The sequence below is a fragment of the Eptesicus fuscus genome, chromosome 11, assembly GCF_027574615.1.
Source record: "Eptesicus fuscus isolate TK198812 chromosome 11, DD_ASM_mEF_20220401, whole genome shotgun sequence".
Taxonomy (NCBI): domain Eukaryota; kingdom Metazoa; phylum Chordata; class Mammalia; order Chiroptera; family Vespertilionidae; genus Eptesicus; species Eptesicus fuscus.
In genome coordinates, this window is record NC_072483.1 from 20,775,745 (window position 1) to 20,847,833 (window position 72,089).

The 72,089-nt window shown below is 40.4% G+C and overlaps 1 protein-coding gene and 1 pseudogene across 1 annotated transcript; one reads left to right on the plus strand and one right to left on the minus strand.

Moving 5' to 3' along the window:
* Positions 1–11,072: 11,072 nt before the first annotated feature.
* Positions 11,073–11,551, plus strand: LOC103287775 (nudC domain-containing protein 2). The gene is given in 3 exon segments (XM_008143490.3): positions 11,073–11,237; positions 11,239–11,375; positions 11,377–11,551. Coding segments are annotated over 3 exon segments (465 nt in total). The 5' UTR covers positions 11,073–11,084.
* Positions 11,552–35,241: 23,690 nt separating this feature from the next.
* LOC103287776 (cystatin-B-like) lies at positions 35,242–35,520 on the minus strand (annotated as a pseudogene).
* Between the last annotated feature and the right edge of the window lie 36,569 nt (positions 35,521–72,089).

Consider the following 72,089-nt stretch of genomic DNA (forward strand, 5'->3'; position numbering starts at 1 on the left):
TCAGCAGGCACAAATTAAATTAAGTGTCCTTTCTAATTAAGACAGAAATAAATAAAGCACACTTCAGGAAATCAATGAATTGGAACGGAAAAGGGACAATTAAGTTTAAAGCTCATCATTTTAAATTGAACTGGAAAACTTGGATCCCCACAATTTGAATTTACTGTATTTGGATTCAGACGTTCTTTATTTCCAGGTCTACTCGCCTCCCTGCTTATTTTATATTTCTAATTTGTCTCTCAGATTCTCTTCTCTAATTTATCCAGAATACCAATTTCTAATAAACCTTACCTTTAGTTAGTGGCATTCTTTCATAGGATTCCTTTCAACTCCTTATAAACAATCAGACAAAATTGAAGCTCTTAAGATTTTTCAACTGGCCCTAAATATGAATCTTAGCTTCCCTTAACATGGCCCTACCTTTCCATCTTGACTGATATTCTTAGTGGTCCAGAGTGATATTAAAGTACTTAACAATTGGAATAGCATGGGCATTGATCAACCAGAAACCTAGTCATAAGATTAGATAATTTTTGGAGGTCCCAAATGCTGGGGAGATCCAGGCAGCAGGGCAGTGCCTAGCTATACTAGACAAAGTAAGAACATTTCTATATTTGAACAACTGGTGTGGTAGATGCTCTGTTAGCCTCTTCAGGGCTAGTCTCAGGGAAAAGAACCAAGCCTTTCTGGGATTCTCTGTTCTCAATGACTGATGGATGCTGATGTTTAAATGTCTGGTCTTTTCGCCCAGCCAGCATGGCTTAGTGGTTGAGTATGGACCTTGGGACCTATTGACCTATGAACCGGAAGGTCACACGGTTCAATTCCCAGGCAGGCACTTGCTCGGGTAGTGGGCTTGATCCCCAGGGGGGGCCTACAGGGGGCAGCTGATCCATGATTCTCTCTCATCATGGATGTTTCTATTTCTCTCTTCCTCTCTAAAATCAATAAAAATATATATTTAAAAAAAAATTTAAAAAAATGTCTGGCCTTTTCACTCCTATTGGGATCATGGTGGGTGGGCATTCTAGTTCCAGAGATCCAATGGGATTAGATAACATTGTCATTTGGCCTGGATTGCAGCTCCCTTTGTTACTCCCTCTGCTCAATCCTACTTCCTTCCCCTTTATTCCATAAGCATGATCTCAATGGCCTTCCTAGTGCGTAACCTGCCTGTTTAATTCAACCCACCAGTCTACTTTCTCAAGGAACATGACCTGGGACAACTAGGTCAGCCGGCCATGTCTACATAATATTTGGGCTGAATATAATCCTGTGCATATTTTAGTGTGAAAAATAGGTATGCAATGAATATGTGTTGACTATTCAGTTCTCTTGGAATAAATCCTCTTTACAACAGAGGCTCATTATTTTGTTGCTGGATGACACTCAAGTATTCCCTTTGCTGATCTCCATTTGTGCTTTTAGCAGATCAACCTATCTAATAATAGACAAATATGCAAATTGGCCATACCTCCAACACACCCACAAGCCACACCCACCATCCAATCAGAGCGAGCATGCAAATTAACCCAAACCAAGATGGCTACAGCCAGAGAGAGCAAGGTTTCCTAGGTAACAGAGGGAAACAAGCTTTCTGCCTGCCCTTGCCAAGCCTAAGCCTCCACTCAAGCTACAAAGTTTCAATTATAGAAGGTAAACAAATTCAAACAAATGGCGGCAGAATGGAGCTTGAGAGAGCAGGCCAGGGTTGCCGCCGGCAACAGGGGAAGCAAAGCTTTCTGCATACCCTGGCCGGGCAACCCGCTTAAGGCTACAAAGTTTCAATTATAACCCCAACACAAGTGGCTGCCGGCCGCTGAGGGAGCCCCAGGCTTGGCTCTGCTCCAGGCTAAAAGTTTCAATTGTAGAAGGAAAATAGCCCTAACCGGTCTTGCTCAGTGGATAGAGCGTCGGCCTGTGTACTGAAGGGTCCCAGGTTCAATTCCAGTCAAGGGCATGTACATTGGTGGCAGGCACATCCCCAGTAGGGGGTGTGCAGGAGGCAGCTGGTCGATGTTTCTCTCTCACTGATGTTTCTAGCTCTCTATCCCTCTCCCTTCCTCTCTGTAAAAATCAATAAAATATATTAAAAAAAAAAAAGAAGAAGGAAAATAAATTCCAGATAACAGGGCCTCCTCTTGGGTTGCCAGGGGGCGTGGCTGGCCTGCAAACCACCACAGGCCCCTCGCTCAGGCCGCCCTATGCCCCAAGGGAACCCCCACCTGATCCGGGATGCCCTTCAGGGCAAACCAGCTGGCCCCCACCCCTGTACCAAGCCTCTATCCTATCTAATAAAAGAGTAATATGCAGATTGGTCATCACTGCAACACACAATATAGCTGCCCCCATGTGGTCAAAGATCCTGCCCCCATGTGGACACAAGATGGCCACCACAAGATGGCCAGCAGGAGAGGGCAGTTGGGAGGCACCTGGCCTGCAAGGGAGGGCAGTTGAGAGGGACCAGGCCTGCAAGAGAGGGCAGTTGGAGGTGATCAACCCTGCAGGAGAGGGCAGTTAGGGGTGACCAGGCTGGCAGAGGAGGGAAGTTGGGGGCAAACAGGCTGGCAGCAGAGTGGTTAGGGGGTGATCAGGCTGGCAGGCAGAAGCGGTTAGGGGCAATCAGGAAGGCAGGCAGGCAAGCAGTTGGGAGCCAGCAGTCCTGGATTGTGAGAGGGATGTCTGATTGCCCGTTTAGGGATCCGACTGCCCACCAGGATCGGGCCTAAACGGGCAGTCGGACATCCCTCGAGGGGTCCCATGGCTGGGCTGAGGGACAACCCCCCTCCGTCCACGAATTTCGTGCACCGGGCCTCTAGTTTAAGATAAAAGACCATAGTGGCATGGTTAAATGTGGTTATTCATGGCTATAGACAGGGGGCACAATTTTGTATAATCCAACCCTTTGTTTCTAAGAATCCTCCCTGTTGAACTTTGGGAGAAGTGGCAATTCTGCCATCTTACATTCTATGATCTTGGGTAAATTCATTTATTCTGGGAGACATCCTCATTGGCATTATCAACTTTTTCCCCCCCAATGTGAACAAATGGAGTACAATCTGGCCAAGTTTTAAAGAAAAAGTTATATTAAGTAGAGATCTTCTCTGGAGAGTCTGGCCTGTGAGGGATATCACAAAGGAAGGAAGATTCCAAATAATCAGGTAATAGCAGAGAATAACCAGCTTCTGGGAGTTGTGGGAAGGAGTTCAAGGGGGAGAAGAGAGCTGGACTCAGAAGACACTAGTTATAAATGTACTGTGGACCTGCCTAAGGAGTGGGTATAGACTGAGAGTCTCACTGGAGGATTCAACCAAGAAGGAATATGGGATGCGAGCCTGGAAGGGTAAGTGTATCAGGGCCAACTTCTTAGGAAGTCTGCATAGAACCCTGACTCAGAAGGGCCCCATGCTTGGATTAATGCTCTTCTCACCATCTTGAAATTCCTAATGTTTTTTTGAATGAGAAAACGGCCCCACATTTTCATTGTCTACTGCTGCTCACAAATTATATACAGTCTTAGGTGCAATATGTATAGCATCAACTCTGCTCTGTGGGAATGAATGAGACTCTGTCCCTTTAGACAATGGCCATAAATACCCCCCAACACACACTCCAACATTGACAAGTACAGCAATTAAATGCCTACTCCAAGATCTGGAACATCTCCTACCAAGAGGGCATGTGTAATCATTTAACTAATAATTTTTCATCACAAAAATGAGATGGTGCCCGACCAGCTTGGCTTGGTGGTTGAGTGTCAACCTATGAACCAGGAGGTCACCTGTTCGATTCCCCATCAGGGCACATGCCTGGGTTGCAGACTTTATCCCCGGTTTGGAGAGTGCTGGAGGCAGTCGATCAATGGTTCTCTCTTATCATTGATGTTTCTATCTCTCTCTCCCTTCTCCCTTTCTCTCTGAAATAAATAAAAACATTTTGAAAAATGAGATGGGAAATTGCAGAATGCCTAGCTTTACTTCATTTTAAGGTGCCAAAGCAAACAACTAAAGTTTTAATCCTTGTTATCCAATCATGGGACTACATCTATGTTTCTCTTCTTTAAGCAGGAAATACCACTTTCTTTGGGGATATGGCCAAATACATTGGTTTTCACAACTAAATGTACAACACATTAACCTTATACTATTTCTTCTCCCTTTCCTCAGAGGGGTGAAAACACTCCATTGTCATCTTTTGGCCAAACTGAGTTATGGGGACACAGTGCTACTAGGGATACTCCTGTCTCTCTTGCCTGCCTTGGTTGCTTGGGCACAGCTATGCCCACAGTGCAGAGTTTATAATATATTTCTCACTTATGTCTAGCACATCAAGTTTATAAAAAGTCTTAACGCTATCTAATAAATGCTTCTTGAATTGAATTGAAAAATATTCATAAACATTTTAGAGTCTGAACTTTCAGGAGAAACATATCTAAGTTCTACTGAAATTACAGCTAAGGTCTATAAAGCAGCAAAATGTTCACACTCCAGAATTATTTATGACTTGCTCTCAACCTATGAAATAGTGTTGTGATGATTTAGAGCCCATCTGTCTCCTATTCCTGAGTCTCTGAACTTTTAACAAATGCCTGGAGTTTTTGTTCAATTACTTTATAGTTCAGCATTAAAAGGCCACTTTTTAGTTTAGGCCCAATTTAGAGAAAGACACTCTACTTCCCATTAGGTTAAGTGTCCAAATATCTTTATTTGGATTCTCTTCTCCCTTTCCCCCAGTGAAGTGATTAGATAAAATGATTTCTTTTCATTTGCCAAGGTGATATCTGCTTGATTATATGATAATCAAGGTAAGGTGAGAAAGGCTGTACTCATTCTTTAATGAACAGAAATGACAATTATCATATAAATTTGGAAATAAAGAAAAGTCATAAAAAGAAAATTATTTGCTGGTAGTTCAATCATCTAACTATCTAAACATTGTTGATATTTTGGTGGTTTTGTTTCTAGTCTTAGTTTTCCTGGCATAGATTTTCATTTGTATCACATAATTGTAATTGTGATTTCTCTATATGATTTGTATCCTGTTTTTTCATTTGTCATTGAAGCAAAAATATTTCCATATTAGAAATTATCTATAAATATATTTTATATCACTACATAATATTGATTAGGTTGGTATACCAAGGTTATCATCTATATTTATATTGTAGGACTCTTAAGTTATTCCAAAATATTGCCAGTATAAATAATTATGCAATAATATACTTTTCTTTTAGTTTTGTTCTCTGTACATGTCAAGTAACTAGCTAAGGATAGCTTTCCCAAAATGGAAGTTATTGTGACAAGAATATTGGGGTGACATTGGTTAGTAGGGTCATATAAGTTTCAATGATACATGATCTGTATATTACATTGTGTGTCCACCACCCAAAGTCAAATAACCTTCTGCCACCATATATTTGGTCCCCTTTACCCTTTACTATCCCCCACCCTTTCTCTCTGGTAGCCACCATACTGTTGTCTGTGTCTGTGAGTTTCAGTTTTATATCCCACATGTGAATGAAATAATATGGTTCTTAGCTTTTTCTGACTGACATTTGGCTTAGCATAATATTCTCAAGGTCCATCCATGTTGTGGCAAGTGGCATTTTTTATTACTTGTAATATCCTCCACCCATCTGACTTCCTTTTCCAGTCTAGGTTCTATTTTTGAGAAGTCTTCCTTGGCCCATCATAATAGCCTTTGCCTGAAGACCATCCACATTGTTACAAATGCCACTATTTCATCCTTTCTTATGGCTGAGTAATATTCTACGATATATATGTACTGCATCTTCTTTATCCAATATATTCTTTATATCATAGTTACATTGCTGTATTGTTGATATATTCTAAACTATAAAATATAGAAATATAGCCTTCATAACTCACTTTAATTTTGAATATATATTTTTTAATTTTTGCTGGTTTGGTAGGTAAAATATCAAGAATCAAACAAAAATGCAAATATCCCACTGAATATTCTAAATGATAGCTTTGTTGGGTAGAGTAATCTTGGTTTTAGGTCTTTGCTATTCATCATGTAGAATATTTATTGCCACACTCTTCTGGCTTGCAAAGTCTCTGTTGAGAAATCAGCTGACATTTGTATGGGAGCTCCCTAGTAGGTAACCAATTGATTTTCTCTTGCTGCTTTTAAGATACTCTCTTTGTATTTAACCCATGGCATTTTAATTATGATGTGTCTTGGTATGGGCCTCTTTGGGTTTCTCTTGTTTGGGACTCTCTGCACTTCCTTGACTTGTAAGTCTATTTCTTTCATCAAGTAGGGGAAGTTTTCTATCATTTATTCAAATAGCTTTTCAATATATTCTGTCTCTCTTTTCATTCTGGCACCCCCATAATGCAAATGTTGGTATGCTAAAAGTTGTCCCAGAAGGCCCTTACACTATTTTCATATTTTTAGATTCGTTTTTCTTTTTGCTCTTCTGATTGGGTGTGTGTGGTTTTTTTTTGTTGTTGTTTTTTTTTTTGCTTCCTCATATTCCAAATCATTGATTTGATTCTTGGAATCCTCTACTTTACTGTTGATTCCCTGAAAATTATTATTTATTTCAGTTAGTATATGCTTAATTTCTGACAGGTCCTTTTTTATGTCTTTGATGTTCTCAGTAAGGTTCTTGAAAGTTTCACTAAGTCCCTTGAAGCTCTCATTAAGATACTTAAATAACCTTATGTTTTGAACTCTATCTAGTAGTTTGCTTATTTCCATTTTATTTAGTTCTTTCTATGGAGATTTCAACTGTTCTTTCATTTGTGACATGTTTCTTTGTCTTCACATTTTGGCTGCTTTCTGTGTTTGCTTCTATGTATTAGGTAGAGCTGCTATGGTAGAGTGGCCTTGTGTAGTAGGTGACCTGTAGGGCCCTATGGTTCAGCATTCCCCAGTTACCTGAGCTGGGCGCTCCAACCTATGTGGGCTGTGTGCAAAGTCTTGTTGTAGTTGAGCCTTGATTGTTGTTGGCGTCTCTGGGAGGAAATTACCTCCAGGCCAATTGGCTGTGAAGACCAGCTGTGACTACAATGGAAGAGCTGCTGTACAGGAGACAACCCTATGGAGCAGAACTTGCTTCAATGGGGCTTTGGTGCTCACTAAGTCTGCCCCTTGAGTGTGTAGCTTATAGATATATAGAGTTGTAATCTGGAATGGCCTGAAGCTGTCCACTGGGTACACTGGCTCTGAGGCCTCCTGGGAGGTGCAAAATCAGTCACTGCCTGGGGCCACCCGGCAAGAGCTATAGAGTGATCTGCAGATGGCTGCTACTTTTATTGGGCTTGTGATGTGCCCAGACAAGGCTCAGCTGTGAAGCAAGGCAGGCTGGCATTAGTGCTGGGTCTTGGGCCTTTTATTGATATGTTTGGAGCACACTGGTACCAGCTACTGCTTATTTAAGAGATTTTAGCAAAGTGTGAAGCCTGAGCCAGGACAGGTCATTTATATGGAAAAGCCCCTGCACACAGCCTGGGTGGGTGGGGCTGCAAAATTGGAAGGGGCGGGGACTCAAGGAGTCACCAGGACAGAGCAAACAGTGTGAGCCAGGCTGATGAAAACTCAGATATGGTTGCCTATCAGCTCCGAACAGGGGAGGTCTCAGCATAGGAACAATGCCCCCTATGAGCATCCCTGTCTTGGAGAAAGCTTCCCCCAAGCTCTTGCTCTGATGCCAGATAATACAGTTCCTCCTCATATGTCCCTCAACACCCCCTCCCCTCCCACAAAGCTGCTCCAGTGCTAGAGCCCAGAGGGAGTGAGTCCAATAATTTCATGTGTTGGCCCATTAAGAGGAAATTCCTGGGTCTCCAGCAGCCTCCCTGTCACTTAGCCATAATCCCTGCTGCTATTTTTTTCTTTTAAATATATTTTATTGATTTTTTACAGAGAAGAAGGGAGAGGAATAGAGAGTTAAAAACATCAATGAGAGAGAAACATCGATCAGCTGCCTCCTGCACACTCCCCACTGGGGATGTGCCAGCAACCAAGGTACATGCCCTTGACTAGAATCGAACCTGGGATCCTTCAGTCGCTCTATCCATTGAGCCAAACTGGCCAGGGCTCCCTGCTGCTTTTTACGGCCCAAAGTTACGGGGACTTCTCTTCCCAGCTCTGGAACCCTGGGCTGAGGGTCTGGTGTGGGCTGGGACCCTTTGCTTCTTATGGGAGGTACCTGCAATGGAGATACTCCTCCCAATTATAAAAACAACCAGCCAGTTCTGTGCCTCTGCCCCTCCTACTAGTCTTGATGTACTTTCGTCTTTACTTCTCTAGTTGTGGGACTTCCATTCAGCCAGATTTCAGGTGGTTCTGAATGATGGTTGTTCTGTATTTTAGTTGTACTTTTGATGTGGAGGCGGCGAGTATTGGTGTTTACCTGTGCTGCCATCTTGGTTCTCTCTTAACCAACATCTTTCAGTGGAGAATCTTCAAATCAGAAATCTCTAGATTTTATTCTTCTGGACAGGTCAATTAAATATGTTTGTAGCACACTGGTACCAGCTACTGCTTATTTAAGAGATTTTAGCAAAGTGTGAAGCCTGAGCCAGGACAGGTCATTTATATGGAAAAGTGTGGCAGTGTGGCCCTTGGCATTTCCCACCAGAGTGTTTCAAATTTTATTTAAATAATATTAACTGAACCTCTGGCTTCAACACAGCAACCTTTATATTCATCACCTATTTTACCCACTCCAGATAACAAATGACTGGTATTCTGCAAAGTTTATAAAGACCAATCTCTTAAAATATTTGTATTTTCTAAAGTTGCAGATAGAAGAAATGCCACTTTATGACCTGAATACTTACAAAATGGATTTACACAGTAAGGGCCAGGACAAATTTACTTTAGGGCAAGGCTGGGATAAGAAAGGCTTTAAGGCATAATTTTAACTGTGTCCAAGAATGGGTAATAAGAAAAGGAAATTGAAGGTAAGTGTGAGACCAGGAGAAAGGCCATAAAAGCAGTTAAAATCCTTGTGTTTTGGGTAGACAATGAGTAAAACACTTAGGATAGAGTAAAAGAGTTATAAACATGACTCATTGAGGCTAAATCTAGAAAGGTAGTTGTTTTCCAATGCATGGTTAAAGATGCCTCTGAATGTTTTTTAGTAGAATATCTCATGATAAAATACATGCGTTAGGGAGATTCATCTGGTAATAATAAGAAATCTAGGTGCAATTGAGGAGTGAGGTAGATAAACCAATAGGCACTCTATTTCCTCATCCAAATTAAAGTGACAAAGGCAGGGTGATGGCACTGGGAAAGGACAGTTGTGAATGGGAGAGTTATAACAAAGAAGGAATTGACAGGATGTGGTGAGTGATTTCTTATGGGGAGACATAACCTTTCCTGCCTCCTTGCCCAGGGAGGCATCATTCTAGAGACGTGCCACCGTGAGTTATTGCGTGCTGAAAGCTGGGTAAATTCCAGCTAGAGGTGAGTTTGTCCTCCAATGGTCTGAGGCAGATTACCACAAATTAAATTTCATGCTAACCTGCTCTAAGCCAGGAACACATCATTAAGCTTCAGGGTTATCTAGTTGATCACACTAAAAAATCTATTTCCACTGTTCCCTTGATGACAGTTGTGAAAATATTTTAATCGCAGTATGAAATCATTTTGTAATATTTCACCAAAGCAATTATGCATCCTCTGAAATGCAATACTGAAAAGAGGCTCATGGGATGAAGCCATTACTTCTTGGTTAGCAAATGCTCTAATATCTAGAAATGGCCTTGACAGGGCTGCTAAAATCCAGGTCCACTCTTCAAGCCAGGTCTATACCAGCTAAGTGGGGTGACGAATTGAATTATTTTGGTGGAAAATTAACACTGTCCACCCTCTCCTGCCTCCTTTGTCTATATTGATCATTCAACTTCTGAGAAAAGCTACACTCCTCTGCAGGGCCAGAAATATTGATGCCAATGTCAGTTCAAATTGGGTCCTGAGACAGTCAGAGAAGAAAGGAAACAAGTGTGTGTGTGTGTGTGTGTGTGTGTGTGTGTCTGTGTGTGTTTATCGGAAGGTAACTGAAGAATGCAATAGGCAAGCAATAGCCTGTGTTTTTTTTGTTTGTTTTTTTTTAATCCTCACCTGAGGACATGCTTAGAGAAAGAAGAGAGAGAGAGAGAGAGAGAAACACATTGATTGGTTGCCTTCTGTATGTGCCTGACCATGGATGGGACTTGAAACCTAGGTATGTGCCCTGACAGGGAATTGAACCAGCAACCTTTTGGTACATGGGATGATGCTCAACCAACTGAGACATCCTGGCCAGCAACAATAGCCTTCATTTAATCTGGGATATATGAGTTTACCAAGTGTTTATATTAATGCCCGGAATTCAGTGTTAAGACTTTATCTGAAATCTAACTGAAAGAATGCTATGGGAAAAATGTATGCTCTTGTAAAACTATACCTGGTGAAGATAAAGCCAAGTGATTACCAATTTGAGGATCAAGAAATCAAGGCTTACCAATATCAACTTAACCAATTTAATAAAACCTTAAAAAAGAAATCAAAGCCATATAATTCAAAAGGAAAAGAGAAAATATGAGTTATCTAATGAGAAAGCCACCTTGAGAAGATGAAGCTTTTGTATCTGTGCACCCTTTCCTCAGGATGTCCTGGGTGTGGTGGCAAGCACATGTGAACAAATAGGGAAACATCAAAATTCATTCAGCCTCTAATTGACTGTAAATAGTTACTAGAGTTAATATATCTAGATGCCTTAGTCTTCTAGGCCCGCCGAAACAAAATTCCATGGACTGGGTGACTTGCACAATAGAATTTTATTTTCTCACAGTTCTGAAGGCGGAAAGTTGAAGATCAAGGTCTTGGCAGGTTTTGTTTTTCCCCAGGCCTCTCTTCTTGACTTGTAGATAGCCATCTTCTTGCTGTGTCTTCACATGGCCTTTACTTTTTGCATGTTCAGCTCTGGTGTCTCTTCCTCTTCTTATAAGGACACCAGTCAGATTAGATTAGGGCCCCATTCTATGACTCCATTAAACTTCAATTGCTTCTTAAAAGTACCTGTCTCCACAGTGCAGCTGCAGCCAGGAGGCACCTGGAGTATGTCGGGCCCGTTTGAGGGGCACAGTGGGGTTCTGTGCGGCACTCTGTGGAGCCAGTGATACCAGATCTTGGAGGAGGTGTTAATTGAAGTTCAGGTGCTGCCAGGCACTTACACCCAGGATATTCAGTGAGACCTGCAGAGCTGGCATGTGGTGCTTGGCTGTGGGTGGCCATGAAATTTTCAAGGGCAAACTCTTTGATTCCACAATAGCTGATGAGGGAACATAAACTTTGGAGAATAGAACAATGGTTTGTATTTTTCTTACAAAGACAAAGAGAGATGCAGTAAATTATTGAACTTCTAGAATCTGAATACGCAGCTGATACTTGGGTGCAAGACCAAATCCAGAGAAAAATTACATTAGAAAGATTCCAGAAAGAAAATCCTGGTTCTGACTTCAGTGGAGCAGAAATATCAGGAAACAATACTAAAGGTGGACCAGATTTCTCAAATCTGGAGAAATAACTGCTATTTTTTTGGCTGAATTCTGCGGACCCCAGCAAATGTTGCCAACTTGATCAAAGGAACAGATTATGTGTGTTAGGTCCACCCCCAAAGGAGCCAGGCCAAGAGACTTTGTGAGGTTTAAGAAATTCTATTTCATTCTCTCACAGCAGCTGAGAACAGTGTGTTGGTATTAGCGCAAGGGCATGGTTAGATTCTCTTATATAAGGTGGAAGTATGCAATATAGGGTCAGGGTGTGGGTGCAAGAATTGGTAAGGCGGAGGGGAGGCATGAGTGGGTCAAGGAATCAAGGTAGGAGAGTGTGGAGGTCAGTCAAGCGAAGGGGATTCATCTTACCTTGCTTCTGCAGGCGCCAGCGTCTGCTCTGAACTCTGGGAAAGGGCTTGAACAATATATATTTCAGAAAACATGTCCAAGCAGAGGAGATTAAGGGTAGTTCATTCTAACAATGTGGGGAAAGAAAAATGTGGATGCAGTTAACAAATTGCAAAGTATTTAAATATGGTTCTAAAAATTGCATTCAAATATGATTTACATAGAACACCTCTTAAATACAGTGTGAACTATTAAAACATGGTTACATTTTTTGGACTTGGTTTTGCTCAGCATGAAGTTTTATATGGTGCATTTTGATAATTTCATTTTTAATATAGGGTATTAATTTAAATTTTAATATAGATCATAATGAAATGACAGGGTGACTTCAGGGAAAATTTAGTTTTTTCTTTCAATAAACTTTTCTAAGTAGGAGGAAAAAAACAGTACCTGTCTCCAAATACAGTTACATTCTAAGAGGTATGAGGAATTAGGGTTTCAATATATGATTTTTATCTATAACTCCAGAATTCTTCCTCTTTCTTCCCCACACTAGCTCCTTTCCTAAGCTTCACTATCTTAATTAGTGGAATTCCATCCTTTTATTTGCTCACCCCAAAAATTTTAGGGTCAAGCCTGACTTTTCTTTTATTCTTATATTCTTACATCCAATTAACAAATCTGTTGAGTTTAACTTCATAGTGAATGCAGAATATGACCCTTTCTCACCACCTCCAGTGCTCTAGTCTAATCCATCCTATTGGATGATAGCCTCATGAGGCAGTGTCTCCTACGTAGTCTTCCGTATAAAAATAACCCATGACAAGATTTCCTCACTATAGATCTCTTTCTAGTACTTACCTGCACTTGAAAAGTGTGTGTGCATGTACATAATATATGTATGTTTTGTAGTCTATCTCTTTCCACTAAAATGTAAACTCATGGGAGCTGAAATTTTGTTATTTTTGTTTCCTGACGTATTTCTTTTTTTTTTTTAATATGTCATTGATTTTAGAATGAGAGGGAGGGGAAGAGAGAGAGAGAAACATCCATGAGAGAGAAACATTGATTGGCTGTCTCCTGCACAACCCTACTGGGGATCGAGTGTGAAACCTGAGCATGTTCCCTGACCAGGAATCGAACAAGTGATCTCTCAGTGTATGGGATGACTGAGCCATACCAGCCAGCACTCCCTGACATATTTCAAATGTCTTGAACAGGTATGACTAAAAAACAAAAACAAAAAAAAATAGAAAGAAAAAATCAACATCACTTGAATGAACCTATGCTTATATCTGCATACTGTGTTGCTACTCTTTGCATTACCTTTCCTCCTTGTATCTCATTTGGTGCCTCCTGGAATGAAAGGACCATTGGGGGAAAATCAAGTGCCCACTGTGTGCCAGGGGCTACAAAAAATAACTACAAGATTCTGGTCTAACAGGGGAAAAGGACATAAAGAAATGAAAGCAAAGGTATAAGAATGCATAAATGTGAAAGAAGTACAGAAAGATTAAATAGTTGGTCTTCAGGTGAAGGCTGTTATTGTAGGTAAAGGAAGACTTCTCAAGAACAGAACCTGGACTAGAGAAGGCAGTCAGATGGGTGGAGGATATCACAAGTAATAAACAATACCATGTGTTCATGTCCATTCCTAGGCTGCTAGAACAATCGGTGCTAGTCATAGATATTTAGAGAGAATTTCCAGGTTCAAGACCAATTTTCCAAGTTTCAAGAGACAGACACTATCGACTCTGTATTATTTGGATAAATACAGTTCAGCTGGCAGTAGTCATGCTGTTCTCCAGTTAGAGCATTAAATTTTCTACTCCTGTTGACTGATTTCAGAGTAAACCCCAGGAAAGAAATCTTCCTTCCCATGGTCTATTTTAAAGAAAAGCCAATTCTGTATAGGTAAGTGAAAATAAGCTTTCATTGTAATTAATTCAAACTTTAAAAAATCATGTAAGTTTACAGAATACATTCACATATTTCTAATATAAAATAGAGGAATCACTTTACCTTATGTTTTATCAGAAAAAAGGAACAAACAGCTAGTTTTTATTTGCAGATATCCTTTTTTTAAAAGCTATGAACATAAAAATATCCAAATGAACAAACTGTACAAAAGTTTGAAATAAATTATAAATGCATTAATTATGAATATACATAATTATTTCCTTTACAAAATTTGAAGATATTGAAGATATTTATTTCTATAATAAACAAGGCAATAACAGTTTTTTATTCTTAGAGATTGTATTGCATGTGATATTTTGTCTTTTTCAACTTGGAACCTCTTCCAGTTAATGCATTTAGTGTAGATTTTCAGTAAATGTTAGTGCAGTTGAAATTGAGTGAGAGTAGATATTCTTCAAGTCACATATGAAAGTGGTATTTTGGTATTTGTTTAAGAGGCAGTTACCTTGCACATAGTACTTAGAGAGTAGCATTATGGTCTTTGACTTATAAATAAGGCAACAAGCATAATGAGAGAAATAACATAAGTCATATAAACCTCCAATGAATCAACAACAATGATAATATCAATGGGGGGTGGTGTATTTTTTCAGAATATCTAGTAACAAACACCTCCATTTGATCCTATGGAATAATAAACAACCCCATTTTAGAGATCAGGAAAATGAGACACAAGAAAATAATCATTGCCGGGGGAAAAACTGATAATTAATAGAACGAGGTGTGGCTGTGTGAGGCAACAACATTGTTCTTCTGATATGAACTTTATCCCTCTTTCCATTGGAGCACATTACATCTTTTGACAAACAACATTTTCAAGTAGTGTTCTTCTCATTATTACATTCTCTCTTTTACCCTTTCTAGCAATAGTATTCTGCATTCCTGAGGGTATATAAATTGAGCAAAAGCAATATTGTTGTTCTATTCATATTTTCCTCAACTTAGGTGTCATTTAAAAGTACATGCCATCTAAGATTTTCAAATCTTAGAATGTCAACTGGTATATCCACCATGAAAAATAATAAGATGATTCCTTAAAGAATTAAACATTGAATTACCACATGACCCAGAAATTCCATTTCAGCAAATTAGTAAGCATTGAAGAATAGAAAGCAGAGACTCGGAGAAACCAAGATGGCGGCATAGGCAAACACCTAAACTGCTGCCTCGCACAACAATTTCAAAACTACAACTAAAAGACAGAACGAACATCATCCAGAACCACAGGAAAGCTGGCTGAGTGGAAATTCTACAACTAGAAGGAAAGAGGAAAGCATATGGAGAATCAGAGGAGCTGCAAAGGACTGAGGTACGGAGACACGTGCGCAGAGAGGAAGGGCAGCTGAGTGCCTGGCTGGCGTTCTCTGGCAGGAGAGGGAAGGAAGCCCCCGACTGCACTGAACCCCAGTTCTGACTGCACTGAACCCCAGTTCTGGGCGAAACGCCGTGGACCCAGGCTCATACGGGGAAATCTGGACTGTCAGATGGTGAGAGAAAGGCAAATGGAGACTCGGAGACTTGGGGAAGCCACAGTGGGCAGGGGTCTGGAGACGTGCGCGTGCGAGTGCGTGCAGAGAAGACTGACTGCTGAGGTTGCTGTTAGCTCTCCCTAGCGGAAAGGAGTCGGAAGCTCCTGACTGCACTGAACCCCAGTTCTGACTGCACTGAACCCCAGTTCCGGGTGAGCCTGGGGGAATCTGGAATTTCAGGCGGAAACTCAGAGGAGCCGCGGAAGGCAGAGGTCTGGAGGCAAGCGCACAAGGGCAGGGCTGACGGGAAGCCAAGACTGTCTGCTCAGCCCTGAGACTCTGCCCCATCCAAGCTGAGCATAGAGGATTTTGCAATTTTGCAAGTCTGGTCCTATAAGGCTGTCTCCAGCACAGGTCTCCCAGCATAGACACAGCTGATACACATAGCCAATTGGCCTGGAGGTCAATTCCTCCCAGTGATACCAACAATAATCAAGACTTAACTACAACAAGGCTGTACACACAGACCACAAAGGGGTGCACCCAGAGTGTCCACCTCAGGTGACTGGGGAGGCTGACCCACTGGGCCATATAGGAAACCTAGCACACAAAGCTACCCTACCAACTCAGGAAAGCAGTGAAAATGTGGAGACAAAGTAACAGATCACAAATGAAAGAAATGGAGGAAAATAAATGACTAGATATAGAATTCAAAAACACGGTTATAAGGTTTTTCAAGAATTTCCTAGAAAAGGCTGATAAATTTAGCCAGACCCTCGAGGATATGAAAAAGGACCAACTAGAAATTAAACATACACTGACTGAAATAAAAAAATATATACAGAGACCCAACAGCAGACTAGAGGAACGTAAGAATCAAGTCAAAGATTTGAAATACAAAGAAGCAAAAAACACTCAACCAGAAAAGCAAAATGAAAAAAGAATCCAAAAATATGAAGATAGTGTAAGGAGCCTCTGGGACAACTTCAAGCGTACCAACATCAGAATTATGGGGGTGCCAGAAGAAGAGAGAGAGCAAGACGCTGAAAACCTATTTGAAGAAATAATGACTGAAAACTTCCCCCACCTGGTGAAAGAAATAGACTTACAAGTCCAGGAAGCACACAGAACCCCAAACAAAAGGAATCAAAGAGGACCACACCAAGACACATCATAATTAAAATGCCAAGAGCAAAAGACAAAGAGAGAATATTAAAAGCAGCAAGAGAAAAACAGTTAATTACCTACAAGGGAGCACCCATACGACTGTCAGCTGATTTCTCAACAGAAACTATGCAGGCCAGACTGGAGTGGCAAGAAATATTCAAAGTGATGAATATCAAGAACCTACAACCAAGATTACTCTACCCAGCAAAGTTATCATTCAGAATGGAAGATCAGATAAAGAGCTTCACAGATAAGAAAAAGCTAAAGGAGTTCATCACCACCAAACCAGTATTATATGAAATGCTGAAAGGTATTCTTTAAGAAGAGGAAGAAGAAAAAAATAAAGATAAAAATTATGAACAACAAATACGTATCTATCAACAAGTGAATCCAAAAATCAAGTGAATTAAAAATCTGATGAACAGAATAAACTGGTGAATATAATAGAATCAGGGGCAGAGAAAGGGAGTGGACTGATAATTCTCAGGGGGAAAGGGATATGGGGGGTGCAGGAAGAGACTGGACAAAAATCGTACACCTATGGATGAGGACAGTGGGGGTGAGGGAAGGGCAGAGGGTGGGGTGGGAACCGGGTGGAGGGGAGCTATGGGGGGGAAAAGGAGAAACTATTGTAATAATCTGAACAATAAAGATTTATTGAATTAAAAAAAAAAAAAGAAAGCAGAGACTTGGATAGTAATTTACACCAATATTCACAGTAGCTAAAAGGTGTAAACAACCCAAGTGTCCATCAACTAATGAATGGATAACTAAATGTGGCTATCTTGGGAGCACGAATAATAGAAAAATATTCAGTCTTAAAAGGAATGAAATTCTAACACATAACTACATCATGGATGAGCCTTGAACACATTATTCTGAGTGAAATAAGCTAGGTACAAAAAGAAAAAAAACTATATGTTCTCACTTGTATAAGACACCTAGAGCAGTTAAATTCATAGAGACAGAAGATAGAATGGTGGTTTCCAGGGCTGAAGGAGAGGAGAGTAACAGTTTAGGAAGATGAAAAAGTTCTGGAGATGGTTGCACAATCCTATCTCATAAAGAGGGAATATGCTAATTGACTGGCACACCCTTACAAAGATGGTGGTGCCCACAGCCAATAAGGAGGGATTATGCTAATTGACTGCTACACCCTCAAAGATGGCGGTGCCCACAGCCACAAGATGGTGGTGCCCAGTCCCCTCAGTCCCCTCAGCCCCCCAGTTGCCCAGCGTGCAGGCAAGCCTCAGATGTCGGCTGCCCAGCTGCTCAGGGTTGGCCTGAGGGATGACCAAAGGACTGAGCAAGCAGGCTGTGTGGGGCAACCAGGCTGGTGAGGGGGCCGTGAAGGGTGACCAGGCTGGCAGGGGATGCAGTTGGCGGCAACCAGGCTGGCAGGGGGGTCAGCTGGGGGCAATTAGGCTGGCAGGGAGGGCAGTGGAGTGACCAGGCCGGCAGGGGGGGGCGGCTGTTAGGTGTGATCAGGCTGGCACGCAGAGGCAGTGAGGAGCTATCAGGTGTGTGTGTGGGAGGGCAGTTAGGGGCTACCAGGCAGGCAGGCAGGTGAGTGATTAGGAGCCAGAGGTCCAGGATTGTGAGAGGGATGTCTGACTGCCAGTCTAGACCAGCAGTCAGACATTCCCCCGAGGGGTCCCGGATTAGAAAGGGTGCAGACTGGGCTGAGGGGACCCCCCTGTGCACCAATTTTGTGCACTGGGCCTCTAGTAATATTAATGAATTTACTTAATGCCACTGATCTGTCCTCTTAAACATAATTAAAATGGTAAATTTTACATTATGTATATTTTAACATAATAAAAAATGTCATTACAAATGAACATATTTCTATGTTCAGAACTCTATACCATACAGACCAAAGGTAAATCTCTAAATTCAGAAAAAGCTACTTTTACAGTCAAACATGAGAGTATCTTACCTGATAATAGACAAACATGTAAATTGACTGTACCTTCTCTACACCACAGCCAATCAGAGTGAGTATGCAGATTAACCCAACAAAGATGGCAGTTAATTTGCATACATAGGCGCCCAGCAGCCTGGGTTCTGGGAACTTTCTCGGCACCCAGATCACTCTGAGATAGGCCCCGTGTGGGCCCTGAGCAACCTGGGAAGGGCCTGAGCCAGGGGGCTCCTGGGCAGGGGCAGAGCCAGTGATCAGAGGGAGCTGGGGGGCCCCTGCCCAGGCCCCGAGGCTTTAGGTCTTGGCAGGGGTGGAGCCAGCGATCGGAGGCGAGAGGCAATTGGTGTGAACTACAGAGGAAACACCTTTTCTGACCGCTCATTGGCTAAGCTCCCTGTATGCCACTGGTAATATTCTTAGTAACTTAGGTATGAGAATCCAGAAAGGTGATCTAGGGTTTTTCCACCACACTTCTGGAGAAAAAAAATGAAGGTCTGCTGCTGGAAGGCTAAGAAATGTCATATTCTGCCCTAGCCAGTTTGGCTCAGTGGATAATGCCTCAGCCTGCCGACTGCAGGGTCTGGGTTCAATTCTGATCGAGGGCATGTTACCTAGGTTGTAGGACATTAGCCAGATTGTATCTAATTTAGCAGTTTTACTTTAGGCTGCAGGCTCCTCCCTGGCCAGGGCCCACGTCAGGGCTCATGCAGGAGGCAACCAATCAAAATGTCCCTCTCATATTGATGTTTCTCTCTGTCTCTCCCTCTCTCTTCCACACTCTAAAAATCAATGGAAACAACCTCAGGTGAGGATAAAAAAAAGAAAAAAAGAAAGAAAGAAAGAAATGTCATAGCCTATGAAAGACACATCTTGAAAATGCCTAAAGAAAGTTGTCATTTTTTCATGGTGAAGGGACCGGAGTCAGTGTTCATGAAAACACCTTGGTGGCTGCCGTGGCTGGCAGGGGCTGCAGCAGTGGGGTGATGGGGCTGGTGCCTTCCCCTGATCAGCCTGGTCACCTCCCACAAAGGGAGGCCAGACTGTGGCTTAGGCCCGCTCCCCGCCATGAGTAGGACATCCCCTGAGGGCTCCCAGTATGTGAGAGGGGGCAGGCTGGGCTGAGGGACCGCCCCCCAACCCAGTGCACAAATTTCGTGCACTGGGCCCCTAGTATCTATGATAATGAAGACAGAAAATATTAAATGGATCATGTCCAATGTCATGTTGCCAGTAGGGGGAGGAGGAAAGAGCAGCTGTTGCTGGTTGAGTGTGTGAGACAGTTACAGTTTATTCCTTTTTAACTGGTTGATTCTTATTTATTCTCTTTATTTCTGAATCTCAGTTCCAAGGGGCAAAATGCAGCATGTTCCCCTGCTTCCCTCTTTGCAGCTGGGACTTGAATCAATGCAGCAGTCGTTAACCCCCCAGGCCACCCTTTTCAATGAAGAGCCTGGAAAGATTCTTATAGGAGTACAATCAATACAAACGTGGGCTTCAATCCATCCTGTGTCTGTAATTTTTATTCAGGCAGAAAGAGTGAAAGAGACAGTCATTTGGAAACATGAATATGAATATGCATAAAATAAACTATAGTTGTCCCTCAATGTCCATTGGGGAATTGGTTCCAGAACCCCTGTGAATACAAAATTCTCAGCTGCTCAAGTTCCTTATATAAAACTAGGAGCCCGTTGCACGAAGTTTCGTGCAATAGACTTTTCCTTCACCTGGCTGCTGGCACCAGTTATCTGCCAGCAGCAGTTTTCCTCTGGCCACCTGCTGATCAGAGCACCTCCCGCCAGCACGATCGGCTACCCCGAGAGGAGCTCTGATCGGGAGGCGCTCCGATCCGGGTGGGTGGCCAGAAGAAAACTGCTGCTGGCGGAAAACTGGTGCCAGCAGCCACGCAATCGGCCACCCCGAGTTCCGCCCCCCGCGCCTCCAGCCGGCCCAATTGTGGGCGTAGAGGAGTGATGGTAATTTGCATATTACCATTTTATTAGGTATGATGGTATAGTATTTGCATATAACCTATGTACATTCTGTTGTATATTTTAAATAATCTATAGATTACTTTTAATACCTAACAATGTAAAGCTATGTAAATAGATGTTATACTGTATTGTTTAGGGAATAATGATAAAAAAATAAGGTCTGTAATTTTTCAGCACAGATACAACTATCGTAGGACTAATTACATAGGACATGTCAGCAACAACATAACATTTTATTTTTCAGCCATGGTCGGGTAGCTCAGTTGGTTAGAGCATCATCTCAATATACTAAGGTTTCAGGTTCGATCCCCGGTCAGGGCACATACAAGAATCAACCAATGAATGCATAAATAAGTGAAACAACAAATTGATGTTTCTCTCTCGCTCTCTCTTCTTTCCACCCTCTCTATAAAATAAATTTAAAAACCTAAAGTAGAAGTAATTTCCATCTGCTGTTGGTTGAATCCGTGGATTGGGAAGCTTTGGATATAAGGGGTGATTGCAGTACGTTCAAGCCTTCTGTCTCACAATCTGTTTTCTACATTTCCCCTCCACATGCTGTCTAAACTGCATATTGGGTTATATATATTTTTTTCCTTCTGATAGAAAGTGTCCAAATTCTTTAGCACAGGCTCTAAGCCCCTTCATGAATGGGACTCGTTCTGCCCAGGCTAATCTCTCACGGCTGTCCAGGGCTCTGGTGATGTTAAGTGCAGTCCAGCTCTCTAGGTGCATTACCTACTGTAGCTCCCACTTTGCCTCTCTGTCAGGGCTATCCCCTCTGTGTAGAATATTTGACCTCCTCTAATACTCAAGTGTCACCTCCTCTGTGAAGCCCACCTTGCCTACACCAAGAAGAATCAGATGCATCCTCTTCAGTGATTTCTCAGCATCTTGTATGTCTATATTATAGCGCTGATAACATTGCTGTCATTTGATGATGTATGTATGTGCCCTGCTGGACAATAGAGACTTTCCTGCTTGTCTCATCAGACACAATAGGCTGGCACACTTCAATAAAACAGTATGCTTTTGAACGCATGGATACGTAAACGTGTAAACTTTCAGTAACCCGATTCTTTAACAATAGAAAAACATCACGGGAGCTTACGGACATCTCATAGCCAAACAATAAGAATGAAATTTGAAAGCTGCTGATCAAAGTTTTAATAATTGTAGCAAAAATTCTAAAGTGATGGCATTAGTCAGCCATCAACATATATTCATGGAGTGTTTGCTATTTACTGGTTTGACCAGTCACCTCATCTATGCCAGCTGTGCTTCATACCCCTCCACTAGTAGGGAACTGAGAGAATGGAGACACAGACTTAAGAATGCACCGAGATTCTTAAGATTATAGTAGGAACCCAGGTGATCATGTTACTAAAATAATTTTCTGATTTTTGAAATAGAAGCTTTGAGCAAAAGTGATTTCACTTCTCAGTTAATTGGCTGCCTCTACTCCCAAGGTGATTGCTCAATCATACTAACATACTCAGTAACTTTAAATTGACTTGCACTAGCCTGAAACCAACCTCATTACCTCTTCAGACTCTCTGGGGTCATTTCAGCAATTCTGGGAATATTACCAACAGGCACTCTGTAGTTTTGTCTTGGTCCAGTTGAATTTTATTTTTCAGGAGAAAAACTTTGGATAATTTGCAGATCCATATAATGTTATCACTGGAAAGAGTCCGTGGTGACCTTTTTTGCTCAATGCTCTCATTTTAAAGATGGGGATACTGAGTCCAAGCTGAGACAAGTGGCTTGCCAAGAATCCCTAAGCCAGCGGGTGCAGGCCTGGTTTATAGCGCTGGTTTCCTACCTGTGAGGCCAGAGTCATGTTCCCTACCTGGGGCCTCTCACACACGAGCTACGGCTTTATGTACCAGTATTTAATCCAAGGCAGGGCAAGTGCAGGCAGCCATGTGTGCATTGAAGGCTTTCAAATCATATCCTCAAAATTGAAGTTAGTTTAAGCACAGGCTTTGCATTTATTCACCATTTAGGAAAATAGATGTATGTAATATTTTCAACCCACCGAACCATAATCTTTATACAAAATACTAATGAAATACACAGTGTGATCCAGCTTCTCATTTCTGTCCTCCCCATGTGCCCTCCTTCCATCTGCAGCACTTCACTTGAAGACAGTGCCTGCACGCAGCCCCTTCCAGGGAGCCTTCATTAGAGAATGTGCAAGACCAAGACCCCCTTTGCCATGGGAGCATCAAGCAAAGGATTTAAGAATAAGAATCCATTTCATAGACGAACTGAAACCAAATAAGTAAAAAGCATGCCCGTTTAGAAATTCTCTTCTAGACGGAGAGCTGAAAGAAAAACGAATCCAAGAATATGTATAATTTTAGTAGGCAGATAAAATATAAAGTCCACCATGTCCCAAATCAAAGGAGAGATTGTAGCTGAGTTGCTGCAAGACCCATAGAAACTGAGGCTTTTTGGATTTTTTTGGAGCAATCTGAATATAATGAGATGGGGAGAAGAAAACAATTGTGAATGGGAGGGTGTGATGGCCGGGCTGAAACTCAGAACTAGTGCGGCTCCTGGTTTACAGAATGACCTAAGCACCTGGGAAGGTATGCTGCTGGTAGCAGGAGCAGGGAGTCTTGAGTCGGGAGAGCGGTGGTTGAGGGGGGCACTTTTTTTTTCCATGGTAGAGGACTCATCTGGAAGATACTGGGGTGGGATCAACCATCCTTACAGCTTTTACATTCTGGGCTTGTGGAGAAATTACCTTTTCTGAGTTCACACTACAAAGAAACATGATAAAAAAATACACTGCAATTGTTGGTTTGATGAATTCCAGGTCTTGGACTATTTGCTCTATTTAGTCATTGGCTTAATGGACAGGAGCTGACTGGGAATCACAGAGGAGGAGTGTGGAGTAGCAGTCCCTTCCTTCTTTACCCTATGGATGATCTAATGAAGTCCTTCCTCAAATAGACTGCTGAGTGTAGTCAATCTGCTCAGGGCTAATAAGTCAAACTGCCTTGATTGAAGTATTGGTACACCACTTACCAACTAGGGACCTTGGACAAGTCCTTTTTAGATCTTTAGAGGCAGCTAACTCACAATTCTTAAGACTTGTGCTTTCATAGATGACCTACCAGTAACCAACCCAGATGTTAGTGAGAGCTGCCAACAATTCCTCCCAATTTAAAGCTACTGCATTGTTAGTATTTACAGAGGCCCAGAATTCAGGACTTTGCCCAAAGCATTGTTGCAGTTTATGGGCACATTCATATGTGCAGAAAGTGGGAGGGCCTCTCAGAATTAGTGCGATATCATCAGTTTGCCTTTCCTCAGTGATGGTTTTCAATGGCTATTTTACTTTGTAATTATAAATTACCATTGTATCATCGCCATTTTTTTTACATGTAGTTAATCTTTCAGCATGTATGTTATATATTTATTAAACAACATTTAAAGATATATTTGCTCTGCTGCTCACATAACCAAATTTCTTTGTTCCTATACTTTGCTTCTATTATGCGAGTTCCTTGGCAATGGGCTGGCTGTGAACTACCTTGCAACAAGCTACTAAGACAAATCTTGTAGAATTTATCAGTTACTTTTAAGTTCATAGAGCATTGCTATTCACATAAGATCAGTGTCTATTCTGTTATATTTCTTTTAAAACAAAAAATTGGCTTTTTTTGTTTTGTAAAGGGCTTGATAGTAAATGTGTTAAGCTTTGCAAGCCATATGGTATCTATTGCCATTTTTCAACTTTGATGTAGCACAAAAGCCACCACAGACAATATGTAAACAAATGAATATGGCTGTGTTAAAATAAAAACTTTCTATACAAAAGCAGTTGGTGAGCCAATTTGGCCTATAGATCATAGTATTCTGGCCCCTATTTTAAAAAGTAAATGGTAAATAATTTGTACATGGTCTTCTCAAATTCTTTTTCAGATTGGTCTTTTGCCACTGAATTGTGAAAATAAGTTTGGAATTGGACCAGTTGGTTATTGCCCAATTTAAATATATTATGTTAAAAATATTTGAAAACCACTAGTATACAAAAGGAAAGTTAGAGCTATTAGTATTCTACAAAGGCCAACTTCATTCTTTTACCTGAGTGTTGGGTGCTGGCATTTGTAAATCCAACAGGAACATTTCTTTACAGATTTTTGTAAAGAAACCATGAATAGAAGATATGGGAAGGCAGCAGGCCAGGCTAAGTAATACTCAAAGCTTAAATATCTGTTTACCAGAGTACAGCAGAGCACTCAAATAATGATAGGATTTCTTAAAGAAACTGCTTATTAAATAAAAATGAAACCATATCAATTCTTTGGGCAAGAGATTGGATTAAAAACTAATGTGCATCTTTAAACTAAGAATTAGACAGAAATATTTATTGTATTACTATAATCTGACTTTCAACAGAGAACATTTGTAGTTTGTAACCCATACTTAAGTCCTAAGTATATAAAATTGTAGGTTTTCTACTCTTCATAAGAAAATATAAATCATATGATATCACTAGTCACTTAGTGTTGTTTTAAATAGAAATAAATGCAAGCCATTGTACTGTATAATATTAGGCTCTATATTAAACAATGGAAAGTATCTGATTTCCATCAGCATAAAATTGTTTTAACCTTGAACAACCCTTATTTATTACTGACATAATAAATTAAAAAAAGACTTTTTAAAAGTTTCAACAAAGGTTAATTTTTTTAAAATGCTAAGAGTCATATTTTGGTTAACCTGTAACAAAGAAAGAGTAAAAACATTTGAAAGTGTTTCATTAAAATAAAAAAATATTTTACAGAATAAGTTTATTAAAACTATAATATATTTGCAAGCATCTTCTAAAAGTCCTTTCCACCTTCAGCAATCAGATAGAAAGCTAGTTAAGGGTAAAACATAGTTCTTATGGTGATTTTTCACAATTGCTATCTTTAAAGCAGCATTGTAGCTTTGCTAGGTTAGCAAATTACCTTTCCAAGCATCGCACATTATTTCCATCCCCCTGGGGTTTCCAGCCCACCACTCCCAGGAGAGAACACCAGTGTAGTACATGGATCAGTATCAGGTTAGGACCTCTGCAGCTCCAGAGACCAGACACACCACCTGGCCTGGGAACAGCTCAAACAAACCCATACTTTAGCCAAGAAATGAGATGCCATATAGGAAACACACACCAAATTCTAATAAATGTTGTGAATTCTTACAGAAAGGCTTTGTCTTAGTTTCTATGCAATAAACCTTTTCTTATGTCAGGTATTGCAGAAGATTGGGTTTTTTAAAAGTGAAAATTAGTGATTTGATAGCAATACTAATTTTTTTTGATGTGTGCATAATCTCTCCAATCTGCTTGAGATTTTCTCTTATCTTTTTTCACCTTTTTACTGAATTTATTTAACACTGGTTAACAAAATTATACAGGTTTCAGGTGCACAATTCCACAACACATCATCTGTACACTCTACTGTGTGTTCAACACCCCAACTCAACTCTCCTTCCATCTAAACCCTCATACTCTCTTCTACCTCCCCCACACCCCAGACGATCATGGCACTGTTGTCTTATGTCCATGAGTTTTATTTTATTTGTGTTGTTTGTTTGTCCTTGATTCGTTGAGCATCATTTTATCTTGCATTAGTAAGTGTTTTGAAAGGTTCAAGTCTCACAGAAGAAATAGTCTAAAAACAAAGGAAAGTTTGTTGGCCTGGTCGGCATAGCTCAGTTGGTTGAGCATTGTTCCATTCACTGAAAGGTTGCCGGTTCGATTCTGATCAGGGCACATACCCATGTTTTGGGCTCGATCCCTGGTAGTGGGCATACAGGAGGCAGCCGATCTAGCTTGTGCTCACACAAATCTAGCTTATGCTCACACATAGATATTTCCCTCTCTCCCTCCCTCTCCCTTCCTCTCGTTCTAAAAGTCAATTAAAAAATAAAAAGAAATGTTTGTTTATGCATTTCTTATAAACAGCTATAAAATAAAGTGCGAAAAACCTGGTCAGAATTTAATAATTTAGTCTTTCTTATTTATTTACTCTCTCATGATTAAGTTTGTATGCGCAGAAAGTGGTGGGTCCTTCACTCTCACGTTATAACTCTGCCCTGAGTTTCCATAGCATTGGGAATATATTTAGACTTACGTTTTGCCATTCTTAAATATTATCTAGTTTGGTTTCATGTATGGTAGTTTTATTTATGCAGCTTAATGGTAAGGCCCTTAAAGCTAAGAATCATGTTTAAGAAATTTATAGCTTCTCTCAGAGCATTCAGCATAGTGCCTGCCCCACAGCAAACAGTAAGAACCTATTTGTTGATTGACAGTATTCTAAACCTAGTCAGTATTCCCAACCTGTGACTGCTGATGTGCTACTGCATAAACACAGATCATCAGCTTAGCCAAGTATCAAGTAGAAACAGGTTGAATGACACAACTGGGTTGAATCTAAAATTTTGAATTTGACAATTTTAATATCTCTTCTCCTACTCATCATGATTCACCAGAATACATTTAGATGGGAATGAGCAACCCCCTTCTTTTCATTCTTTATACAGAATTAAATCTAGGCTTAATGGTTGAGGAAAGAACATTCTCAAACTTTCACTGATAAAACATTCTCTCTCTCTCTCTCTCTCTCTCTCTCTCTCTCTCTCTCTCTCAATGGCTAAAAGAATTGCAGAATTTTGGCCTGTGATGTATCTTAAGCATTTTGGGTTAGAAGAACGAGGGCTTTATTTTTCATTTTAGCTTCTATTACCTTGTTGTAGTGCACATCTGATAATTTGGTATGTTGTAGTGCACATCTGATAATTTGGTATGTCCTGTATTCCTTACTCTGCTAACAGAGTCATGTTGGTTATTTTGGAAAAACTCCTACATTTTCAAGACTAATTTTACTTTCCCCTTTTCTCTAGGACAGACTCATGACCCCAGCCTGGCCAACCGTAGGCCTGTGATTGGTTAGGGCCAGTGCGTGGGGTCTTCACCCAGGGAACACTGGCCTGGGCTTCAGCTTGAACCTTAAGGAAAGATGTGGTTTTTCTGATAGGGTTGCTGAGGTGGTAGACCATATGCCTTGATTGGCTTGTGTCAGTCTTTCTTAATACCTGGAGAGAGGTTTTCTGAAAAAGAAGTTAATGCCAAAGAAAGAACTGAAAGTTAGCAAGAAACAGATTTGATATGACTTAGTTTGAACACTTTTTCATTATAAGCAATAAACTCTTGTTAGCTGAGGCCTGTTTGATTTGTTTCTTTGTTTGTTTTGTTTTGTTTTTGTTATTTACCACCAAGAGTTCATCAGAGCCTAAAGAAAAATCTTAGAGTTCTCATAAAATTGGCCAAGTGTGTGTGTGTGTGTGTGTTTGTGTGTGTGTGTGTTTGTGTGCGCGCGTGCACTATGTCCTTTTTCCATCACGTTATAAGGAACAGGTTTATCCTGCCCAGCACTGCAGTGGACAGGACAGACGTGTCATAGAGTACAGCTTCAGCCGGGCTGCTTGTTAGGTTTAATATTTCTAGCACCATGATGGCTGCCACACCAGGTATAACAATTGCCTGATGCTCAGTTTCATTTTCAAGATACCATGAACAAATTTCTCACACTTTAAAAATAGGGCATCAGTAGGTTGTTTTTCACTAAAATATACAGTATTTTTACATGAACATAATCTGTGAGTAGAGCAGTGTTGCTTAAAGCTGCTTACTTTTCAGTACAATGCCTTTTCAAATTCTTATTTTTGAATGGCTACATACCTTTTATTTATTTATTTTTATAATTATCTTATTATTTTATTTAGTTTTTGAGACTGGAGTCAAGCAAGGTGTGGCTTCAGGCACCTGGGAAGGGTGGCTCCAGCCTGACCCCTGCAGGAGACTCGGGACCGTGGTTACAGCTGTCTTTACCCCTTGTGTAAAGGCTGCCCTAGAAGATTCCTGCTCTCGGTAGCAGGGGACAGAACAGCTTTAGTAACGAGGGCAGTGCTCTGAAGAGTCAGAGACATTGGAAGTAGGAAGAAAAAAGTCACCAAACTGGTGAGGGACACATGGAATACGTAAAGGGTATCCAACAGTGACCACTACGTTTAGTGCCAATGATAGTGTGTAGGTAGGTAGAGGTGAGTGGCGGATTGTTTACTATGACACGCAGAACCCAGCTCCTCACTGCTAAACCAAAGCGTGAACGTTATAGAGTGAGAAGTGGACAGTTGTGTGAGGGTACCACCTTGTACCAGTAGCTACTAGGCCACAGGCCCCTGCCCTTTGGCCTCATGGCAAGGAACTGAAGCCTTTTCTAATGCATCCCTTTGTACTGGGAATGCCTCACTGTTCTCTAAGTTATCGAAGTACAACACAGGCAGAGAGTTAGAGTGTCCCATAATTCTAATACCAAGTCTACTCCAGCCTCAATCCATTAATTCTTACACCAATTCTAATCAACACAAAATATTAAGCCCATCTTATACCCTTACTCCCTCTTTTTCTGACTTGCCCCTCCCCTGCCATTAGTCTCTCCCTCTCTATTAAAATAAGAACCATAATGATGATGATGATAATGACAATGATACTGATGATATAAACTTATTGACCACTTATTCTATGTAAGCTATGAGCTAAGCATTTTATGTAGAATGCTTACTTTAAATGTCAACCCACTCTGCAATTCAGATAGGATTATTATCTTCATATTATAGCAGAGAAAACGGAAGCTTAGAGTTGAAGTAACATTCTTAAAGTCAGAGCACTGCTAGCATGAATTCAGCCTCAGTGATTCCAGGGATCATATTCTCTGTACTCTAGTTTTTCTTTGTAATATTGTGTTTTGATCCAGCATAACTCTTACTCCATGTGATGGCATGTGTGAAGATTATCTCTTGTTTTGGTCTCTGTTATTTCTTCTTCTGGTTTAGCTCTTCTCCTTTAGGGACTCTTCTCTTAGACCGTGTAGTACAGATGAAGCAATCTCTCCCAAACCCTTGTGTGGCAGGGGTCTTCAAACTTTTTAAACAGGGGGCCAGTTCACTGTCCCTCAGACCATTGGAGGGCCGGACTATAGTTTAAAAAAAAACAACTATGAACAAATTCCTATGCACACTGCACATATCTTATTTTGAAGTAAAAAACAAAACGGCAAAAACACCCGCATGTGGCCCGCGGGCCATAGTTTGAGGACGCCTGGTGGAAGTTGTTCAGAGCCTGTGAACTAAGCTGGTTAACGACAATCTCTTCTGGGACATTAGTTGGAGTCATTTGTAAAGAAGCATTTCTCCTTGAAAGGCTGAGGGTTCTAAGATCCATATTACCTGGATCTGTGAAGAGACTATTCTAGCATCTTGAGAAGATATCATGCCCCCAAATAAAGGCAAAGCAGAGGAAAAGGGATCCAAAACACGGCTACAGTCCTGATGACATTGCTTAAGCTCCTTTATCCAACTTTCTGTGGCAGAAACTGGCTGCATCTAGCTTTGTTGACGATAAGTTCTGCCCCCTCCCAACACACACTGTTTGCTTTTATTTAAACTGGTTTGTTGACTTGAAATTGAAATAAAATGATCATATTTAAATTTTATTTTCTGCTGCTAGATTGTAAATTTCTTGAGGACAGAAACCATGTCATTTAGTTTTATACTTCAAGTGGTTAGTGTAGACTCTAGCACACAAAAGTTGTTCATATTGCTTGCACTGAATGAATAGTTTGTGTTCAATTCAAGAAAGAAATTACTCGAGTATAATGTGAATTAATCTATCAGGAACATCAATGGTAACTCATATTAGGCATCATAGCTTCAATAGGTAGATTTCCTTGACAGGCATACTCATATGTCTTCAGAGCATCTGGGCTAAATGTATGGACACCTTGAACACATGAATTTGTGGCTTGGTTGGCCTCTGAGTGGTTTGATGAACACCTCACCTTCCCTGTAATGTCGACAAGCCATGCTAACCTGGCCACCTGAAATGGATGAAGTTGCGGTTCTTGCTGGTGACTTGAATTTGAATTGGCCAGGTTTCTCTGGAAAGGTGACCATCAGTGGCAGCCATGTGGTAAAGGATATTACCTCACTTTGCCTCCTCAGTGGGACCTGAAGATTGGTAGGTTCAGCACCCTGGTTAATGGGGGAATCTATTACCAGCATCTCTAGTCCTCAGCAAGCCCAGCCTCCCAGCAATTACAGCTGAACTGCATGTGTGCCTTTCTTCTGCATCTGGGGATCCTTTCTCTCCAAATTCTCATCCAGTCATTTAAGTCAGAGGCACTTAGTTTCTCTTGAGTGCTCTTCCCATGTTGATGAAAACAAGCATACTGCTCCAACTTCAGGCAGCATATGACAACAAGAGGGTCTGGTCCACGCTTACAGCAGGTCAGAGTTAGACGTAAACATACTCTGAGAGTCTTTTTCTTGCCTTCCTATTTTTGTTATTCTCATTCTAAGCCATGGGTTTATGTTCCCAGTAATATAACTGTGCTGTAGCTGAGGACTATTGTTCACTTGTACATGCCTGTGTATTTACCACTCGCTCTGCATTTCGGTAGAATAAATGACCTTGTGGCACAATTTAAGTTAAAAATGCAAAGACAGCACTAACATTTCTTATAAACTCTCTGGATTAACACCACTGTTTTCATAAATACTAGTTACATATTCACTCAATGTGCTGACAGACTAAGACTAAAGTGATCATTTCAATCACTTTCTTAAATCTGGGACAATACCTGGAATATCATGTTCAATCTTGAGATCCCTGCCTTAAGAGGAACATTTGCAAAGGGAGGTGAATCCAGAACAGAATTGATCCAGACTAGTCCAAACAAAGTCTGATAGAACAAATACAATGAAACAAAATAACAGGGACAACAAGGGGAAATTTGGGGGAAATGCATTTGTCTTCAGGAATTTGAAGTGCAAGTGTTGAAGAGAAATACTGTTTGTTCTCATCAATGGCATAGGGCGGAGCTAGTGATTCAGTAGAAGTACCATGAAGGCAGATTTCAGGTAGACGTAGGAAAAAGTCAGTTTCCTATTGAATTGGTTTTCTCTTGGTTGTGGCAGACTTCCTTGTCACTGAAGATGATCAGCCTGAAACTGGATGACAATGTGGTAGAGGTATGATATAGTAATGGCAGATCAAGACTTATCCAGTATCTATTCTCCTCTTCCATTTTATTAATGGGATCTGGAATTACTGTTTCAGATGATAAATTATATTTCCCTGCTTCCCTTGCAGATAAGAAGCAATGGGGTATAAAGAGCAATCATTGGATAGAACTTCTGGCGAAGTCTTTTTGCCCTTCCCCTCTTCTGGCTTCATGCCTGAAATGTAGATGTATTGGCTGTAGCTTCAGATGTATTTAGGGTGATGGCATGACCTTCAGGGTGAAAGAAACATACTTGGTATGGTGGAGCAGAAAGGCAGAAACAGCCTCAGTTCCCGATAGCCTTATCAGCCTGGACCATCGACTTTCTTTTGTTTGTAATCTGAAAGAAAAAATACACTTTCAACTTTTTATAGCCTTTTGCATTTCTAATCTCACTCACAAACAGCCAAATGCAATTCCTGTCAGAAACATGTGTGGTCAACCCCCCAACCTTGTGGTCCTTTTCAATTCTAAGCATCCATGGATATAAGAATTCGTTATTTCACTTCTACCTATTATTTTTATAACCGATTGCATATACCAATTAAAATATTGGAAGGCATAATGCAAAAATAATATTGAGATATTACATTCATATATTTTTATTAGAAATTGTCTCTAGGAGCTAAAGAACATCAATTCAGAGGTAATTATTTGTTTTAGGGAAGCCTAGAACAAAGAGGTCATTGTTCAACTCTAGCTTCAAATTGGCATTTTATAGGTTCCAGAGAGACAGTGTCTTCAGAGCAAGGCTTTATTGAGAGAAAAGAGGGTTTTCTAAATTACAAAAGCATCCTTCTTCTAATAAGAACCAGATCTGGCTGACTTAGATAATAGAGTTTTCATAGAAGTTATAGAATATAAGAGGAGAAGGAGAAGAATATAATGAAGTGGAAGTATTCTTTTCTCCACTAATAAAAAGAAGGTCATACCGACAAGATGTCAGTGTGGGTACATTATCTGATCCTTGCATTCAGGATTCACTTTAAGGGGACATTTTAATGAGTATTCTCCCAGAGTCTATTTTTAAACTGGAAGGAAACAGGATACCTTTAATTGCCAACTCTAAGTGTGTTTCAGTGCATCAGTTAGGGTCCTATCAAGTCCTGTGCAATTGTGGGAGCAGTTTAAGCCAGGTGTTGGGCATGAAGGAACTCTGCATCAGTTGGGCTGGCAATGGAGAAGGAGACCAGAAAATGAAGTTGGGAAGAGCAAGGACAAACTACCATCTTCAAGAATCAACTAGAACCCATCAGGACAAAGTGGATCTTACATCTGAAGATCACTACCTCCAGTCTTCACGATGTGGTGACAGGAGAATCTGGTGCAGATGCACAGGAACTTCATTTCTTTAATATGACACTTTCCTTAATTCAAGTTAGTTTTGTCCAGTTTAATAGCACCATGATTTATTTGCTTCCTTTTGATCAGATCCTTACACTTTTGCACACACTGCCCTTCCATTCTCGTAATCATTAAGGCCTTAGGACTTTAGGTTCTAGTCAGTGTCAAACTGTCTTAAGAATAAAGCCTCAGATCTGTTGATCAAAGGGTCAGAGGTTCCATCAAACTGAAGATACCATGTTGACCACAGTTGTGTTTTAGTTCCATGCCCATAAAATTGGAAGACCCCTACCCTCAGGAAACTAGACAGAATGAAGCATTGTTGACATTAGGACCTGATGCAATGATCAACTACTCCCTACCCTGGCCCCAACTAATTAGTGGAGCCCATGACCCCAGCATCCTCAGTCACCATGACTAATGATTTCCCCCCTAAATAAGCTATCCCCTAGAGCAGTGGTCGGCAAACTCATTAGTCAACAGAGCCAAATATCAACAGTACAATGATTGAAATTTCTTTTGAGAGCCAAATTTTTTGAACTTAAACTTCTTCTAACGCCACCTCTTCAAAATAGACTCGCCCAGGCCGTAGTATTTTGTGGAAGAGCCACACTCAAGGGGCCAAAGAGCTTCACGTGGCTCGCGAGCCGCGGTTTGCCGACCACTGCCCTAAAGGCTATGGGGGAGCCAGGTCTTAGATGCTAAATTACCCGTGTATCCAGGCTTGGTGGCATTTTCTTAAATAAATCTTTACTTTCTTTGTTGCAAACTCCTGTTCGAGTTTTATTGGCCTTTGATATGTGCAAGCAAACAAACCCCTTTAGTTTGGTAACACTGGTACCTTCACCATAAAAATACACACACATCCAGCCTAGGGCTTGAAAAGTCAGAGGAGACTATGTGGCAGGAGTTGGAAGAGCTGAGGCCTGGCTTGTCTCCTACCAACAAGGTGAGCTACAGATCAGTGATGGCACTTGTAGCTGATGTCTTAAGTGTAAACCGTGCTACTATGTCACCTCTATCTTCTAAGTCTTATGAATATTTCTCTTGTGACCAACCACAATCCAGAACCACATAGGCAAAGTCTACTGGCAAACACAATGCCCACTTAACTAACAGGACACAGTTTGAAGCCACCAAAGATAGTAATGGCCATTTCAGAATAAGATAAAGTTTGCTTTTGAAAAAAAAATTTAGATATTTTGCCATTCTGAGTTTAAATGTATATATTTCAACTTCATTCCACAAAATCTATTTATCAGATTGTTTATCAGAAAGAAAGGCTCTTAGGAATGGTGGTTGGATCAGAACATTTTTGGTAATTTGGAGAAATTTTCAGAATGTGGTGTGGTCCTAGATAAGGCAGGGATATAATAATGTAACAGAAGTTCCTAATGGCAGGTATCAAGGACAAGATGATGAAAACAAGTACTTTCCAGTGTTCTCTGGGACTGACAAAATGTTTGCATGTTAAATCTTGACCCCATTCTTCCTGGTATCCAATAAGAGGGAAATAGGGGAGATAATGGTAGCAGCCTGATAAGTTCTCTTTATCAAGGAACTAGAGGCGTCTCCCACTTCTTTTTCCTGCCCCTGGGAGGAGGAATGGAAGGACACACCTATATTCTTAATGAAGGTTCTTAATGATAGAGCTGTAAGGCACCACTTCCACAATTCTTTTACACAATTTCCATAATGTAATCAGAACCGAGTTTCAACTGCCTGCTGCCACAAAAGCCAAACTCCTAAGACAGGTACTGGTAAGAAAAAAGAAAGAGGTTTATTCAAGTGCCAGTCACTTGAGAAGATGGGGGACTCTTGTCCAGAGCCCATCTCAACATCTCAGTGCAGAAAGAGTTTTTTTATTAGGCAGAAGAGGGAAAGCAGAACAAATAAATCAAGAGGAGGAGATTTAAAAGTTCTCCATGTGCAGACCAGCACAGTCCATTCTGATAAGGATCTTGAAACTGGTCAAGTGATGGTCTGATGTGCATCATCTTGATCTTTGTCATCTTGATCTGGTTCTACATTTGAGGGTCAGCAAATCTCCTGGAACTGGGATGATTAAAGGTCAGAGTCTGTACCTTCTGAAGTTAGTTCCTAGGATTCTTTTTTTTTTTTTTGCAAAGACTTAAAAATGTATGTATTTAGAGATCACCTAAGCCCTCTTTTTGAAAGCAATTTAGTTAAGATCATTGATTGGGAGGAAAATCACGCTATTAAAGTCCGAAGCAGAGACACCAGATTGGTGCAGAACAGCCCCTCCATCGAAAGTGGCACAGTATAGAGATGCCTTCTTTTATGACCCCCACATGCGAACACGTGACAGAGAACCACATGGACGAAGGTTCAGTTCAAAATCCAGAACTAGAAATAGGTCAGCTTATCATGCTTGGTCTTGGTCTGATAAGCGTGCAAGGCCAAAGGCTTGTTTTCATGTGGGCGACTCTAATGTGTACAAAGTCATCATTTCAACTTGAACCTTTATGAAGTAGTCTCTGTGACCAGCTGGCTCTTAAACTCCCTGGCCTTGAAAGTGGGGTACTTCTTGTTTTCCTTCTCCTCCAGCTGGAACTTCACCTTGTCAGCGATGGCCTGGACCTCGGCTATGTCAGGCTGGGCGGCGGAGCGCCTGCCACACATCATCCTGGTAGTGCTCACGGCTGAACAGTGGGCACAGAGGAGCAGCGGGCTCAGAACAACGGACGGGGAATGAGATTAGTAGCGAAGACAGAGAGTGGTTAGCTGCTAGCAAGGCTCTCTCTCTGTCCTAAGTCCACCAGGTCAGGTGACTAGTTCCCAGGATTCTTATACAAACATGCTGTTTACCTAAAAGCTACATGTTAGTCAGAGTCAGAATTTACATAAAAAAGTCAAAAAGAATGGTGGAGTGGATTACAATTCCTCTCTGTTACAAGGGCTTTTCATACTGACAGACTCATTTGGTTTACTGCTTATATCAACTTTAAACAGATTGGACAAACATTGGAACTATATATCCTTTCAATAGAAAAAACTCCAATAATGAAGAAGACAAGTTTCTAGTATGTCTACAGCCCTCTATGATTAAGATGCCATTTCTTGCTTTTGTGGATGTGATATTATGATGTATAACAAGAAATACATACTTGCCTTTTGTTCCATTCCAGTTTCTGGCACAGAGCTCCTAAAACCTTTGGAGTTTGTCTTTTGTTATGTTAATGAGGTGACAAAGCTCCTGAAGATGCAAACTAGTTGCCAGGGGAACCAACCTTGTGATTGGAAGGTTGGAAGTTTAGTCCCATCCCCCTGGAGGAGGTGGATATTGAGTTCAATCATCAATAGCAAATGATTGTATTAATCATGCCTATGTAATGAAATCTCCATAAAAAACCCAAACACACATACACAAAAAGAAGGGGATTCGGAGAGCTTCCAAACTGGGGAACTTGTAGGGTTTTGGGGAGAGTAGCATAGTAGATTGCCCTATACATCTCTTCCGTCTGGCTGTTCCTCTTTTTGTAATGAATGGGCAATCTATTAAGTAAATGTTTCTCTGAGTTCTGTGAGTCACTTTAGAAAATTAGTCAAACCCAACATAGGGATCATTGGAACCTCCAAATCTACAGTGGGTTGGTCAAAACACAGGTGACAATCTCTACTTACCACTTGTGTCTGAAGTGAGAGGAAGCAGTTTTGTAGAACCGAGCCTTTAACATGTGGGATCTGACACTATCTCCAGGTAGCTAGTGTCAGACTGTAGCTGAATTGTAGGACACGCAGTTGGTGTCTGAGAAGTGCTTGGTGGTGTGAAGAAAAAACACCCACACGTTGAAGTTGGTGACCAGAACTGTAGTGGGCCAGTGGGAAGACTGTCCTTCACTCTTCCTCAGGCTCTATCATGCTAGATTAACAGGGAAACTGGTGGGTTTGATTGTTCAATCATCCACACAATGTTCTGTGGTATTCAGCTTGGGCTAAAATATAACTTTTTTTTTTTTTTTATGCTGTGCAAGCACAGAATGGGTAAGTAAAGCCAGAGGGGACCAGGTGTCTGTGCCTGGGGGCATTCATAATTCTATGGATGTGTGTTGGGTGAGGGTGGGGATAGAGCAGGTATGGGCGGCATTAGCTGTGTCATATCCTTTTAATTGGAGGCATTTCTGCCCAGGGTGGGAGGAGACTTTGGCTTTTGGACTGGGTGCCTGGCCCTCCTGCCACATGACACGGCCCCCTGATGATCTTCCCTCCATTCATCTGTCAGAATGGTCCTGGTTCACTCCCCAGCCACTTGGCCCTTTCTCTTTCAACATGGGTGCTAAGCAGCAGTGAACTTACAGGAAACAGCTCTCAGAACCCTGCCTATCCTTTCCCTTTTATTCTTTGTAGCAAGTTTTGTGTCAGGCGTTCTTTGCCTTATTTTTTCCCCTTTGCTGTCATGGGCTCAGACTTTGGTTCATTAACTCAGACAACTTTCTCTGGCTTTCCTCCTCCTTTTTCCTCAGTTTTTTTTGTCTGCTTGGCAAATTGCTACTTACTCACTGAGAATTATTTCTCCAAGTTGTACTTTTCCAACTCTCGTCTCCAAGCTCCTGAAAAGGCTAATGAGCACTGGTGCTTGGATTGTAGCACTAGACATTTGCCACAGAGCTAATGCAAAATGCATGGCATGTGTCCAATATCAGAAAGCAAAGTGCTGCAGCATGATGGGGAGAAGGAAATGCTTTCTTTATTCTGTGTGACATGATTACCTAGAGATTTGCTTTTAAAGACACAGTTAAACCTTAGAAAAAGCCAGCTGTTGTCAGGATGAACTTGGAACAGAATTGAGTCATAAGCATGTGGTAGGTACTTGGAAATCATGTAGAAATTCATTTATAATCAAGGAAACTTATAAAATTAAGTTTACATATATTAGATACAGTCAGCTTAATTGCTTGGCAGAGAGAGAATCTATATTGTTACCTAATTTATAGGTTTTTATTTATGTTCTCTGAAAGGCAAGTATTTTATCTCCCAGGAGAGAAGACAGTGATGGGCATGTATGCTGTACATGTTTTTCATTTGGTCATATTTCAAAACGGACTTGTGCTAGAACATTGTCTCACATCCCTAGTCCTTACCCTTTTCCACCCTGCTCTCTGATTCTACAGCCACATCAATGGCTACCTGCCACCTGCCTGACTTTCCAATATGGAAGCCCCAAGAGGAGATTGGAGAGGGGAAAGAGAAGTCATGGTATTGCTCCCTCTAGCTCCTTCCCTCAAATTCACATCGAGCTGGATGTGACACTTGACCTCTCACAGTGGCTCACTTCACAATTGTTCCCCCTTCCTGATTCCAGAAACTGGCCTTCCCTAGTCCCTACAGATCCAGGGGGTGATTATGACTTAGCTGCTACTAGGGCACCAGTTATAGCACCATTTCTCATAATCCCCCCATACTTTCAATTCTGTAAATAGTCTTTATGTAAATATATCTTCAACAATTATCCTATTTTGAGTGTGCCCACTGGTTCCTGTTGGAACTGTGACTGACACACACATTTCTCATAAAGATGAGACCTATGAATAGAGGTTTCATTCACTGGGAATTTTGGTTAGTATTATTTTACACTGTGCAGAATCTATATGTAATAGACCACGCCATTGGAAGGCAGGATAGCACAGTGGTTAGGAACACAAACTTGGAAGATGGCCTGCCTGGTTGTTGTGAAGATTCCATTAGCTAATACATGTAAGTGTCTAGCATTTATTGAATGCCATACAAGTACAAATTACTACTACTACTACTACTACTACTACTACTACTACTGCTATGTTTTAAAGGGTAAAACTTTGCAGAAGATTAGGAGGACCTTATTGGGGGTTGGCATATGTAAATAAAAATGTATTAAAAAAAGAAGCATCTGAAGGTTAACAATAGGAAGCATTGGTCCAGAGTTTATGTGCCAAGCTTTATGCTAATAGGTGTCAGCAATGGGATATGCAGCCTTCTGCCCACAAAAAGCTTAGCTGAATTTGATAAAATGGAGAATAACATACAAACTGAAAAGACATGAAAAAAGTTAGGATTTAAGGAGAGTAGAAGCAGAACCACTAGTAATTCTATCTATCACCTATCTATCTATATATCTATCCATCCATCCATCTATCTATCTATCTATCTATCATCTATCTGTCATCTATCTTGACCTTATAGAACTGTAGGAACTGGCTAAACAGTCATGTTTCTTCTGAGTCAGCACCCTAAAGGCAGGGCCTGCAGTCATAAAGGGAAGATGGATGTGAAATGAGGGAATGAAGAACAAACTGGAAACTTTTGTTGCAAATCATTTATGATTGTATCTAATACTTAGTGAATCTTCCCATGAGCCTGATTTCTTTAACACTTTAAATTTTCACAGTAGCCCTGTGAGGTAGGTACTATTATTGTCTGCCTTTTTCTGATGAGAAAACTGAGCTTTTATGCTGATGTCACAAAGCTCATGGCTGTAGCCCTTTGTCTTTATTTCCCAATTTTCTGGGTAAGGGGTTAATATGGAAGCACTACCCAGATTCTACTTTATTTATTTTTCCCCCCAAAGGGTGGGGTTATCAACATTGGGTCTACCCCTTTGTTCCTATGCTAATGAAGACCATGTCTTTCTTTAATGATGGCATCCCCTTACAAACTGCATAATAATAATAAATGCATAATTGTGTGCTTCTTTTTCTCAAAGGATCTTTTTTTAAAAAAATATTTTAATTGATTTTTTTACAGAGAGGAAGGGAGAGGGATAGAGAGTTAGAAACATCAATGAGAGAGAAACATTGATCAGATGCCTCCTGCACATCCCTCTGGGGATGTGCCTGCAACCAAGGTACATGCCCTTGACTGGAATCGAACCTGAGACCCTTCAGGCCACATTCCGATGCTCTATCCACTGAGCCAAACTGGTTAGGGTTCAAAGGATCCTTACTAGTAATTTCAGCCTCATCCACTGAGAACCCTATTTTATGTGTATAACACTAACCATGCTTATTCGTGCCACTTCTGATTTCCAAATGTCTGGATCTGAACTAATCTACACTAATAAAAGAGTAAGATGAAAATGGACTATACCTTCATGATGCCCACCAGCCAATCAGGAGTGACTATGCAAATTAACCCAACAAAGATGGCAGGTTAATTTGCATATGCAGACATGAGCCGCTCTGGGCCTCTGGGCAGTGTGGGAAGGCAGAAAGTCGACTGGAGCGAAGCAACCAGGGGAAGGAAGGCCCATTCTTGCATGAATCTTCATGCATTGGGCCTCTAGTCTATAATAATAAAAGGGTGATATGCTAATTAGACCGGAAGTCTTCTAGATGTCATTTCGGATGTCCTTCCTGATGAAGCCGGGGCCAAAGGGAAGCCAGCTGGGTCTCAGGTATCTGTGTGTGGCCTGAGATGGTCCCGGGTGCCAGAGGGAATCCGATGATGGCAGCTGGGGTAAGGAAGGCCTACTCTTGCACGAAGTTTTGTACGTTGGGCCTCTAGTATTTATTATAACTATTAGTAGCCCATTTGCAGGAAAAATCCTGCAAGCTAACCAAAAAGCAATCCTGACACTGCCGCTGCCAATGCGGGCGCCGCGCCTGCACCCACCCGCCCCGCCCCGCCCTGCTCCTCCCCGCCCCGCCCAGGCTTTCCCTCTGGCAGCCACCTTGTTTTCCGCTTTTCCCCCCTCTTCCTTCTAAGTTGTCTTCAGTCTTCACTCCTCCCTCCCTCAGCTTATGCAAATTAACCGCCATCTTTGTTGGGTAATTTGCATACTTGCCCTGATTTGGCTGGTGGGCGTGGCTTGGGCGTAGCGAAGGTGCGGTCAATTTGCATATTACTATTTTATTAGGCAGGATTAGTAATGTTCTGTGACCAGAATTCTACACTTAATTAATATGCAGGTTAAAAAAGGATAGAAGTAAAGGCTTCTTATTTTGCCTCTTACTACATGTGCATTAAAAGCACATACATATCAAATTTAAGTGAAATGTAGATTGGAAAAAAACCCAGAATATTGATATGTAGTCTGAGCCTGATTGCAACCTCTCAGTGATGACACTCCTGCAAGAGCAAAAGGAGATCTTTGACTACTTAAAATATCGAAATATCAGCTAGAGAAGCCTGGGCAATTTTTAATAAAATAAAAAGATAAATCTGTACAATCGGAGACATTAAGCTATTGAAAATATGAAAAAGGGCAGAGAGATCAACTCAAACTATTGGTGGTTATTTTGGAGGAGAAAAAAGAAAGATGTGAAAGGAAATTGAAATGAAAACTAAACAAGCAGATGCCTCTATATGAGTTGACCTGTGCTATGTATAACACAAGCCATTAAATGACAAAGCAAAGCAAGGACTATGCATTCTTCTAGGAGACTAGTTACAATGAATGAATGGTTGACTTGTTAGGAGGTGTGATTATTAGCTATTCTACAAATGAGGAAACTGAGATCCAGTCAGTGGTTCTCAACCTTTCTAATGCTGCGACCCTTTCATACAGTTCCTCATGCTGTGGTGACCCCCAACCACAAAATTATTTTCGTTGCTACTTCGTTACTGTAATTTTGCTACTGTTAATGAATCGTAATGTAAATATCTGTGTTTTCCAATGGTCTTAGGATCTACAGCAGCGGTTCTCAACCTGTGGGTCGCGACCCACAGGTTGAGAACCACTAGCAGGGTCGCCTAAGACCATCGGAAAACACAGATATTTACATTACGATTCATTAACAGTAGCAAAATTACCGTTACGAAGTAGCAACGAAAATAATTTTATGGTTGGGGTCACCACAACATGAGGAACTGTATTAAAGGGTCGCGGCATTAGGAAGGTTGAGAACCACTGAGCTAAGTAATAAGCAGCAGGAATAGGTTGCTCATCTGGGCAGGCTGGCTCTAGAACTCATGCTTTTAATGCTGCTTATTATGAAAACAGCAACAAATGTTGCCTCTGGATACAGAGAGCCTAGGGGTCAGGAGTCTAAGGCAGGAGAGACACCCTTCTCCACAGAGTCCTCTATACTACAGTTTTGATTTATTGTTATGTTTTGCATCATATGCACATATAGCTTTTTCAGTAACAATGTAAAAATAATTTAAAAGAAAAATTCAAAAAAGAAAATAAATTAAGAAGAAAAATTCTGATTTCACCTATGCTGATTTTCTTTTTTACGCCTTTTGACTGTATAAGTTTTACTGTGTTCTGATTTCCCTCTTATGCCTCAGGCTCTGACCTGCTGCCTCTCATACACCAATGGACAAATCAGGTCACATTATAATCATTTGTTTTCATGAGTTTCCTCTGTATTATCCCCTCCTTGAGGAGAGAGGCCATGCCTCATTCATCTTGGACTTTTTAGTGCTTACTTCTGACCCATAGCAGGCACTTGTAACCATTTTTATTGAATGGACCGAAATAAATGTCAAAGATCTACTTACTTATGTAATAGTCTCTCATGGCTCTCTGTCAGCTGGGCATATGGTTCCTTTGAATTGACTTACAAGAGAGAAAACTTGGCTAGAGTTTCAATAGTACATTTATTGTCCTATGAAACATTAGAATAAAATTAGTAAGCAGACTCACCCAAAAATGGCCTCTGGAGGAAATAGAGTGAGGTGTGGTCACTGAGGAACTTTTTCATAGTTACTTTTCTGGGTTTAAATTATTAGAGAAGACATACTATTACCCATCTGCGGTATTTCTTTCCTGAGATTGTTGTATTTCTCCAGTAAATTCATTTGCATAAACCCATACATTACAATGAGGTGAGATGAAAAAAACACACATAGATTCTAAAAAAGAAAAGTAGATGAGCATTATGCAAGAAATGTTCTGGAAACTCTTTGTTCACAAGTTAGAAATCGATAAATTTAGGGATTAAAATATTTTTTAAAAGCTGCAGGAAAGATAACTGAGACAAACAGTAATGTCATGATCATTGCCTAGCTTCCCAGGGGTGGGAAAGACCAAACCTGTTTAATGAAAAGATGTGGTGAGTAGGATGTTATCTAAGATTTGGGAAAGACAATGAGCATGGGAAAGCCAGTTATTAAGAATAAAAGTTACAGATAAAGGAGGAGGAGAGGAATAGACAACTGAAAAATAAGAATAGCTGAAGCACTAAATTATAGCAATGCTTTAAAAAGCTAGTAAAAGGATAAACAGAAAGTTCAATGGATAAAATAAATGAAAAAAATACAGTCAAAGCTTAATATTTATCTATATATTGCTGGGGAAGGAAGGATTATAAATACATGTATCATGTAATTATTTCAGAAAAATAAAACCAATGAGGATCAAAAGTACTTTGAAACATAAACACTATAAAGATAACAGCATCTAAAATATTGTCATCAAAACTATCTTAATCTTTGAAACCGTGCTAGAAATCTAAAGAGATCATCTTAGGTTGAAAAGTGCTGATCAATCTTCCTGCATAGAATTTGGGTATTGTTTTTTAAAAAGCACCTCTCAATGGACAGATTCTCAAAGTTCAGATGTGTAAGATGATTTATTTATTTAGTTTTTTTCTTCTTTGACTTCCAGAAGCTATTTTCCCTTGCAAGAGACACAGTATACAACTAAAAATTACAAAAAGATTGAGACCCAGAAAGTGGGGAAAAAAAACACACACACCCACAAACACCATGAAAAGAATGATTGTGGTCAGCTCCTTCTGGGTGTGTCTTATGGGGATGGCAGTGGGGGAATGGATGTTTTATATTTTCTTCCACAATGAAGGGGATGGTGAGATAAATGTTAATGCTCCTAATTTCAAATATTGTATAATAATAGTTCAACCCATGCTGCCCACTTAATTTAAAAAGGTGGCAAGAGCAACTGGTTTTCTGGGCAGAGTGTTGCTCAGGAGGTTGAGAGTGGGAATCGCCTTCTCGCTATTCTGTCCTGTCTCACTCCATTCCTGTTTCTCAGTCAGCATAGAGTGTTAAGACAACATCCCCACCCAGCCCTGGCCAGCCACAGTCATTGACTCAGTTAGAAATCCACAGGTTCTTACCAGCACATTTGTAGTGGCATAGCTTTGTCACACTAACTTCTAAAAGAGTGAAGCCTCTATTTAAATAAAAAGTCTAAAATAGCTTTTTTTTTTTTATTCTGGTGGATGCCCAGGTGAACATGGTTAAAAACAAAATGCTACTTCATAAGCAGTAGGAAAGCTATTGACTTCAAGGATTGAACATTTAAAAACATTTAAAAAAATATATTTTTATTGATTTCAGAGAGAAAGGGAGAGGGAGAGAATACCGCAGAAGAGGGTAATAGTATGTCTTCTCTAATAATTTAAACCCAGAAAAGTAACTATGAAGGAGTTCTTCAAGGACAAATAGCTTCTGGAAGTCAAAGAAGAAAAAAACTCAATAAATAAACCATCTTACACATCTGAACTTTGAAATCTGTCCGTTGAGAAGTGCTTTTTAAAAAACAATACCCAATGATGAGATAGGATCATTGCTTGGCTGCCTCCTGCATGCCTCCTACTGGGTATTGAGCCCACAACGTGGGCCTGTGCCCTGACTGGGAATTGAACCCAGAACCCTTCAGTCAGCAGGCCGACGCTCTACACACTGAGCCAAACTGGCTAGGGCTTGAGCATTTTTTTAACTTTAGATTTTTTTACCATAATCAATATTCCTGGTCATTCAGTGCTTCTCCAGCTTGGCTGCACATACAATACACTGAGATGCTTTTAAACCACACCCATGTACCAGGGCCCCACACACAGATGCAAATGTATTTGGTCAGGGTTGGGGCCACAGCAAGCTCAGGGGGTGCAAATGTGCAGCCACCACTGAGGACCATTGTGTTATAGAAACCCACAGATTTTCAGGTCCAACTGGTGGAAATATTTACTCTGTATATAATTATAGAGTGCCTACAATAAGTGTGATGCAATTCTAGGTGTTAGGGGACTAGCAATAAGAAAACAATTATTTTTATTCTCACGGAGTTTACATTTTAGAAATGAGAGATGGTGATGAGGACAAATAGAGGTGCCAAGCAGGGAGGAGCTAAGAAGATGTCTGGAAGTTAAGAGGTTTGTAAAAATGACAGTTGAATGAAATCAGAAGGAAGTCAGGAATCAAATCTTGTGACTTGAGAGAAAGCATATTTCATTTGGCAAGAGATAGGATCATGCTTGGAATGTTTGAGAGATCCTAGAGGAGTCAGAATAGCTTGAAGGAGGTGAATTAAATGTGAAGCAGATGAGGTCCAAAAATCAACAGTTCCAACTCAGAATGAAGGTTTTATTGCTGGGTATCCATTCCCAAAATCTTAACATACATGGTATGTTGAGGTAATATGAAAAGAACTAATCTGAGGGGAGCTTTTGAATGATGTGGAAATATGTTTTCCGGATGTAACCTTTTGAGATGGTGACTTCCTTTGTGCTGGGTTTGACATGCTGCCTAACTATCCCCATGATGCCAGTGGGCACCCTGAAATCACAGATCATACATGTGGCCTCCATTACATCGCCAATGTGAACCCCAGGTCTCTCTTATACGTGTGCAGAAGGGTGAGAGCCAGTTATTTGTAAGATCATGATTCAATGTTGAAGTTGACATTTTTCCCAAACATTTTTTCAGCCAGCTTTGTTCTAATTTGTGAGATGTCTCTTAGATATCTGATGTTAATTTTATTTAAATTTTTTTTCCATGAATAGCGTCTATATTAGTTTCATTTTTGATGTTTTAGTTTGTTTTTGCTCAATAAATAAAGGAATAATAAAATCAAACATTTTTTAGTAAATTTTGGGGGGGTTCCAATGACTTCTTACATTCACTACTCTCAAATACACCTATAAAAATTTAGATACATAGAGAATTGAAATATATCATTTTGTGTATTGGTTAGTATTTCTATTCTATCTTTTTCAAATCTTCTTCATATTGAGCCATGCCAATATTATCCATGTTAGATTATAAATTCCTTCTAATCAGAGTGAGACTGCTTATCTACATTTCTCTGTAACAACATTAGTTAGTGATTATAGTTATCAGAAAGTTATCTCTATGTATACAGAAAACCATGTCATTTCATCAGCTCGGTAGACCACAGAGCCTTCCACAAATAGCTTTGAGCACCAAGGCCAGTCTATTGGTTGATGCAAATAAGCATAGCAAATGTGTCTGCTCTGCCTCAGTAACCACAATCTCATTGGAAACAGTTATGTATTATGGCATTGCTAGACAGACCCCGTCAAGCAAGGCAGGATCTGTATGCAGTTATAGAGTGCTCAAATTGGCTTCTCTTTAAATAGAAGCGGGTTTAGGTTTGTTGATCAAATCAATTAGAATGGCTTTCCCCAGTTCACTCTCAGAATGAGAAACTGCTTTTCCAAAGCACTGGAGGATAACCAAGGGCCCCAGACAAAAGGATCAAAGAGTTTCAATATCCTATATAATAAAGAGGTAATATGCTAATTAGATCAGACAGCAGAATGACCTTCCGGAAAGACCTTCTGGAACCACCAGTGGGGGGGGGGGGGGTTGGGGAGGGCCAGCGCTAAGGAGCAGCAAGCCTGGCTTCTGGTTAAGCTGCACTCCCCCCTCCCCCGCTGCTCAGCCAGAAGCCAAGCTCACAGCTGGTGAGTGCAGTTGCAGTGGTGGGAGCCTCTTCCACCTCCACAGCAGGTGGGTGGTAAGGAGCAAAGGGTCCTGGACTGCAAGAGCCCCAGACTGCGAGAGGGATTTCTGAGTGCCGGCTTAGGCCTGATCCGTTGGCAGGTGGACATCCCTTGAGGGGTTCCAGACTATGAGAGGGCGCAGGCCGGTCTAAGGGACCCCTCTCCAGTGCACAAATTTTGTGCACCTGGTCACTAGTACACACATGAAAATCAACCTGGGGTCTATGTGTGTAAAAGAATATCTACTTGTAGTTTCTCTCTAACTTTTAATTACTTTATTGAAGTACTAGAGGCCAGTGCACAAAATTCGTGCATGGGAGGTGGGTCCCTCAGCTTGGCCTGTGCCCTCAGGGGATGTCCAACTGCTGGTTTGTGGGAGATTACTAGTGGGGCACTCACTGGCCAGTCCCCTCCCCTTCCAGCACCTCTGACGGTTGCCTTCTTCTCAAGGAGTGTCTGCCCCCTGGTGGTCAGTGTTCATCATAGCGCCCAATTGTTCCATTGTTCAGTCGATTTGCATATTAGGGTTATAGGATAATTTACACACAATAAAATACACATATTGTAAGAGCACAGTTGGATGGCTTTTGACAAATGAATACACCCATGTAACTAGCACCCTATTCAAGAGATACAATATTTCCATTATCCCAAAATGTCCCTTGTTCCTTCTTTGTAGGCAATTCCCATGCCATTGTTTTGAGCTGATCTAATTATTATTACCAGGTCTTAGTTTTGCCTGGTCTACAACTTTATAAAAAATAAGTCATATAGTGTGTACTCTGTGTCAAGCTTTATTTATTCTACACAAGGCTTTTGAGACACATTCTTAGTTTGGGGCTGTTATGAATAAAGTCCTATGAACATTCAAGTACAAGTCTGTGTGCGAACATTCATTTTCATTTCTCTTGAGTAGATTTCTAGGAGTAGGATTGCTGTGTCATGTGACGAATATATGTTTAATTTTCTAAGCAAATGATTAACAATTGTTACATTAATTAAACAAGGAGGCTTTTAGACTCAGGTGGCTCTAATGCTGTAAATGCCTCAAGGTTACAAAATCGAAACCTAAGGACAACCAATCACAAATGACCAACTCGGCTTTAAGCTATAGCCAATCAGTGATTTCTTTACTTTGCCATTCATCTATATTAGTAAAAGTTTATCCCCAAACTCCTGTCAGCTGAGTGCTTCTAACTGCTTCTCATTTGGTGCTGCCCACTTGGAATTGATGTTTGCTCAAACTTAAAACTTTTAATGTGACTCTTTATTTTTTAACACTGTTTTCCAAAAGGATTATGCTGTTTCACTTGCCTACCAGAAGCGTGAGAGTTCCAGTTATTCCACATCTGCTCCGGAACATGGTATTGTGCAACTTTTAAATTTTTGGCATTATAGTATGTTTGGAGCTTTTCTCATTGTTGTTTGCATATCTCTAATATCTAATAATTTTGAACATCTCTTAATATTCTTATTGGACATTTGAATATTTTTGAGCACTATCTGTTCAAGTCTTTTGCTCATTTTTAATGGGTTGTTCATTTTTCATTACTGAATTTTATATCAGAAAAATTGCCACCTAAGCTAGAAATTTTCCAAGGGTCTATATGTCCTTACATTACCTAATCAAGAAGCTCTTGTAGAAGTTTAACATAGTATATTTAGAGGTAAAATCAGCACTACAAATCCATACTACCTAGCTTTAAGTCCTGGCTCTGTCACTTGTGAGCTGGGTGATCCAGCTTTGTGCCTTTTCTATGTTTCATTCCCAATGTCTTATGTAATATCACTGCAAAGTGAACACTGTCTTCTATGAAGACGTAGAGCCTTGATGAGTCTAGGAGAATGGCTTTGCAGTTTGTAGACACTGCGCTTTCCCTTGCTAGCAATTCTGTTGAACTGATCATATGTCATCTTCTGACACACAGGAGATGAGAGAATTTCTCTGGAGAATAACACAAGGGCTTTTGTTAGCAGTTAACCACGAAGCTCTTGAATCAAACAGAATAGGAAGAAAGGGAGAAATTTATAATTTGAAAATAAGGAAGAAAGGTGAGATATTTGTGGAAGGGCAGGGAAAAAGGACACACATACACACACTCACACAGCATTAGGTTCATAGTTTATAAGCCACCTTGTGTTTCCTCTTGAGAATAGTTTCCCAAACATCATGATTTTCCAGCATGGCCTGATTTTGCAGCGTACGTTCATATACACAGAAAAACTGTGGTTTGGCGCTTTTTTTTTATTTTTCCCAAAGTCTTATTCTCCTAGACAAGAACAGAGAATATTTGTGTGGCTTTCCTGTGTTACAAATCCATTCCAGCCATTGGTCATGGTTTCCTTTCTTCCATTTGTTCTGCGAATCCCTTGTGTCACAGGAAGGCAGTGTTTGAAATGTATCACCTTGATGCTGCACTCCATTACCCTGCAGCAAAACTTTTCACCCACAAGCTAGATACTTATTTCATACTAGCTTTCCCGTTGCAGGAAAATTCCTGCAATGGGATTTCCTGCTGCACTCTACCCCACCTCCGTTCCTCCCTTGCCGCCCGCCTCGCCTTCTCCTCCGGCCCTCCCGTGTTTCCCTTCGCCCCCGGCCCCGCCTCCGCTCCGCCTTTATCACCCGCCTCACCTTCTCCTCCAGCCCGCCCGCATTTCCCTTTGCTCCGCCATTGTCGCCCGCCTCCGCCCCGCCCCGCCCTTGCCGCCCGCCTCACCTTCTCCTCCGGCCGCCTGCTTTTCCCTTCGCCCCCGGCCCCGCCTCCGCCCCCGGCCCCGCCTCCGCCCCGCCCTTGCCGCCCACCTTGCCTTCTCCAGCCCGCCCGTGTTTCCCTTCGCCCCCGGCCCCGCCCTTGCCGCCCGCCTCACCTTCTCCTCCGGGCCGCCTGCTTTTCCCTTCGCCCCCGGCCCCGCCTCCACCCCAGGCCCCGCCTCCGCCCCGCCCCGCCCTTGCCGCCCGCCTCACCTTCTCCTCCAGCCTGCCCGCGTTTCCCTTCGCCCCCCGGCCCCGCCTCCGCCCCGCCCTTGTCACCGGCCCCGCCTTCTCCTCTGGCCTGCCCGCGTTTCCCTTCGGCCCCGGCCCCGCCTCCGCTCCGCCCTTGCCGCCGGCCCCGCCTTCTCCTCCAGCCCGCCTTCGTTTCCCTTCGCCCACGGCCCTGACTTCGCTCCTCCCTTCTCCTCCCCCTGCCCCCCTGGCTTGCTTGCTTCTTCGAAGCTTTACTCCCCTTCTGCAGCTGTTGGCTTCTTTGGATGCTGTCTTGATATGCAAATTAGCCGCCATCTTTGTTGGGGCAATTTGCATACTCGTCCTGATTGGTTGGTGGGCGTGGCTTGGCTGGTGGGCGTGGCTTAGGTGTAGCGAAGGTGCGGTCAATTTGCATATTTGTCTATTATTAGATTAGATGTTCTTTCCATCGGTTTAAACTTTCAGAAAACCAGATAGTGTTTTGCACGACACAGGTGATACTCATGAACTTACTACCTCTCTCAACGGCCGCTTCTCTTGGCAGCTGCTTCCACTGAATCAAAGAGCAGGCTTCTCTTCTCCAATGGCGATGAACATCCCTGCAGCTGTGTCCTACTGAAGCTGAAAGAAGTGAAAATGAGATTAATTTTTCAGTGAGTTAGATCCATCCATAGAGAATGTAGAGATGATTCAAGCCAGACAACTTTGTTTTAGAAGGCTTCACATTTCTAGATGATTGACAAAGCTGTATTAATCTCTAACTTTACTTTGGACTAAGCTTTAAGGTTTAGACATTTTTACGTGCAATTGGTGGTCTGTGTGGTCCAGGCCTGGGGGAATGAAGTTGGTTTTTACTTAGTGACCGTTACTTTTGGTTGAAGACTGCACATCAGAATCACTTAGGGAATGGAAAGAATGTAAACAAGTCAGAAAACACTGTCCATGTGTTTATCTTGCATATTCATAGTTTTCACGGAATGCGTATTTATGCAGTGACACATTTATTCATTGACAGCCAGATTTTTGTCAGACAGTAGAATTTTTTTTTATAGGACAGATTTCTTCACTTTAATAAGGTTATAGTTTATTGACAAGAAAATTAATAAGATCATTTCCATACACGGTTCTCACCTTATGTGAGAAAGAAGGCAAATCCTCTAGCCTGGTGGTGCAAGGGTAGAGTTGGTGGTGAGGAGGGCTACTGGGCAAAGAGGCTGCTGAACTGAGTACTGGAGACTGAAAAAGTTAGCAGGATGGGGAAGGATAAGGGGAATTTATGAAAAAGGACTGTATGTGCTGAAGCATGAATAAAAGACTCCGTTTGTCCTGTTGGTGAAACAAAAGTAGTTTGATTTTGCTGGAGCATCAAGTAGGGGGAGATAGTGAAAAGTGATGAGACTGGAAAGGTAGGCGGGATCCAAGTTCTGATGCATCTTACATGGTAGGCTAAGGAGGACATATATCTGATATGTGATGGTAGATGTTGAAAGATATTAGGTTTTCACTTTAGAAAGCTCTTTCTGGTTTCTGATAATATGTAGAACTCACCAATGGCCTGATCTATGTAAAGCAAGTTGGATGATACAAATAAATATATATTAGATATGATTGACTCTCCTGGGATAAGTAATACCTGTCATCACTCAGAAATGTAAATCGTGTGCACCCACAATATGGCTGTATGAGCCATAGAAAAGGCCCTGTCATTCCATGGGTGCGGGGGGCCAGATGCGGCAGGAGCCAGACATGGCGGGGATCTCCCTTTTCCACGTCCAGCACGGAAAGAGAGATGAATGAACCGGTTCTAAGTGGAGGCAGCCAGGGATTGAGAAATATTAGAAAGAAAGAGAGCAAGACACAGAAATAGATTTAAAAGCTGGGAGCTGGGTGGGATGCCGCCATTCTCTCTGATGGAGAGGCAGCATGATGACAACGACGGCGACCTTGACTTCTCTCAGCGCATTTATTTTAAACCCCCAATACCAGGAAGTATCACCAACTTATTTGCATTCTTAAGTAGGCCCTAGCATGCCTGGATTTACATATCTAGTCCTGCCCCTGCCGACACCTGGGCTAATATGAAGGCCAAGCTGATTACACTTCCCGCCATCTTGGGGAAATGTGTATCTGAGCCTCAGCTCTGCCAGTCATCTCGGACTCAGCTGACAATTTAAGGAAAATGCCCATGTGCCTTCCCAGGAGGCCCTCTACACATGGGGGTGGATCTCACTGCTTGGTCATATAATACTTTATTATAGACACTGGGAAACGTTGCTATTAAGTATAGTTAGGCTAGGAAGAATTTTTCCATCTGTGTTGATCTCTTTATATTTCTTGCTTCTCATACTTGACTTTCTCCTGTGTGTTCAAGCATCCTACTCACGTGTCTGAGAGAGAGGTCTGTCCATGGCCTTTATCTACAATGACATAGTCTTTGATTCTCGAACCTTTCTCCTCCTCTTTCTCTATTAGAGGCAATCAGCTCCTGGACTAGCAGTCATAGACAAGCTCTTAGAAATGGTTGTGGCTTCCAGTGGAGGTGAAGTATAAGATTTGGGATGTTGCTAACATTTAGGGGCTGGGATTCTATTACCCTGGGCAAGTCTAGGTGCTTAAAACTTCTATAAAATATACTGTGTAGAGTAACCACATTTACATTCCCTAATTTATTTTAAAGACATGAGATTTAGAGCAAAGTGGCACCAAGCCATTGATTTAGTTTTCATTGTGTCCATCTCGCTGGGCATTAAGTCAGTAACAATCATTTCTTCCATAGTCTGTTATTATTGTTTTCTTTTTCTTTTTTTTTTAGAATCCAAATTTCTAAATTGACTTCACAAAAAAAGCTACCCAATGGACAGTCCCAAGTGGGGTTTCCAAGACAGACTTAGAACTCTTTATAATCAGTTATCCCTGATCCATTTCACCTGCAGAAACTCAATATAGAAGTTGATATTGTTGTGGCTGTTTTCAATAATCTGCCAGCTATGTGTTTCCTTTCTCACAGTTGATTTTTGTGTTCTTAAAATTTAATTCTCCTGATATCATAGGCTGTGAACTCAAGATAAGATGATAAGAATCATTAACTGGGTTGCATATTGATGATACAACTGTGTGTGTAAATAGAATAAGTACATGCACAGATATATCAGCTGCATCTGGTCCCCATATAACAAACACACACAAACACATGCTCCCCTTTATCTTTCCAGAGCAGGATAGCTCAGCATCGCCTCAGAATAGAAGTCAGTACTTTATTAAAACACATTATTTTTCTTCCTGAGACATCATTACATCAAAATGTAATAGTGAACGCTGATAGGAGCCTTTCCGTTCCGTGCCCAGTGGCCCTGCCTGACCCATGCTGCCCTGCTTTCCTGACTCCCTCCCGCCTGCTTTCTAGGCAGGCAAAGACTGTTGCCTGTTGGCTAGGCTTTCTCTTGTCGAGGACCTGCCTTGAGGCAGATCTGTCTAGTTACCTACCTGCCTTTTGAAGCTACACTGCACACGGCTGCGTTTGCCTGCATCTCAACTCTTCTCTGTCTGGAGTGGACTCCAGCTGATAAATCCTGACCAGGGGGCCTGAAGAGTTATTTACCTGGGATGTGAATCTCTCCACAGGCAGCCAGAGAGGTGATTTGCACACCATGCTTTTCATCACTTAAGGTGATTTCTCTGGTTCAGATGTCGAGAGCTTAAACAGAGAAACATATTTTTGCAGTTGAAGAAATATCAATTTCACAGTTTGACCAGGGTAAGGCTCTTCTGCCAGTTAATTGGCATGAAAACTGCTAGTTCATGGTATATACAGGCACAATAAAGGAAAGCAATGACTACACTTTAAAGTGGCTGTAACATCAGGTACTGAAGGAAAATGTGGAGCTGGGTGCAGGTGGGCAACATTTGTGCAGCTTTGAAAAAAAAAATGAGCAAATCCAGATTAATTATGGAGACTTTACGTTTCCCTGAGTTATTTGTAATCACATCCAACACTGTTCAGACTGAAATACACAGTGAATGTCCAAGCAGGATGGCCAGGCTGTGCTTAGATGTTGCATTACGTGGGATAAAGTGAGTAGTTTGAACAGAAGGAGTGCTTTAAAACACTGAAGTGTGCTCCTCAATGAGTCATCGGCTGTGGACTTCTTAGAAACAGCCGGGTCTTCCAGGCAAGACTGGCTTTCAGCCCAGAGGTCAAGAAATAATGCGTTCGACCTCATGTGCGCCCAGGAATAAATGTCGCTGCTACACCACTGACTCATCCCCACGGCCAGCCTGTCTCAGAGGGGCGGGAGGCCAATGGGCTCCTCCTGCCTCACAGTCATCAGGCTCAGATTTAGACTTTCAGCGTTCCCCCAAATGAGGTTACACACACTATCTCAGACTCATGACAGGATTGAGAAAATGCTGTAAAAATGAAACATGTCTCATGGCCATGCCACCGTGCTTCTACGGCATGACAGATTGATATTTTTAGTCAATTTGGCAAAATATATTGTGAATCTGGTGGTAGTGCATTTATTAATTTACTTGATGCCTGTCATTTCTGTGAATATCCAAGCTCTTAGACGTATATTTAAGTCACAGTGATACTTTAAAAGTATCGGAGGCCTCCCACTGCTCCTTGAATGTCCAATGTCTAGACACTGCTCTGTCAGATTCATTTCATGTTAGCCTTCCTCCTTCTTCTTCTCATTCCAGCCACACTGTCTTTCCATTACTCTCTTGCTACACTTTCTGTCTCTTGGGCTTTGCATATGCTATTCCCTCCCTGGAATCTTCTTCCCACCCCCTTCACTGGACAGCTGCTGTTGTTCTTCAGGTCTCAGCTTTAAAAGCATTTAAACCCCCCCGAACATTCTCACCTCCTAGACTAGCTCACACCCTCTGTTATCAGCCACGTGGCTGCTCTACCATAACCACCGTCGCATGTGATTGAAATTATTCACTTGTATATCTCCCCTGTAAGACTGCAAGTCCTACAAGGGCAGGAACTGTTTTGTCTCCTTCAAATCTGTGCTATCACTGCACATTGTTCAAGAACTATTGGTTGCATACAAACCCTATGATCAAAGTTTTTTGTTTTTCTCTCTAGAAAAGGTAATTATATGGCTTCTGTTTGTTTGAATGTACTTAGTGGTGACCTTTGAATACAGAGGAAATGAAATTCTCTGTGTTTTTATACATATAGATATATAAAAGTTGCCTAAGAGATAGGTAAATTAGTAAGGTGTACCTGTGCAGACATGCCAGTTTTCTGGTGAATGCTCTGAATACTTCATGTTATAACAGGGAACCGTGGTGCATAAAAAGAGTATTATTACTGCAGAGAAATGTACCGTTCAGCTTTGAAGATTAGTGTTTGTGAAAGAGCACACACTTTTATTAATCTGTCTTTTATGGCTTTGGGCATGTTGAAAGACTTGATTGAAAACACCATTTAAGCCAGAGGTCACTGACTCCGAAGCCACAGGGACAAGCATTCATGTAAATGGATAGGGCTGGGTGAGGGCTGTGGCAAACTGGGGTCCCACCAGAGCTAATTGTTTCCATGTGGAAAAGTGAGTCAGCATTAACAGGTTTTCTGATTTTTTTTCAAGAGAAGCAGCAAATACCATGATTTGAGGTGAAATCTTATAATTTTTAAAATGTTCATAAATAATTTCAAAATTTTTAAATACCTGGCTTACTAGGCAAACGTTTCCACTGGGACCAAACATAGTTTGCAAGATATGAATATAAAACATAATCATTAGATTGAGATCAGAATTATTGAGACAATCCATTTGCCGATGCATGAACACATGATGCATGATTATATAACCAAATGAACAACTGGTGCATAAATAGTAAATCAAAGAGTTTTAGAATGAGAAGGGACATTAGAATCATCTTGTGAGCACCTTCCTTCGGATTACAAATGAAAAATCTCAGGTCCATAAAAATTGAATTACTGAGCTTAGACTCAGATGCACCAAATTAAGTAACATGGACTTGAATCCAGGTATTTTTGAAAAATATATTTTTTTATTGATTTTAGAGAGGGAGAGAGAGGGAGAGATAGAAACATCACTGATGAGAGGGAATCATTGATCGGCTACCTCCTGCACACCCCACACTGGGGATCAAGTCCACAACCAGGGCATGTGCTCTGATCAGGAATTGAACCGTGACCTCCTGGGTTCATAGGTCAAGGCTCAATCACTGAGCCACACCAGCAGGGCAAATCCAGATATTTTGATGTTGTTCTTTTCTCACCACTCCAAGCAACCACGCACGCGTGTGTGCATGTGTGTGTGTGTGTGTGTGTGTGTGTGTGTTTTGCTTTAAGTAATTGGAGTGAAATATGGTGGCCTGTGCTAGTGCCTCTCAGATTTTACTGTGTATATGAATCAATTGGAGATCTCATAAAAATGCAACTTCTCATTCAGCAAGTTTGGAATGGGGGCCAAGTTCCCGCACTTCCAAAAGATCTCAGGTGATGTCAATCCCGGGACCAGACTCTGTGTAGAAAGGTCCTACCCTACTCGAATTGTTCTGCATACCTGGACTGCCCTCAGCATCCCAGAATAGAATGTGTTCTTTGTTCTTTTCTTTTCAGGTACCACTCTGCTAACATTGCCTATCCTCTATTCTGAATCTTGACAAGTAACATATACTAAATTAAGTGCTAAATCCACTTAACAGGGAAAGTAGATAACTAACTGACTGGAAACGGGGGTGGTAAGGAAAACAAAAAACCTTCAATGATTTGAATAAAACATCTCTGTGATTCAAAATGCATTGATTTCCTCACATCTTGTTTTGTAGAGAGGCATTAGTTCTGGTTAGTTGCTGGGGAACTCTTGAGTTATTTTGTAACTAATAGTAATGGAAAATGACATTCTGGAAAATAAAGGAGAACAGGTATTTCAGAATATAACAACAAATATTCCACAAGATGGCAGCAAGTTCCTATGCTTTATATTTTTCTTAACCTTTTACCAAATACACATTTTATCAGTGGGAATTTTTCTGAGAATTTACCCTAAATATTGTTAACGATAGAACTAAACTGAAGAGAAGATATATATATATATATTCAGTCCAAGGACTAATGACTATATTTTGTCATACTTTTTTTTTCATATTAGAATGACATACTAATGTTATCCTTTTAATTTTCAGGTTCCCATTTAAGACTTTCTAGGTAAAATACATTTTCATTGACTATTGATATACATGAAACAATAGATCATTAAATTCAAAGTTTTAAACACACTTTCCAACTCTTAAGTTTGGTCACTTATTTTTATGTAAGAAATCCTCTAAAGATTCAACCTAGGATTTAAGACAGAAAGAACCAAGAAAGTGAATTCTTCATTGCATTATTAACTTGACTGATGGTAATTGCATTTTAATACACATTACATCATACGACTATAACTATTAAAGAAATCACATTTCTAAAACACCTTTATATGCTCTTTATTTCTAAATCAGTCTCAGGAGATAAAAGAGACATGCATGGATTAAGAAAAAGAAAATATAATAACAGAATTTTTTGTTGTTTGTTTAAATATATATATATATATTATTTATTATATATATATATATTCCTCACTCAACAATATGTATTTATTTATTAGCGAGAGAGGAAGGAAGAGAGAGAGAAAAACATCAATATGAGAGAGAAATATCAATTAGTTGCCTTCCAAACCCACCCGACCTGGGTATGTGCTCTGACTTGGAACTGAACTCACCACCATTTGGTGTATGGAATGACACTCCAACAAACTGAGCCACATTGGCCAGAGCAATAAGTTTTTTTTTTAAACTTTTTTTGTTATGTGAACAAGAAAACATGGGTAGTTTACTGACTCACAGATATTCATATAAGTGTGCATAGATATCATCATTAATGTTGTAGAAATGCTGGCAAAATTAGGTGTTATCCTATTTTCATTACCAGACTGGTGTATGACCTAGAACAATTCATTTAATGGCTTTTGGACTCAGTATAAAATAGGATATATAGATTATTTGATTTTATTTCCAACTCCTCAACATTCTATGCTTCTCAGGAAAAAATACAATTAAGATGAGCATCTAGTTTGAAGAAAATGCATGGTGAATAGGTCTTTAGAGTACTCTGCATTTTATTCTTTTTTCTTTATGTATTCTAGGTTGCTCCTAGAATTCCTGAGCTGTATTTGTTTTTAAATGACTGAAAACAGGCTGACAGGACAGAGTGCTGGATTAACACCAAGAGGGTATGGGGGTGTCTCTCTCCAGGAAATAACTTTCTTATGAATCTCTCTTCTTCTCCCGTAATTTTCATTTCACTGGGCTTTTAAAATAGTAAAGGGAAGAGCTGACAACTAGAAAAATGATTTGCACTTAGCAGATAGTGCAAAGATATTAGAGGGAACTTGGAACATAAAAATAGCTGAGTAAAAATAGGGAGAGTGTGATGCTAATTGATGACGTAGCCCCCTCTTGGCAATACTGGCTTACTCTTGCCTGCCGTCCTCTCCTGCTTGGCCCCTCCCACCTCTTCTTTCTTCTCTACTCTCTTTCTGTTCTTTCTTTCTGGCCTTCCTGGTCTCCAAGCCAGTGTTTCCCAGGCCCATCTTATTTCAAGCACAACCTCTCTGACCTTTGGCCACCGGCAGGTCAAAGGTCAGAGAGGTTGTGCTTGAAATAAGATGTCTAGTCTCACAGAGCAGCTGATTGTATATTACCCCTCTGGCCAGGGTGGTGCTTTACTTCATGTATTGTCTTAGCTCAGCTGAGCATGCAAATATCTTATTGTTTTGTTCCTAATCAAGCAGAGATTCCTCCTCTTCTTCTAAATAAATTTTTGTTAGACATTGGGTAAAAGCACTATCACTTTAGCTGAAGCCACTTAAAATCATTACATTTACAAGCGTTTGCCACTTGATAAGTAGAATAAATGCTGAATGGTACGGCTTCAATTGCATGTCTGCTGACCCAGCTCCAATGCTAAACTTTCCTTCATATACCTTTCACATTTATGGCTCCAGGTTGTTCAAACAAGTTAAGGATATCCAACAGGAGAAATAAACTCAATTTTCTTTTAGGATCTCAAATTTTAGACCATCAGGCACTTCCATGTGTGCCCAATAATCAATGACATGATATAAACCTGGAATTAGAACCCAAACACTCAGTTAGAATTGGTTTAAAAGCTGTCTATAAAAGGTAGCAAGTCCAAATTAAAGTAGAAAAGGAATGATTTGGCCTTTACCTCCCAATTTAATTCTCAACCATTTGTATGTACACATTGTCTTTCTTCACCATGATATTACCTTAGAGTTCTGGTTCAATGGCAAATATAGTCAAATTTAATGAGTTGAGCTGATCCTTGAAAAAATGTAAAATGGGCCTGGCCTGTGTGGCTCAGTGGTTGAGCATTAACCCATGAACCAAGAGGTCATTGGTTCAATTCCTGGTCAGGGCAGATGACCGGGTTGTGGGCTTCATTCCCAGTAGAGGGTGTGCAGGAAGCAGTTGATGGATGTTTCTCACTCATCAATATTTCTATCTCTCTATCCCTCTCCCTTCTTCTCTCTCTAAAATAAAACATAATTAAAAAAATAGAAATTAAAAAAGAGAGAGAGGGAAAAAAGAATAAATGTAAAATGGGAAAATATTATTTTCAGGATTCTTCTACTCTCCCCTCACAGTTTCCACATCTAGTTTTGATACCCAGCTTTCTGGTCTCCTCATGCTGCCATGGTGGCCTGGTCTCCTTAATATTCTGCCAACAATTCAAATGGGATAATGGATTCTGCATTATTTTTCTCACCTAATAGTGATTTTTTCTCTTCTGAACTCTGGTCAAGTGTAAATAATGGGGTGTAGGAACTGGGCACACAACATAAGATAAGGTGTAGGCATGCTGACCATGATCGATTGGACCATTCTATCTTCAGTGGGGGTGAATACTGTCAACAGTGGGGGTGAATACTGTCAACTTGATTACTTTTAGAATAATCTCTAGCAATGGGATTGGAAACATTTTTAGGCAGTATGATTTAATAACCCAAATGACCAGATACTTGGACCTTAAACTTTTGACCTTGTTAGGTTGGTAATTTTAGGCATCGTATTAGGTGAAATCTTTAGCAATCATACCAATTGCCTACTTCTTAAGCAAGTTAATTTTTGGCTAACTGTTTAAGGGATATTTCCAAAATGCATTTCCTGCCTTTTAGAAATTGACAAAATCTGAAAGACACTGATTTTATCAATTGTACAAACAAGTTGTAGCCCAGAACAATAGATGATGAGAGGAAATGTAGGATTGAATGGAGATTGGGAATAATAGCTATATTGTATTTCTATTTAGACAGACCTATCTACACTAATAAAAGAGTAAGATGCAAATTGACTGTACCTTTGGGACACCCACCAGCCAATCTGGAGTGAGTATGCAAATTAACCCAACAAAGATGGTGGGTTAATTTGCATACACAGGCACCAAGCGGCTGGGGGCAGGGTGGGACCCTTGACTATGCAGGCATTCCGCACCGCCCCAGCTGCTCTGGGCCTCTGGGCAGCATGGGAAGGCGGAAAGGCAGCTCTGGGCCGGAGAGAAGGCGGTGCCAGCAGCCAGGGGAAGAAAAGCCCATTCTTGCACGAATCTTCATGCATTGGGCCTCTAGTAATATATAATCCTGGAGAAACAGAGGTAAGCAGAAGTAATTAATATGATTACTGTTGATTTCATTACCAATTATAATATGATACCCTATGTTATGTAATCTTTTATTTAGTCATTTGTCAAGAATAACTTTATTCATTGAATACATTTATATTAAGAGCTTAGTTTTTATGAGACAATACCTTGTATAGACTAAGGATAAATCAAACAGCTAAAGCATTTAACTGAAGAAAAAATAGTTAAAATCATGTTCTGTTTTGTTTTCTAAATAGAACAAATATAAAATATCTTATGTAATATATAGTGACTTTAATCCAATTCCTTTATTTTACAGATTTGGGATCTAGGGGTTCAATTATTTGTCAAGGACATAGAGTCATTAAAGCTTAATTTTGCAACTAACAAAACCTTCACACCTCTGTTCCCTTCCTAGTATACTTTTTACTACTCCACGCTGACATTACTTTCATTGATCCTTAAAACAACCTTCAAATGGGTTCTGAACTTTAGGCTTTAGGCTCCATTTTATGCTCTTTTTTATGAGGCCACTCTGAGTTCCCAACCTATGCTCTCAATGCCTTTCCCAAGAAGAAGCCAATTTGTACATCCCTAGCCTGCAATCATGGCATGCACACAAACACACAGAAAACTAATAAACACACAAACAACCAGAATTTCCTTTCCTGAGATAACTAGGATGATAATAAGGTGGAAACCTGATGTTGACGTTAGGAGGCTTGTCCTCAAAATTCAGTGCTGCCCCAGGTGACCTTGGCAAGGTCATGCCAACTAACTCCCTGAAGCCAGCAACTTACTTAATTGGCTTTTCACTGATTTCATCTCCTCTCTTCATGTTAGGAGTCCACAGTCCAACAGATATTCAGGAAATGAACACTGAATTTTTTTTTTTTTCATAGCTCAAAAGTTTTCTGAAGAGGGAGCCTATTTTCTACCAATTATTGAATTTTAATAGCTCTACCATCACTTTGGCATACACATTCAACTCAAACAGGTAGCTTTACTACTTGATTGACCCCAAGTAAATGGCTGATTGTGACTGTTACTAAAATCAATAGACTTTCTTCTGAGATGGCAACTGTACCTTTAGGCATACACTTGTTTGTGATCATAGCACAAGGTATTTAACTCTCTGTAAGAGCCTCAAAATTACTGCTTTTGGTGTTTCTCCACAAACTTGCCTTTTGATGTAAAATGTCATTGTCAAAATTCAAAGTTATAATAAGATTCTTCACAAAGCACTCTGAATTACATTCCACAGAATAACTGGAGAAAGGCAGTGCTATTCAGTAGTAATGCAGAGCACGAATTGCAGTATTTCAAAGAAACCTTCCTTTTTCTCAAAACCTGTAAGTCTATTAATCCTAGAATTATGATTCATTCTGAGGATATTTTAGCACAAGCTCAAAACTATAATATAATGTCTGTAATATAATTAGTAATCCAATAAAATATTTTGCTCTAAATTACTTAGTAAATGTACTATGTGAGTAATAATATTCTTAAAATGAATTCCAGGACAGTTCTTTAGTTTCTTCTTTCAGAATAATTGCATATAATTCTAAAAAATATATTGGAGATCAAAAGACTGCAAGCTTTATTTTCTTGAATTAGACAGCACATAGGCTAACGATAGTCCATAATGAAACTGCTAGATGTTGAGGAAGAAAATGACAAAGGACCGAGCTTAAAAGCTTCCAGAAATTCAGCTGAGTGAATATCCTCAGATTGCACCTTTTAGTTTCTGTTTTACCACAACTAGCAGAGAAACAGCAGAATATGATCCCCCCCTGCCATCACTATCAAGCTACCAGTCTAATTCCTAATTAAATAGATAAACATGTTTCTAAGTATAATGGCAAAATCCTATCATCAGCCAATACTCCACTCAATACCAGGAATCCATTAATGTTCTAAGGGTCTTTTATTTTTATGGTGATTTTACTTAGTCTATTCATTCTCTGAGTTCAATATGGGAAAGATTTAAGCTTTCCTATCTGAAAATCCTCAAAGGGTAAAAAAAACCACCCTGTGTCATGATGATGAGAGGCAGTGGGTGTCTCCCTACATGTGAGGGAATGTAGACACATTCATTTTCTTTCACTTCATAGCTCTAGAGAATTATCTGCTTTGTTTCATGAGGCATCACTAAAAAGCGGTGTGGTTTGAGAAATTTAGCATAAACACTGGTCAGTGTTTACTGGTGACATTTTAGTGCCTGCCTTTTAGGCATTCCTTTTAATGCTGTCAGTATTTACAAGGGAACATCATAAGCATAATTTCACCACTGAACATCAGTTTCGTGTGAGTGTCATTGTCTTGCAGGGCTGCTGATGAAAGATCCTTCTCCAAAATCTTCCTTCTTGCCTATTATGCTGTTTCACTCTGTAATTTATTATCTGTGCCCTCAGCCACACAGACACTTGGGAGAATGAGAAGAGCAATCTGGTGTGGCAATTAGTTTCAGAACAAGCCTTCATCAAGATTGCTTATAAATATTGGAAATGATCACATTTAAGAGATTTCTAACATGGGGTGAATTGATCCCCTCTTATCTTATATGGTGTAGACTGAAAAATAATATTGACTAGGTGTTTTGTCACTAAAAAGGATTTATTCAATAAAAAGCAAAGGTTACATCCCAGTGGGTGCAGCCATGGCAAGCCACCTGGCCTGCATGCCAAGATGGGAAAAGGAAGAAAAGGGAAGGGAAAGCTAGAACCATAGACCTTTACCATAAACATGGAGTTCTTCCTGTAAGGTTCTCGCATGCAGGGTTCTTGTGATTACATAGATGTGAGAACTTCCATAAACCCTAGCTCCTCCCAGAGATTCTTCTGACTGATTATATTTGCTTAAAGTTCCAGTTGGTCTTCATCAATGGTCATGCATAAGGCAGTGTTATTCAATACCATGTGCCCTTACTATTCCTGGTCAAGTATTTTCATTCCATTCTATATCACATACACAGTACACTGAGTGGCCACATTATTATGATCTCTGAATGCATAATAATCTGGCCACTCAGTATATAATAGAGGCCTGGTGCATGAATTCGTGCATGGGTGGGGTCTGGCCAGCCTGGCCAGGGGGAGGGGACACGGGCGGTTGGCCAGCCTGCCTGCTGGTCGAATTCCTGGTTGAGGGGAAAATTTGCATATTAGCCTTTTATTGTATAGGATATACACTGAGTGGCCAGATTATTATGCATTCAGAGCTCACAATAATCTGGCCACTCAGTGTATTTTTAGCCAGCTACTCTCTTACTCTGTGACATGTAATACTGGCCCCACTTTCTCCTCCTTTCTTTGCTCTTCCTATTCTTCTCAAGTCAATTTTCCTTCCTTGACAACCAGCTTTGATAAATATTACCTGTCCTCCAATGGCCAGCTCTGGTTTATTCTCTCTTGTGAAAACCTTCTACATTATACTTAAAGAGTGACTTACATTCAACTCTTTCACAATGTCTGTACATAGGCAGCCTTCAGGAATGTGAGATCCTGGAGCTCTTACTGCCTGTAAGGTAGGATCTGATTGTGTAATAATGATTTTATGCTGGAGTGCTATCTCTGAATATCAACCCACAACTGTAAGGTATGCGAAAAGTACAACTTTCTTTATGTCTTATAGTTAGTCAATTTCCATTTTTACCAATTCACTGGGTGGATGACATACAACCCTACTGAAGCTTTATATTGTCCCTTTCCTGAGAATTTATCTGAATTCTACAGGACTCAGTGCCTAAGCCTTGGGAAACGCTTCTGTGGATACTGGGGCATTAGATCCTTGATGTTCTATATCAAAACTCGAGTCCGCTAAGATAGTCATTGCCTCATCAAGTCATTGGTCATTCAATTGTAGGGGAGGAAACATTATTTTTCCTCTACCCTTCTAAGTTCTTGGCTGACTTTCCTGTAATAAAAGACAGATTAATAAGATTAATAAGAGAAATACAAACAGAAGCTTATTAACAAGTATTTCTCATGTGTACATAGAGGATACACTGAGAAAAATGAGTAACACCCCGAGGTGGCTTAGAATTCAGGTTTAAAGCCTTTTTTAATAGGAAAAGGGAAGAGGTTATAAAGGACGCCTAGGGTAGAATAATTATTTTTAGGAAAAATGAATTAGCCATTAGAAGAATGGATGGGAGATATGATAGTTTGTGAAAGTTTGTCTGGGTGTGGTGTTGACTTTTATCCTCCTCTCCTGTGATAAGAGTCAATCTTACCTAGTTTATGAAAGTCATGGGAGGGGATTTATGACCATTTAGTTCCTTTTGAAAGGTCTGTCTTCAGTCAGATAAGACGAATCCCTCTCTGCATTTGCTGTTTTTCAAAGGCCTACAGTTCAAAATAATCTGTATGCCAGAGTGAAATCTCTGGGGATGGTAAGTCCTAGACTGCTACAGTCATATTTTGTGGTGGCATATTCTGCTACCCTTCACATCTAATTAGGGTGCTTTGCAGATGCATCTGTATCTTTTCAGTATGGCCCTCACAGGTCCATTACTCTATGTCATGCTTGGGCATTTGGCCACCATTCTGTGCTTCTGTATCATGAAAGGGGAAGAAGTTCCAGGGAATTTTTGAAAGGCCATGTCTGCCTATGTGCAGCAGGCGGCCATTCCTCTCTTATGTCTTCATCTGTGAAGGAGTCCTACTAGCTCCTGTGTCTTTATCTGAGAAGCAAGGTCAGATCTCTTGCCTTCTGATTCCACGAGCCTTCCTAGTGTCTTGCTATTTTTCATGCAGGGTACAGAATCCTTTTTGTTGGGATGAATCAATATTCATGCCCTTGTCAGTCCCTTCAGTCTCTCCCTCCCTGTCCTAGTCCTTGGGGTTCTATCTGAACTGGGTGGATGAAAGTTGGAAGCAGTACAGCCTTACTCTTTGTTGTGATGCTTTTGTAAAATATTTTGCCTGCGCATGAATCTTTTGCATCCTCCCAAGTTCTAGTCTTTCATAGTCAAGGACTAGAGATAAATGTATTTTTGCTATAGTAAATGCTGTCACATCTCATATATAAAGTGAAAATCATGCCCAGCTGCTGCGGCTCAGTGGTTGAGTGTTGACCTATGAACCCAGAGGTCACGGTTCAATTCCTGGTCAGGGCACATACCTGGGTTGCAGGCTTGATCCCCAGCGTGGGGTGTGCAGGAGGGAGCCTATCAATGATTCTCTCTCATCATTGATGTTTCTATCTCTCTCTCTTTCCTCTCCCTTCTTCTCTGAAATCAATAAAAATATATAAATAAGTAAAATGAAAATCATAAGTATTTATACTTAGCTAAATATTTAAGTATGGAGGTAAGGTTAGGGATAGAGGATAAATGGTGGAAATTATATACAAAAATGATTTAGTGTGCCCCAAATATTCTGATACATTTCTTTTTCTCATAATACCCAAGAAATTCCTTGGACAGGCAGATTTAGTATTGTGGAATTTCCTGCAATGCCCAGGACCATGATGCACACACAGTAGGGATTTGTTAAATTGCTAAATGATTAACTGATGGTAAAACATTTGTGTTTCAACAAATGCAGTTCATTGGTAAATTATTAGAAGAATGCACACTTTGTAATAGGACTTATTATTTATTATGTGTCCTAACATTACAAAAAATTATGTAGAACTTGACTACAAACTAAGTGTGGTGACCTTATTTGCTACATGGGGAAGTTTATAGAATTCTGAAATACCGTATTTTCTGGCGTATAAGACGACTTTTTAACCTAGGAAAATCTTATATGCCCAGCCGTCTTATATGCCGGAAAATATGGTATGTATGCTGCTTGTCATGTGCAATGACATTGAGCTTAAGAAACTTTACATTCAGGAACCATTTCTTTAAGAAAACTGAGGAATCATAAAGGAAATGAAAGATTAAAACATTTAGTAGTCTAGTCCTGGCAGGTGTGGTTCAGTTGGTTGGGAGTCGTTCCATGCACCGAGAGGTCGCTGGTTCGATTCCCCATTGGAGCACATGCCCAGATTGTGGGCTCGATCCCCAGTATGGGGTGCAGGAGCGAGCTGATTGATGTTTCTCTCTCATCCACTTTTCTCTCTCTTCCTCTCCCTTCCGCTCTCTCTCTAAAATCAATAAAAACATGTTTTTAAAAAAGTTTAGTAGTCCTTGGTTTTGATAAAGCCGCAAAATGTGCTTAGGGCTGTGAAAGTTGACATAAGTGGAGCCAGAGCAGCCATTCCAGAGGAACTGCCTTACATGTCTTGCTCCTTGAAATTTTGGAATGTTTGAATTGGGCCAGAATCTTGGACTGGGCCAAACCAACATTGTCTTCTAAACAACTTTTTGCAAATCTAACAGGAAAGCAGACATCTTGACCACGAGGACTGATGACTATGGACTCTCTATTTGAAAACAGAATCAGTAACCAGATGTGGATAACTAAGTGTAATTCAGCTTGTTAGTACCAACAGAAATTTATTTCTTCTATTCATGTAATTATTCTTTTCATTTCTCATAAAACCTCTTACCCTCATCCTGTAATGGGGACATTATTTGGGTTTCTGCCTGAATCTGTGCTTCCAGAATTATAATGCTTTGATCCAAAATAAATGCTTGTTGATTCTCAGATTGGCTTTTTATTTTTAGGTTAACAGGACTTACGTGTGAACTGTGCATAAATAAATTCCCAACATTCTGAATACAGATGTTAAAAAAACATTTTCCCCTCGATTTGGAAAACTTTTCCTTCACAGTTTTAAAAAGAAATTTGCTGCATATAATCACCGTGGAGATTCTGCTCCCCAAATTGTGAAATCAGATATGTAGTCACACCTCAGATAATTAGGCAAGATGAAAACTGATTTGTTTTATGCTTTCAGCAATTTTGAATTTTTACTTTTTGGGTCCATCATGATGTAGTGATTAGGCAGACTTCAATGAGAGGAATGCCTCTGACATTAGTTAAAATCACTTCTAAAGTTGGTGCCTCTTTAATTACTTGACAATGAGCAGCATGATGGCCTCTACAAGTGGGTATTTAATAAAGATGTTGGATTTTGCTCTCCAGTTCCATCCATGCTGTTGCAAATGTAAGAACTGGACAGCATTATGCTAAGTGAAATAAGCCAGTCAGAGAAGATAAATATCACATGATCTCACTCATTTATGGAATATTATGAACAACATAAACTGATGAACAAAAATAGATCTAGAGACAGAGAAACATCGATCAGACTGTCAAACCTCAGAGGGAAGGTAGGGGAGGGTGGGGGTAAGAGGGAGAGATCAACCAAAGACTTGTATGCATGCATATAGGCCTAACTAATGGACACAGAAAACAGGGGGGTGAGGGCATGAGTGGGGGGGGGGGGACAGGACCAGGCCTGCAAGGGAGGGCAGTTGGAGGTGATCAACCCTGCAGGAGGGCAGTTAGGGGTGACAGGCCAGCAGAGGAGGGAAGTTGAGGGCAAACAGGCTGGCAGCAGAATGGTTAGGGGGTAATCAGGCTGCAGGCAGAAGCGGTTAGGGGCAATCAGGAAGGCAGGCAGAAGCAGTTGGGAGCCAGCAGTCCTGGATTGTGAGAGGGATGTCCGACTGCCCGTTTAGGGATCCGACTGCCCACCAGGATCGGGCCTAAACAGGCAGTTGGACATCCCTTGAGGGGTCCTATATTGTAGAGGGTACAGGCTGGGCTAGGGACAACCCCCCTCCGTGCACGATTTCGTGCACCGGGCCTCTAGTATGTAATAACTTAATCAATAAAAAATATAAAAAAAGGATGTTGGATTATAATACACTAACACACTTTTTATAGGATCCTTTGATTATGCTGGCTACTTATTTTAGTTATGTCAACTTCACACCTAAGCCAGGACTCATATGCAGGTTTAATCCCTGAATTGACCTCTTAGATAAACTTGTTCCATAGCCAGAGGATACACCATTTAACACTAGCCATCAGCAGTCCAGAGAAGGAGCATGCAGATAACTCCCGGATAATTTCTCACTGCTGCAACAATCCTAGATGCAAGTGGTGGTGGGCTATTAGGACCTTCTGAGAGGAAGGGCAGTCTATATTTATATTAAATGATTGTAAATCACTGGTGCATGCCACAGCTCAAAGTCCTTGATACAGGACACTCAGGAATCCATCTCATTTGCAGCAAACCATGAATTTTGAAAAGTGGATGCTGAGAGGCTTAAAGCTGCAGGATGATTCTTCATAAAAGCTGTTCATATTTGTTCTATTTTCTCGTGACCTACCCCATTTTGGTCTGCATTTTGTACATTTTGTTGTTTTGCTCAGTATGCCTTTTGAAAATTAAGTGTACTCTGTGTAAATCCTAAATAAGTAGATCCATGATTTGAAAGTGTAATCATGCTACCTAACATAAAAAACATAAAAAAACAAAGGAAAATATAAAAGAATTTCTATAAACAGCTATATATTGAAGAAAATAAGCATGAGAAAACATATAAGTGTTTCACAGACATCATTCCATTTAATTCCCAGCCCTATTCTAGGAGTGAAGAGAAGTTTAGGCAGCACAGTATCTTCATAAGTATTCAGGAATTCTGGGACGCATTTATGAAGAAGATATCTGGAAGAAGGACCTCTGGTTGCTGGATCTATGATAACAATAGCCAGCTTTTGATCTTGCTGTTTAAATGAAATAAAATGGTGCATGTGAAGGGTGGGGCTTGTATTCTGCACCTAACAAGTGCCCCCCCCCCTCAAATGCTCCAGTTTTGTGTTCCATTTCTTTTTCTTTCTATTATTTGAAATAACCCTCCTTTCTCACTAGTTTGCATGACTATGCTCCCTGCTTTTGCCATATCTGCTTTGATGATCCTCTTTACTTCTTCCCCTAGAAATTATTGTCCTCTTCTTTTGTTCCTGTCAAAAGTGAAGGATTTTATACTCTAAGAGGAGGAGGTCTCAACCAGTAGTTCTGCAGAATAAATGTTACTCGCTGAATGATTTACCTCTAATGGGGTTCAGGACAGGACACCCCAAAATATGCCTCTTTGGCATAGTGACTCTTTTAAATTAAGGTCACTTAAGAAACAGCAGGTACAAGGGAACTCTGACCATCCTTGTCCCCTGAAAGCAGGAAATAAATCTCCCTCGTGAATAGTGCCCTCCCTGCACCTGGAAGGTAGAAGGCATCCTTATCCCCAGAGGTGGGGAATTCAGAGCCACTGAAGGCTGTATGGACAAACTTTGTTTCTTCTTCTCTAGATCACTACCCAACCTCAAATCCCTTTGTCTTGTCAATTCTTTACAAATTTATTATTTCTTTTTCTAAATGGTATATAAAAAAAACCCTGCCTGTTTTGATCACTTCTCTGAGTCTCATATTTCTCTGAGCCCCGTTACATACAGAATTACTTTTGCTGTTTTCTTATTAACCTGTCTTATGTCAATGTAATTATTAGGCCAAAGAATGTAAAAGGGAAGAAGAGAAAAGTGTTCTTCCCCTGTACCTGCAAGTGTTCATTGTTCTCTGGGCCACTGAAAGATGGTCTACCTCTTTCACAATTTATCCAATTAAAGGCTATGAACCAAGAGTGGGTCTTACACTCTTCATTGCCCTTTGCTCTGCTGATAACTCTCCTTTCTTCTCCTCTTGAGTTTCTTGGGATAGAGAGTAGACCCACAGATTCTCCCTTGACTTTGGGCAGTAGTTCTCAAACTGTTTAATTTTAGGACCTCTTTTCACTCTTAAAATTAAAAACTACAAGAGCTTTTTTAATTTCAATGTGGTTTTTCCTATTGACAGTTACCATATTTGAAATTAAAAGAAATTTTAAGACATTTCTTTGTTACTATACTTAAATAATAACAATCCTATTAAATATTAGTATAAATACCATATTTTTATGAAAAATTAATTATGTTTTCTAAAACAAAAAATAGTGAGAAAATGGCATATTTTACATTTTATAAATCTGTTCTATGACTGGCTTAACTTTATTCCTACACTGCTTCTGCATTCAATGCGCTGCAATCTATTAGTTAGGTAAACTGAAGAAAATTTGGTCTCATACAGATGTATGTTTAGAAGACAGGAATATTTTAGTATCTTTTCAGGTAATTGTACATATTCTCTTTGATATGACAATGAAATTTAGAAGTGGTAATTTCTTACATGCTAATTGAAATGTGAAATCTGAAATGCTAAAAATGAACTTTTTCATTTTCTGCTTTATAATGATCCACTCGTCTATCTTACACTTTGCATGGTTCATGCATGATTTTATAGTATCACACATCGATCATTTCTTCTAAACATTGACACATTTTATTATACAATATCCAAAAGCATATTAATTTTTCAACTGATCTCATCAGGAAAAGTCTTTTAAGTAGTGGGAGGCTGTCAAGCTCACAGTGTGGATACAAGTTTTCCAAAATTCTAGTAGTCACTTGAAAATTTTCTCATTGGAAACATATACTATCAGTTATTGTCCCTGATGTAAAAGGCTAACTTCCTTCCATTTTCATTGCCCAATGCCCAAATCTGAATAAACATGCTTGTCTGTCATTTGTCCTTTCAAGTAGAAATAGTTTTACATGAAATAATCAACTAGAAGAGCTCACAACTCAATCACATCAGTGCTATTACTTGACATAATCATTGTGCTTTGGATAGTAGCATAAGTGCTTATGTGTGCTTCTCATTTTATCATACGGAATACAAAAGAGATATGTATTCAAGTGACAATATTTAATAAAATGTATTGCTACTACTTGATCAAGAAAGTTCTTAAGTAAAGTTAGCACTAATTCTTATGTATTTACTTCTATTTCTACAGTTTGTACCACTCACTTGATTCTTGCTGAGATTGCAGCCATTTTACCTGTTTTTATACAGTCAATGTGTAGTCAACACAACAAAAAGGCGAATCACTTCTTGGAATTATTATGAGATAGTTTTGATCCTATGACCCCTGGAAGGGGTCTCAGGAACCCTTAGGTGTCCATGAACCAGATTTTGACTCTTTGTTTAGAGTATTTTTGTTTCCCAGATTCTTTAATCGAAAGTCATAAATGTTACAATTTTTTAGCTGATCATCTGTATCCTAAGGTAAAGACTAGATGAGATATTGTACTATTCAACACTAAGTACTCTTTGAATTAAGAGAAATGGAGAACAATTATAGCCTCAAATTGCCAAATGCCCAAATCTAAATAGATAGTTGTCAATTGTTCTTTCAAGTAGAAATCGTTTTACCTAAAATAATCAACTAGAACAGCTCACAACTCAATCATACCAGTGCTTTTACTTGAGATAAACAGTGTGCTTTGGTCAGCAGCCTAAGTGGTTTATGTGCACTTCTTATTTCATCATATAAAATATCAAAAAGGTATTTAAAACACACTAAGAAAAGTGTGCTTGCCTGAACGGGACAATTTCAAGGTTTAGGTTGTGTCAAGAGCTATGAGTATATTTATGAGTCTAAGTCTTCCCACACCATGCTGTTTTCTGTTTATTATTTAAGCTAATTGGAAAATGCAGTCCTCGTAGTAGCTTCAGGTAGCATTCTTATGATCATCTGTTTGTAGGAAAGATATATGCCCCTAGGTGCAGGGGATGTCATGGAAACCTCTGTCAGAGGTGAGGAGGCAATGCTCTGGCCCTCCTGCTTCTTCCTGCAGAAGGGGCTCCTCAGTAGGTTTCAGACCTAACTATTTTCTCTCTTTCTCTCAGTATCTATCCCAGAATCTGTCTCATTATTCACTTTTGCTTCTGTTGGAGATATATTTATTAGGGAAATAATCATAATTGTATTTTACATATTGCAGGCATAGTTCAAAATATTCCCCTTTTATATAATTCTTGCCTCATCTCCTACAGATAATGACACATGATGACAGGGGCTTAGCTTATTGACAGTGACAGACAGAGCTCATCTCTACCTGTCACACTGCCC